The sequence below is a fragment of the Phytophthora infestans genome, genomic scaffold (assembly GCF_000142945.1).
Source record: "Phytophthora infestans T30-4 supercont1.4 genomic scaffold, whole genome shotgun sequence".
In the NCBI taxonomy this organism is placed as follows: Eukaryota; Oomycota; class Peronosporomycetes; order Peronosporales; family Peronosporaceae; genus Phytophthora; species Phytophthora infestans.
Genome location: NW_003303755.1, coordinates 4276658 through 4345675, shown reverse-complemented (window position 1 = coordinate 4345675; position 69018 = coordinate 4276658). Strand labels below are relative to the sequence as shown.

The window sequence follows — 69018 nt, the reverse complement described above, 5'->3', positions numbered from 1 at the left end:
TGTCTTAGCCTTCCACTTCGAGTCGCTTACGTGTGGCTGCACACGTTGGATGTGGAGTCGACTAGGAAGTGCAGGGCGATGGGCTTCCTCGACATTTTGTAGAGTTTGGAGCTAAAATCAAACGGTAGCGGAACCTTCTGTATATTTAAATTTTTCACTGTGTCGCAGCGCACCTCCGACGAGGCATTGCTTTCGAGGAAGATATTTTCCGCATCGGTTTGCCCTGTTTTGGACGCCGTTTTTCGCTGTTTGTACCAGGATCTTTAAAATTGAGATATGCCACATGTACTGACCGCGTCACTTTATTGGAATGGGCAGGTGCGAGACGTCTTTCCATGAATATGTCATCGCACATCTGCAAATATCTAGCAGCCTCCTGTTTCAACTACGAAACAAGCACCAAAAGCTCGGGGTGGGATTCTCCAATGTGACGTTTGATAACAATTGTAGCTTTCAATAAGGTTCTTCGCTCTATTCGGCAGGCAAACACAGCTGTCAATGTACGCGTCCACACTTCCATGTTCCGGGTCGAACGGTTTATATCAAACTTGCAGAAAATAGAGCCTGATTGTTTCTCATTCATTCTGTTGGTCGACTGACGTTATCAATGACGTGACCAATGAAATCCTTTTTCCGAATGTCTTCAATTGGTACAACGGTAAGTACATCAATTACACCAGGCATCATTGCCGCCTTGATCTGTTTTGCTGGAATTCGTACATCTATCAACTTTCGACGAATGACTTGTTTCCATTGAAATAAACAGCCAATCACTCGAGCACCTTGCAATTAATCGCATATTGCGCTTATCAGAGCAGGTTCAAAGTCGCCAGTCACGCTTCCAGGAGCCATTTTAATTTCAGTCCGCATCTTAATACGGTGTAAAACCGATTTGTATGTCATCTCATGTCATCCTTGTCCTCAAGAAGAACGTATAGTATCGGTTAGTACACGACGTACGTTGAGTCATGCCCCATGGCGGTCGGCGTCTGCTTAAACGAAACTGGTGTGATGCTATCGAAAGCGTCAATAAACAGTTACACGCCTCTACACTTGAGTAGTCGGATTAAGGCAGGGTGGCCCCATCCAATAATTCGTTGCACTTTCCCGTCGTTGTAAAAACAAATTAAATTAAACTATAGAAACAGTCCACCATCGGTCTCTGATATGTTCAAGTAAGGTGAACTGTCGATTTGACGGAACACGTCACCCCATTGGCCTGTCTCCTCATGAGGTCGATAAAATTACCGGTCTGGTCACGTGGCATGACGCTCGCGCAACCAGCATGCATTTTCGTGGTATACACCGAGATGCGTTCCCAAAGTCGGCTTCGTAGAGCCCGCTTTGCATCCCGTAGACCTCTGCCACTGACGGAGAAGCCATCGCTTTTCATATCCACCGGAGCTGAGGAGTGCCGCACTTGCTTGGCTACGTCGCGCCTTTGACTCGGCTCGTATCTGAGATACGTGGCGTCTTTGAGATAGTTGAACAGCCTGGATGCCATGTTCTTGTTGGGCTGGACGGGGGGTGTTGAAGCAGAAGTTGGCGTGGGACGAGCTGCGACTCGAGTGGCTCGGTGAGCCTTGGTGCTGGCTGTCTTAGCCTTCCACTTCGAGTCTCTTACGTGTGGCTGCACACGTTGGATGTGGAGTCGACTAGGAAGTGCAGGGCGATGGGCTTCCTCGACGTTTTGTAGAGTTTGGAGCTAAAAGCAAACGGTAGCGGAACATTCTGTATATTATAATTATTCACTTTGTCGCAGCGCACCTCCGACGAGGCATTGCTTTCGAGGAAGATATTTTCCGCATCGGTTTGCCCTGTTTTGGACGCCGTTTTTCGCTGTTTGTACCAGGATCTTTAAAATTGAGATATGCCACATGTACTGACCGCGTCACTCTATTGGAATGGGCAGGTGCGAGACGTCTTTCCATGAATATGTCATCGCACATCTGCAAATATCTAGCAGCCTCCTGTTTCAACTACGAAACAAGCACCAAAAGCTCGGGGTGGGATTCTCCAATGTGACGTTTGATAACAATTGTAGCTTTCAATAAGGTTGTTCGCTCTATTCGGCAGGTAAACACAGCTGTCAATGTACGCGTCCACACTTCCATGTTCCGGGTCGAACGGTTTATATCAAACTTGCAGAAAATAGAGCCTGATTGTTTCTCATTCATTCTGTTGGTCGACTGACGTTATCAATGACGTGACCAATGAAATCCTTTTTCCGAATGTCTTCAATTGGTACAACGGTAAGTACATCAATTACACCAGGCATCATTGCCGCCTTGATCTGTTTTGCTGGAATTCGTACATCTATCAACTTTCGACGAATGACTTGTTTCCATTAAAATAAACAGCCAATCACTCGAGCACCTTGCAATTAATCGCATATTGCGCTTATCAGAGCAGGTTCAAAGTCGCCAGTCACGCTTCCAGGAGCCATTTTAATTTCAGTCCGCATCTTAATACGGTGTAAAACCGATTTGTATGTCATCTCATGTCATCCTTGTCCTCAAGAAGAACGTATAGTATCGGTTAGTACACGACGTACGTTGAGTCATGCCCCATGGCGGTCAGCGTCTGCTTAAACGAAACTGGTGTGATGCTATCGAAAGCGTCAATAAACAGTTACACGCCTCTACACTTGAGTAGTCGGATTAAGGCAGGGTGGCCCCATCCAATAATTCGTTGCACTTTCCCGTCGTTGTAAAAACAAATTAAATTAAACTATAGAAACAGTCCACCATCGGTCTCTGATATGTTCAAGTAAGGTGATCTTTCGATTTGACGGAACACGTCACCCCATTGGCCTGTCTCCTCATGAAGTCGATAAAATTACCGGTCTGGTCACGTGGCATGACGCTCGCGCAACCAGCATGCGTTTTCGTGGTATACACCGAGATGCGTTCCCAAAGTCGGCTTCGTAGAGCCCGCTTTGCATCCCGTAGATCTCTGCCACTGACGGAGAAGCCATCGCTTTTCATATCCACCGGAGCTGAGGGGTGCCGCACTTGCTTGGCTACGTCGCGCCTTCGACTCGGCTCGTATCTGAGATACGTGGCGTCTTTGAGATAGTTGAACAGCCTGGAGGCCATGTTCTTGTTGGGCTAGACGGGGTGTGTTGAAGCAGAAGTTGGCGTGGGACGAGCTGCGACTCGAGTGGCTCGGTGAGCCTTGGTGTTGGCTGTCTTAGCCTTCCACTTCCAGTCGCTTACGTGTGGCTGCACACGTTGGATGTGGAGTCGACTAGGAAGTGCAGGGCGATGGGCTTCCTCGACGTTTTGTAGAGTTTGGAGCTAAAATCAAACGGTAGCGGAACATTCTGGATATTTTAATTGATCACTCTGTCGCCGCGCACCTCCGACGAGGCATTGCTTTCGAGGAAGATATTTTCCGCATCGGTTTGCCCTGTTCTGGACGCCGTTTTTCGCTGTTTGTCCCAGGATCTTAAAATTGAGATATGCCACATGTACTGACCGCGTCACTCTATTGGAATGGGCAGGTGCGAGACGTCTTTCCATGAATATGTCATCGCACATCTGCAAATATCTAGCAGCCTCCTGTTTCAACTACGAAACAAGCACCAAAAGCTCGGGGTGGGATTCTCCAATGTGACGTTTGATAACAATTGTAGCTTTCAATAAGGTTGTTCGCTCTATTCGGCAGGCAAACACCGCTGTCAATGTACGCGTCCACACTTCCATGTTCCGGGTCGAACGGTTTATATCAAACTTGCAGAAAATAGAGCCTGATTGTTTCTCATTCATTCTGTTGGTCGACTGACGTTATCAATGACGTGACCAATGAAATCCTTTTTCCGAATGTCTTCAATTGGTACAACGGTAAGTACATCAATTACACCAGGCATCATTGCCGCCTTGATCTGTTTTGCTGGAATTCGTACATCTATCAACTTTCGACGAATGACTTGTTTCCATTGAAATAAACAGCCAATCACTCGAGCACCTTGCAATTAATCGCATATTGCGCTTATCAGAGCAGGTTCAAAGTCGCCAGTCACGCTTCCAGGAGCCATTTTAATTTCAGTCCGCATCTTAATACGGTGTAAAACCGATTTGTATGTCATCTCATGTCATCCTTGTCCTCAAGAAGAACGTATAGTATCGGTTAGTACACGACGTACGTTGAGTCATGCCCCATGGCGGTCGGCGTCTGCTTAAACGAAACTGGTGTGATGCTATCGAAAGCGTCAATAAACAGTTACACGCCTCTACACTTGAGTAGTCGGATTAAGGCAGGGTGGCCCCATCCAATAATTCGTTGCACTTTCCCGTCGTTGTAAAAACAAATTAAATTAAACTATAGAAACAGTCGACCATCGGTCTCTGACATGTTCAAGTAAGGTGATCTTTCGATTTGACGGAACACGTCACCCCATTGGCCTGTCTCCTCATGTAGTCGATAAAATTAACGGTCGGGTCACGTGGCATGACGCTCACCGCGCAACCGGCATGCGTTTTCGTGGTATACACCGAGATGCGTTCCCAAAGTCGGCTTCGTAGAGCCCGCTTTGCATCCCGTAGACCTCTGCCACTGACGGAGAAGCCATCGCTTTTCATATCCACCGGAGCTGAGGGGTGCCGCACTTGCTTGGCTACGTCGCTCATTCGACTCGGCGCATATCTGAGATACGTGGCGTCTTTGAGATAGTTGAACAGCCTGGACGCCATGTTCTTGTTGGGCTGGACGGGGGTGTTGAAGCAGAAGTTGGCGTGGGACGAGCTGCGACTCGAGTGGCTCGGTGAGCCTTGGTGTTGGCTGTCTTAGCCTTCCACTTCCAGTCGCTTACGTGTGGCTGCACACGTTGGATGTGGAGTCGACTAGGAAGTGCAGGGCGATGGGCTTCCTCGACGTTTTGTAGAGTTTGGAGCTAAAATCAAACGGTAGCGGAACATTCTGTATATTTTAATTGATCACTTTGTCGCCGCGCACCTCCGACGAGGCATTGCTTTCGAGGAAGATATTTTCCGCATCGATTTGCCCTGTTCTGGACGCCGTTTTTCGCTGTTTGTACCAGGGTCTTAAAAATTGGGATATGCCACATGTACTGACCGCGTCACTTTATTGGAATGGACAGGTGCGAGACGTCTTTCCATGAATATGTCATCGCACATCTGCAAATATCTAGCAGCCTCCTGTTTCAACTACGAAACAAGCACCAAAAGCTCGGGGTGGGATTCTCCAATGTGACGTTTGATAACAATTGTAGCTTTCAATAAGGTTCTTCGCTCTATTCGGCAGGCAAACACAGCTGTCAATGTACGCGTCCACACTTCCATGTTCCGGGTCGAACGGTTTATATCAAACTTGCAGAAAATAGAGCCTGATTGTTTCTCATTCATTCTGTTGGTCGACTGACGTTATCAATGACGTGACCAATGAAATCCTTTTTCCGAATGTCTTCAATTGGTACAACGGTAAGTACATCAATTACACCAGGCATCATTGCCGCCTTGATCTGTTTTGCTGGAATTCGTACATCTATCAACTTTCGACGAATGACTTGTTTCCATTGAAATAAACAGCCAATCACTCGAGCACCTTGCAATTAATCGCATATTGCGCTTATCAGAGCAGGTTCAAAGTCGCCAGTCACGCTTCCAGGAGCCATTTTAATTTCAGTCCGCATCTTAATACGGTGCAAAACCGATTTGTATGTCATCTCATGTCATTCTTGTCCTCAAGAAGAACGTATAGTATCGGTTAGTACACGACGTACGTTGAGTCATGCCCCATGGCGGTCGGCGTCTGCTTAAACGAAACTGGTGTGATGCTATCGAAAGCGTCAATAAACAGTTACACGCCTCTACACTTGAGTAGTCGGATTAAGGCAGGGTGGCCCCATCCAATAATTCGTTGCACTTTCCCGTCGTTGTAAAAACAAATTAAATTAAACTATAGAAACAGTCCACCATCGGTCTCTGATATGTTCAAGTAAGGTGATCTTTCGATTTGACGGAACACGTCACCCCATTGGCCTGTCTCCTCATGTAGTCGATAAAACCTACGGTCTGGTCACGTGGCATGACGCTCGCGCAACCAGCATGCATTTTCGTGGTATACACCGAGATGCATTCCCAAAGTCGGCTTCGTAGAGCCCGCTTTGCATCCCGTAGACCTCTGCCACTGACGGAGAAGCCATCGCTTTTCATATCCACCGGAGCTGAGGAGTGCCGCACTTGCTTGGCTACGTCGCGCCTTTGACTCGGCTCGTATCTGAGATACGTGGCGTCTTTGAGATAGTTGAACAGCCTGGATGCCACTGTTCTGGTTGGCTGGAAACGCGGGGTGTTGAAAACAGAAAGTTGGCGTGGGACGAGCTGCGACTCGAGTGGCTCGGTGAGCCTTGGTGTTGGCTGTCTTAGCCTTCCACTTCGAGTTCGCTTACGCGTGGCTGCACACGCTTGGATGTGGAGTCGACTTAGGAAGTGCAGGGCGATGTGCTTTCCTCGACGCTTTTGTTAGAGTTTGTGAGCCTAAAATTCAACGCGTAGCGAACATTCTGTATATTTTAATTGATCACTCTGTTGCCCGCCGCCCACCTCCGGAGCAGCCATTGTTCTTTTCCAGAAGAATATTTTCGCCATCCGATTTGTGCCCTGTTTTTGGGAGCCGCTTTTTCTGCTGTTTTGTACCCACGATTCTCTTAAAATGGAGATATGTCCACCTGTTACTGACGCGTCACTTTATGTAATGGAACGGTGCGAGACGTCTTTCCATGATATGTCATCGCACATCTGCAATATCTAGCAGGCTCCTGTTTCAACTACGAAACAGCACCAAAAGCCTCGGGGTGGAATCTCCAATGTGGACGTTTGGATAACAATTGTAGCTTTCAATAAGGTTGTTCGCTCTATTCGGCAGGTAAACACAGCTGTCAATGTACGCGTCCACACTTCCATGTTCCGGGTCGAACGGTTTATATCAAACTTGCAGAAAATAGAGCCTGATTGTTTCTCATTCATTCTGTTGGTCGACTGACGTTATCAATGACGTGACCAATGAAATCCTTTTTCCGAATGTCTTCAATTGGTACAACGGTAAGTACATCAATTACACCAGGCATCATTGCCGCCTTGATCTGTTTTGCTGGAATTCGTACATCTATCAACTTTCGACGAATGACTTGTTTCCATTGAAATAAACAGCCAATCACTCGAGCACCTTGCAATTAATCGCATATTGCGCTTATCAGAGCAGGTTCAAAGTCGCCAGTCACGCTTCCAGGAGCCATTTTAATTTCAGTCCGCATCTTAATACGGTGTAAAACCGATTTGTATGTCATCTCATGTCATCCTTGTCCTCAAGAAGAACGTATAGTATCGGTTAGTACACGACGTACGTTGAGTCATGCCCCATGGCGGTCAGCGTCTGCTTAAACGAAACTGGTGTGATGCTATCGAAAGCGTCAATAAACAGTTACACGCCTCTACACTTGAGTAGTCGGATTAAGGCAGGGTGGCCCCATCCAATAATTCGCTGCACTTTCCCGTCGTTGTAAAAACAAATTAAATTAAACTATAGAAACAGTCCACCATCGGTCTCTGACATGTTCAAGTAAGGTGATCTTTCGATTTGACGGAACACGTCACCACATTGGCCTGTCTCCTCATGAAGTCGATAAAACCTACGGTCTGGTCACGTGGCATGACGCTCGCGCAACCAGCATGCATTTTCGTGGTATACACCGAGATGCGTTCCCAAAGTCGGCTTCGTAGAGCCCGCTTTGCATCCCGTAGACCTCTGCCACTGACGGAGAAGCCATCGCTTTTCATATCCACTGGAGCTGAGGGGTGCCGCATTTGCTTGGCTACGTCGCTCATTCGACTCGGCTCGTATCTGAGATACGTGGCGTCTTTGAGATAGTTGAACAGCCTGGACGCCATGTTCTTGTTGGGCTGGACGGGGTGTGTTGAAGCAGAAGTTGGCGTGGGACGAGCTGCGACTCGAGTGGCTCGGTGAGCCCTGGTGTTGGCTGTCTTAGCCTTCCACTTCGAGTCGCTTACGTGTGGCTGCACACGTTGGATGTGGAGTCGACTAGGACGTGCAGGGCGATGGGCTTCCTCGACGTTTTGTAGAGTTTGGAGCTAAAAGCAAACGGTAGCGGAACATTCTGTATATTATAATTATTCACTGTGTCGCAGCGCACCTCCGACGAGGCATTGCTTTCGAGGAAGATATTTTCCGCATCGGTTTTCCCTGTTTTGGACGCCGTGTTTCGCTGTTTGTACCAGGATCTTTAAAATTGAGATATGCCACATGTACTGACCGCGTCACTTGATTGGAATGGGCAGGTGCGAGACGTCTTTCCATGAATATGTCATCGCACATCTGCAAATATCTAGCAGCCTCCTGTTTCAACTACGAAACGAGCACCAAAAGCTCGGGGTGGGATTCTCCAATGTGACGTTTGATAACAATTGTAGCTTTCAATAAGGTTGTTCGCTCTATTCGGCAGGTAAACACCGCTGTCAATGTACGCGTCCACACTTCCATGTTCCGGGTCGAACGGTTTATATCAAACTTGCAGAAAATAGAGCCTGATTGTTTCTCATTCATTCTGTTGGTCGACTGACGTTATCAATGACGTGACCAATGAAATCCTTTTTCCGAATGTCTTCAATTGGTACAACGGTAAGTACATCAATTACACCAGGCATCATTGCCGCCTTGATCAGTTTTGCTGGAATTCGTACATCTATCAACTTTCGACGAATGACTTGTTTCCATTGAAATAAACAGCCAATCACTCGAGCACCTTGCAATTAATCGCATATTGCGCTAATCAGAGCAGGTTCAAAGTCGCCAGTCACGCTTCCAGGAGCCATTTTAATTTCAGTCCGCATCTTAATACGGTGTAAAACCGATTTGTATGTCATCTCATGTCATCCTTGTCCTCAAGAAGAACGTATAGTATCGGTTAGTACACGACGTACGTTGAGTCATGCCCCATGGCGGTCGGCGTCTGCTTAAACGAACTGGTGTGATGCTATCGAAAGCGTCAATAAACAGTTACACGCCTCTACACTTGCGTAGTCGGATTAAGGCAGGGTGGCCCCATCCAATAATTCGTTGCACTTTCCCGTCGTTGTAAAAACAAATTAAATTAAACTATAGAAACAGTCGACCATCGGTCTCTGATATGTTCAAGTAAGGTGATCTTTCGATTTGACGGAACACGTCACCCCATTGGCCTGTCTCCTCATGTAGTCGATAAAATAAACGGTCTGGTCACGTGGCATGACGCTCACCGCGCAACCGGCATGCGTTTTCGTGGTATACACCCGAGATGCGTTCCCAAAGTCGGCTTCGTAGAGCCCGCTTTTGCATCCCGTAGACCTCTGCCACTGACGGAGAAGCCATCGCTTTTCATATCCACGGGAGCTGGAGGGGTGGCGGCACTTTGCTTGGCTACGTCGCGCCTTTGACTCGGCTCGTATCTGAGATACGTGGCGTCTTTGAGATAGTTGAACAGCCTGGATGCCATGTTCTTGTTGGGGCTGGACGGGGGGGTGTTGAAGCAGAAGTTGGCGTGGGACGAGCTGCGACTCGAGTGGCTCGGCGAGCCTTGGTGTTGGCTGTCTTAGCCTTCCACTTCGAGTCGCTTACGTGTGGCTGCACACGTTGGATGTGGAGTCGACTAGGAAGTGCAGGGCGATGGGCTTCCTCGACGTTTTGTAGAGTTTGGAGCTAAAATCAAACGGTAGCGGAACATTCTGTATATTTTAATTGATCACTCTGTCGCCGCGCGCCTCCGACGAGGCATTGCTTTCGAGGAAGATATTTTCCGCATCGGTTTGCCCTGTTCTGGACGCCGTTTTTCGCTGTTTGTACCAGGGTCTTAAAAATTGGGATATGCCACATGTACTGACCGCGTCACTTTATTGGAATGGACAGGTGCGAGACGTCTTTCCATGAATATGTCATCGCACATCTGCAAATATCTAGCAGCCTCCTGTTTCAACTACGAAACAAGCACCAAAAGCTCGGGGTGGGATTCTCCAATGTGACGTTTGATAACAATTGTAGCTTTCAATAAGGTTGTTCGCTCTATTCGGCAGGCAAACACAGCTGTCCATGTACGCGTCCACACTTCCATGTTCCGGGTCGAACGGTTTATATCAAACTTGCAGAAAATAGAGCCTGATTGTTTCTCATTCATTCTGTTGGTCGACTGACGTTATCAATGACGTGACCAATGAAATCCTTTTTCCGAATGTCTTCAATTGGTACAACGGTAAGTACATCAATTACACCAGGCATCATTGCCGCCTTGATCTGTTTTGCTGGAATTCGTACATCTATCAACTTTCGACGAATGACTTGTTTCCATTGAAATAAACAGCCAATCACTCGAGCACCTTGCAATTAATCGCATATTGCGCTTATCAGAGCAGGTTCAAAGTCGCCAGTCACGCTTCCAGGAGCCATTTTAATTTCAGTCCGCATCTTAATACGGTGTAAAACCGATTTGTATGTCATCTCATGTCATTCTTGTCCTCAAGAAGAACGTATAGTATCGGTTAGTACACGACGTACGTTGAGTCATGCCCCATGGCGGTCAGCGTCTGCTTAAACGAAACTGGTGTGATGCTATCGAAAGCGTCAATAAACAGTTACACGCCTCTACACTTGAGTAGTCGGATTAAGGCAGGGTGGCCCCATCCAATAATTCGTTGCACTTTCCCGTCGTTGTAAAAACAAATTAAATTAAACTATAGAAACAGTCGACCATCGGTCTCTGACATGTTCAAGTAAGGTGATCTTTCGATTTGACGGAACACGTCACCCCATTGGCCTGTCTCCTCATGTAGTCGATAAAATTAACGGTCTGGTCACGTGGCATGACGCTCGCGCAACCAGCATGCGTTTTCGTGGTATACACCGAGATGCGTTCCCAAAGTCGGCTTCGTAGAGCCCGCTTTGCATCCCGTAGACCTCTGCCACTGACGGAGAAGCCATCGCTTTTCATATCCACCGGAGCTGAGGGGTGCCGCACTTGCTTGGCTACGTCGCGCCTTCGACTCGGCTCGTATCTGAGATACGTGGCGTCATTGAAATAGTTGAACAGCCTGGATGCCATGTTCTTGTTGGGCTGGACGGGGGGTGTTGAAGCAGAAGTTGGCGTGGGACGAGCTGCGACTCGAGTGGCTCGGTGAGCCTTGGTGTTGGCTGTCTTAGCCTTCCACTTCGAGTCGCTTACGCGTGGCTGCACACGTTGGATGTGGAGTCGACTAGGAAGTGCAGGGCGATGGGCTTCCTCGACGTTTTGTAGAGTTTGGAGCTAAAAGCAAACGGTAGCGGAACATTCTGTATATTCTAATTGATCACTTTGTCGCCGCGCACCTCCGACGAGGCATTGCTTTCGAGGAAGATATTTTCCGCATCGGTTTTCCCTGTTTTGGACGCCGTGTTTCGCTGTTTGTACCAGGATCTTTAAAATTGAGATATGCCACATGTACTGACCGCGTCACTTGATTGGAATGGGCAGGTGCGAGACGTCTTTCCATGAATATGTCATCGCACATCTGCAAATATCTAGCAGCCTCCTGTTTCAACTACGAAACAAGCACCAAAAGCTCGGGGTGGGATTCTCCAATGTGACGTTTGATAACAATTGTAGCTTTCAATAAGGTTGTTCGCTCTATTCGGCAGGTAAACACCGCTGTCAATGTACGCGTCCACACTTCCATGTTCCGGGTCGAACGGTTTATATCAAACTTGCAAAAAATAGTGCCAGATTGTTTCTCATTCATTCTGTTTGTCGACTGACGTTATCAATGACGTGACCAATGAAATCCTTTTTCCGAATGTCTTCAATTGGTACAACGGTAAGTACATCAATTACACCAGGCATCATTGCCGCCTTGATCTGTTTTGCTGGAATTCGTACATCTATCAACTTTCGACGAATGACTTGTTTCCATTAAAATAAACAGCCAATCACTCGAGCACCTTGCAATTAATCGCATATTGCGCTAATCAGAGCAGGTTCTGTCATCCCTCCCGCCCAGCAAAATTGACAACGGGCCAAAGCATAAAACGTTAAGGTTTCTTACTAGGTTCAGCCCACCTAGCCAATTTCCGGATCGATGGCATCCACCACAAGTGCCTCTTCACATCACAATTTTTAGTGCCATCAGTAGAAGTATTGACTGAAGTGGCGACAAATGCTGATCGAGTACGAGTCCGAGTTCAAAGGTGTCTAAGGGCTCCAAATCTTCCTGGGGCCGGTCTCGGTTTGAACTCGAAGCTGGTCAGTGGCGCCGAAAGAGTCTCTAACCATGTTGTCATGCGATACCACCCAATACGTTTCAATTGCATAGACATTATCGGACGTTGCATTCTCTGAAAAGTAAAATGTTTTACGAAACCAGCTATCACGCTTTAGGCATTAAAAGAGCGCGTCGTTATTTTCATTATCATTCGATCTACCTAAATTATATCCAATTCCTGTGGATGTACCACCGCGAAGGTTTCGCGGAGAGTGCATTTGTGTTGTACAATGATATACTTTTAATACTGATTAATCAGAATGATAACTATGTTTATTTAAATAAAAAATGACATAATTGTTGGTCATCAACAACAGCCCCTCTTCCGTGTTATAGAAACTGATAGCGATTTTCGTGCAGCCATTTTATTGCTTCCAGAGAATCGACTTCAGCTGCCGCATCCATAGCAAACATTTCGCATGGATAGTCGTGTTCATGCATCCACTTCAAAATTGGAACTTAGTTGAAGATAGCCGCAGTATCCATACATGACGCTTTGGAAAAACTTCCCGGATATGTATCGTGTAGCCACTCCACCATATCCGATCTTCCATTAGAAAATTGCTCCGTCCATAGCTTCTTCTATTGTTGCTTAAGGACAATTAGTGTGTAGCCATTTAGCTATGTTGCGATGTCCGTAGCCGCATGCATCATAGATAAAACACGTCAAATCTCCACAACCCACATTCAAGTGCATCAACTTTGCCATTTCAAAATAGCCAGCTCGGACTGTTTCGCTAAATGCATGTCTGCTTTGGCAGCCTTCATAGTGATCGCAATTCTCCCATAGCCATTTGACAACGTGGACATGGCCAGCTTTGATAGCATCTTCTAAAACCCATTTGTCACAGATGTTGTCTCGATGTTGGTGTAGCCATTTCACCATTTTCAAATGTCCATTCCTCGCTGCCAATACGAGCCCATTTTGAGTGATAGGACATCGGAGGGGGAATCTCTTTACCGTAGCCAGTAGGCCGTTTGACGCGGCCGTGTCGAGACTCTTGGGCATCAGGAACTCAGTAATTTGCCACTTAACAGGATCAGGAAAACGCAGCACACGCGCGACCCCAAAGCTCAGATAAAAGCGACGTTGGTGCTTCTTGTTGGGGCCATCTTCATGTTCAAATTTATTTGTTTGCCGAGTATGTCTTCGAGTGTCGATTCTTATCTCGGAAATGAAACAGACGGGAAGTTGCTATATCAAACGATGCGCGGGCATTCCGATTTTCATATTTAAGACGCAATGATGATACTCAGATTGGCCCTAGTTACTACTGCACGTGCGAGAATATGCAGCGGTACATCATGTCGTTTTCCTAGACCATAAAGCCCGACCGCCAATCCAATAAAGATACCCGCTAATGTCGATTTGAATTTAGCGATATCATAAATGTTTATCAAATTGATTCTATCATAACTAAGCGATTGTATAATTGAATCATACTAACTGTATAGCCATGATTGTATATAGAAGATAGGCATCCGCGAATAACAGTAAACGCGCATAGCATATCAACGCTACTATGCTCTAGCGCCCACGCATGAATTATTGTAGCAGCTATAGATGCGCTTAATAATAGTGAATTAGCCATCGTTGCTATCTATATCAATATACTATATAAGTACACAATGCGTTCGTACCCACGCGTGGTAGTTGCCAATATTGTTGTATTGATCACTGTGATGATCTGTGGAATCGGATTCTAATACTACCAGTCCCTAACGTCATATGCTGGACTGCTTGGGCTATTGGCAGATCGACACAGCATCTGGGCAATACTATATGCTGATAGATGGAGCTCAAATGCAGATTATAGATATTAGCAGAGCTAAGATCATTCATGATGATCCAGACGTACAATTTAAAATACTGCTCTATGCTTGTAACTAAAAGCCATCGTTACTCAGTAAAACGATCTAAGGATACACTACCAGTCATTGATCCAGTGTTTGATGGTCGCGCCTTCCATCTACAGCTGTATCCTGTGATTGGCACTATGCATATCTGCGATAAGAAAGGAAATGAACTTCTCCCACTGGTGCGACAGTATCTAGATTCCGTGCGAAAATCTGTGCGATTCGTACTTAATCAAGTATTAACAACGTATCTCAGTACATATCGCCGTTGATCGCGGCGGGGCGCTAAGCCGCGCCCGCTTCGCTTCGCTACGCTAGAGCGCTCCCTAGTCACCGACCTCCACTTCGCTTCGGTGGCTCCGGGGTAGATAGAACCTCCTTTTTTGTACATGTACTCCGCGCTACGCGCCGCGCCCCCGACCTACGCTTCGCTTCGGTTAGTCTCCGCTCTCTAAGCGCTCACTGGGCAAAATGTACTGATTTAGCCAGAAACAGACGGGTCGAATTTTCGCACCAGTGGAAAGAAGTGCTACTACGGCTGATCAAGAATAATCAATACACCTGGATCACTTATCCCTATAAGCATGCAGACGACCATGAATACAATTCGCAAATTGTTAATTGCTGCCGTCATATGTCTGATTGCTCTGATCCTCCTATCGCACTATTTCGTAAAAGGGCAAATGTATCATGTAGATCCTGATATCACCGTGTCAATACTAACTATGCTGCTCCTCGAAACATCGATTTGCGGATCCACCGCGGCTTGTTTGCATTATAAGTGCAAGCGACCATGATCCGGTTTCCGTCCTACTTCTGCTTTTTTTTGGCTATTTAAAGTCCAGCTTTCTGCTTCCTTTCTCCTTTTTTATCCTGCTTTCTGCTTTTATGCGACCGCTGCACACCGGCTGCTTCTGCTTTCTGCTTTATCTACTGACTGGCCGCTTTCTCCATCCTGCTTTCTCCTTTTATGCGACCCTACACCGGCTGCTTCTGCTTCCTCCTTCTGCTTTCTGCTTTAACTACTGACTGGTGGCTTTCTACTTTCTCCATCCTGCTTTCTCCTTTTTTCTGCCGACTGGCTGCTTTCTACTTTCTCCATCCTGCTTTCTCCTTTATCTACTTACTGGCTGCTTTCTACTTTCTCCATTCTGCTCTCACCTTTTATGTGACCTTACACCACCGACTGCTTCTGCTTCTGCGTCCTACTTCTGCTTTCTGCTTCTTGCTTGCTGCTGCTTTTATGCAACGCCGGCGAACCGGCTACTTTTGCTTTCTCTATCCTACTTTCTGCTTCTGCTTTCTCTATTATAGTTTCTGCTTTTGATATTTAAATTTTAGCCTGTAATGCCGGTAATCTCGTCAGTGGTTGTTTCTAGTTTATCGATCATGTTTGAAGCATTCGACGATACAAACCTGTATCTATCAGACTTGGCTCCATATCGCTTTAGCTCTTTGCGAAAGTTATCATGTAGACTCTTTGGGGCTAGGACGATACACTCTCTGTATTGTCTTAGGTGCTCTGTGATTGCGATCGCTGAGAGAGTCTTGTCAGATCCTGTCGAATGAAGCAGAAACATCCCGCGATTTGGCGAATGTAGGAATGCATCAAGAGCAAATCGTTGATGCGGCTGAAGTTGGACGGGAATATTGGTTCTATATTAAAAAAAAGAAAATTACAGATACTCGTGAATTATCTGCACAACGCAGATCGGAACTTCGTTCTTTAGCATGAGCGCGCGGCTCGCATGATCATCATTGATCATTGTGACAACACGCTCTGACATCATTATGTCATCTCTATACTTGCAAATCAGCTCAATAGTGATCGGCTGGTAGATGCTAATGAAGAACCATGTGGCACTGTCGAAGCGTGATTCATATTCGTGAATGAAGCTTTGCGTCAGCGTCTGCGTGTGGCAGATAATGAATACATCTAGATGATCGATCCATTCGCGCATGAGAACATCTGATAGTTTATAGTGAATGCTGATCTCGTACCAGTCCACTTGATCCTCATGCTCACGAATGAGCGCTGGCGAAAGTTGATTGTAGCGCGTGATAGCACGCCAATTGACGTACTCCGCGTACTTGTGAATGATTGTTTCTGAAAGTTCGAACTTGCTGATTGTTGGCCAATGCAGCGTGTTATTGGAAGCGCGAATGGCTAGCTCCAGCAAATCAATACCTACTGAAAGGCATATGTGGCACAGTTGCTCGGTTTCAGCAGCAGAAAGCATTGCTGGTTTTATATATTAAATGTGGCAATCTGTGATTTTAAGCTTAGAATTCAAACTTCCACATTCGATTTATAAATCATTTTATGTTTTGATTCATTATTTCGATGACAGCTATTGCAGCAGCAGTTTCTCTTAATTAATTTCTGGAAAACGATTTGAAATCTACCACCGCTTAGAGAATAACCAACTTCTTAGGTTTTTCTTATCTGCCAATGCTTTTTGGGTCTAAAGTGAAGTTTAATTACCGAGTAATATAGTAAACAAACCTTTACGGATCCGACAACAATTCACTATGCCAAAGTATGTTTCCTCTGCCAAAGTTAGAGCGGTGTATGATATCAATCCTGAAACATTGCGAGGGTGGGCTGTTAAAGGCGTTATTAACGCCAGAGCTATCACAAACCCTAGCGGGCGTAAAACGTGGATGTATGATCTTGAATCGATCGGTCGTCGTATGGAACCAGACGTGGATGAGTCTTCATCATTCAGCTGCTCCACTCAACAGGGAGCTACGGTCCTTTATTGTAGAGTTTCATCAAACAAACAAGTATCCGATCTTGAACGACAGCAAGGTCTGCTATCGACTGCTTTCCCAGATAGTGAGGTCATTACAGACATTGACTCCGGTCTCAACTACAGCAAACCAGGACTCACCAAGCTGGTGGAAATGGTATGTCAGGAGCAGATCGGAAGAGTTGTGGTTACTTTCAAAGACAGGCTTATGCGATTTGGGTACGAGCTCTTCGAGAAGATGTGTAAAGAGCATACCGTCAAAATCGTGGTTTATGCTGACGAACAACGCGGTGAGCAGGAAACAGAAAACATGGAAACGGAAGAACTCCAGGAAGACCTCTTGTCTATCGTCAACGTCTTCGTTGCTTGAAGAAACGGAAAGGAGGCAAAAGTGCTTAGAAGACTCCGGAAAGAACAAAGAGAGTCCGAACAGCGTGATCAAGATCAAAGTGTATCCAACGAAGGAGGAGAAGACTCTGCTAACTAAAATGTTTGGTACGCATCGCGCGATCTATAACAAGTTAGTAGAGAGCTCTCGGGGCGACTGCTACAAGCTTAACAAGAAAGAGCTCGCAGAGAAGTATCGCGGGTTCTCGCAGAAACACTCAATCGCGGACTATTTGCCTACCTTTCATTCGGAGGTGCCGGAGGAGACAATGGATTCTACCTATCGCGATTTCGTGAAAGCCACAGAGTCTTCAAAAGCTCTTTACAAGGTTTAGAAGGACAAGAGAGAGAAAACATCTTTCCCAGGTCTTAAGTACAAGTCGCGCAAAGACAATACTAGCTCGATTGAGATTCGTGCTCGCTCTCTTAAAAGTGCATCTGTTGGCAAACTCAAACTATTTAGTACGTATTTCGGGTTCAAGAAGGGTGATGGAATTGCTATCAAAGAGACGTTACCTCAAATGAACTATTCTGTTCGTTTACAGCGAACTCGCGAGAACAAGTATTATCTGTGTGTCCCCATCGTGCAAACATTTCCTCAATCCCAGACAGGCAGCGCCTGTGCAATCGATCCAGGCGTGCGTGATTTCATCACTGTATACGACCCCAAAGGTCTTACGCTAGGCATTACAAACAAAAAAGAAAAAAGTATTCCCGCGCTGTCTGGCAATCGATCGTTTGCAATCCAGACTTTCTAGTGAAGGACGCAAGCGCGTCCGTTATCGTCTACGTAGAAAGAGCTACAGCTCGTACCAGAGGGTCAAACGCATGATTAAAGACATGAATCAGAAAGTGGCTAAGTGGCTTTCGGTGAACTATGACGAGGTGTTACTACCTTCGTTCGCAGCCTCTGAGAGCAAAAACGTATCAATAGTAAGACATCTCGCGCAATGCTTACGTGGTTTCATTATGCATTTCGTATGATGCTAACAGATTAGATGGAGAGGACGGGAGGACGTCTTATCGAATGTACAGAGCCATTCACGTCAAAGACATGCTCACGTTGTGGGAGAATCAACTACAACATCAAAAAGCAAAAGACGTTTAGCTGTCCTTCATGTAATTATTCTCTTGATCGAGATGTGAACGCTGCTCGTAACATCTATCTAATGAATGAGCACTTACTCGCCTGGACTCTTCCGGTCCAGTAGATGGAATGCCTACTCCATGGTGTCTGCGTATACGGTTTCGACTGTATACGTTTGACCCGAACAATAAACAGCAAATACGCCCTAAGTTATCATGATACTTTGGTATCTCATGGTAACCTATACTATTTGCTGAGGCGATTGCCGATCTAACGAAGCTTGCATTCTATCTATCTTACCATCCTTCATTGAAAGTAATCTCTCCGAATATTGCAGTTGGTAAAGTCTATAAAGACCAAACACCTTTTCAAGCAACAGATAATAGTTTGCAAAGATCACAGGATCCACAGGTTGATTAACACGACGCTGAGCGCGCATAAGACACAACTTGAATGCATCGGGAGTGAGGTGATACTCCTTCTTGTACTTAATCCCACGCGAAGTTTCTGACTGCTTCAGGACGTCCTGCAGCCGATAATGTTCTCCTTCAATAAGTCCTAATGAATCAAGTTTCTCCTTAATCGTGCTTGATCTAGTCGATGCTATGATTACATATTCGCGAAGCTTTTCACCAGGAACACAGAATTCATTTTCGTGTTGCATCATTTTAATAAACTTCTCCATGAAGGTAATATCCTTGTCAGGATAGAACTTGTCGTGAATGTCAGTGAAGAACTCCATCAGAGAAAGCTTTTGAAGTTTGTTAGCGATGCGGGTAGCATAAGGCTGAGCGTCGAGGTAGGCGTTGATCATGGTTCAAGTAGCTTAAGTGAGTGAGGGGGTGATGGGTATATCTAGAATTAACTTTATCAATTTTAAATTTTTCCAGTAGTGCTACTTCTGCGATTCTGAAACATTATCACTAAAACAGGATTGGATCTGCGGCGGGTAGTCTCCAAATCTTTTTAAAAAAATATTTTGATATGCTACCCGCACAGTTACGTTCACGTTTTTACTAATCATTTTATGTTTTGCTTCACTTTTTGTGATCAGCTTTGCGCCGGTGGTTCATCATTTTTTTTTTAAAAACTATTTCTGAGCTAACTCCCGCAAAGTTGCGTTCACGTTTTACTGACCATTTTATGTATTGAAATAAAAAAAGTTGACACGCTCATTTAGAGTCCGTAACAGGCGGTCCCAGCGCAATGCGCCCAGTCTTAGCGCGACGTTTCTTGACAACACGTTTCGATTTCTCGCTAAATGTATTGAGGCCTTCATGCGGGAAATTGTTTTCTTCGACGAGCGGAGTTAGCTCCTCGTGAATGAGAAACAAGTCAAGCGATATGGTGAGCACAGTACCATAATTGCATTTGAACGTATCACGATACTCGTCTGCTTTCATAGGATGTTTGATTGCAATCAAATAAACATTTAGCACGCACAGTGCTCGCGTGCTAGATTTCGCATTTGGATTTAGCAGCTTGCTCTCAGTGATATGTTCCATGAAGTTAATCAAGAATGTAGAATGTTCTTCAGACAACTCCATAAGCTTAGCGTACGCCATAATGTAACTGTTCTCTGCTTTGATCTCGCAAATATCCTCAGAGAGAAATCCATGATCCAACATCTCACGGGCCTTCTTATCACCTTGCGAATATGTTTGAAGATCTACATCAAACCATTTGTAAATGTTGCATGGTTTGAATAGTAGATTGTGCCTCAGGCATTCGTAGTATGTCATTGACGCCAATATGGCACGAAGGATTGTTCCACGGTAGATTGTGCCCTCCAAGCGAACATGTTTGTATTGATCGCAATCATTCAGAAGAATGTTTTTTGGTATAGCACCTTCTTTGCCGATTGCATGATTGTACGTGAGCAGGATGTTGTGATATGAATCTACGGCGATGCATCATAACTGGATTGTGAACGCGAAATCGTTTGGTAGCGATGCGCGTTCGATCCTACGCACCGTAGTCCGCTGACCATACTATTATAGTTGAGATAAGAAGTTATCGTGCTCATATCCGCCACCTCCACGTTCTCTTTGATGAGCCCGCACTGAGCGCACACACACTGATTATTGGTTTTAACCGACATCAGCATGTTACAGGTAGGACAACGATCATAGCTGATAGCTAACTCGTCTTCAATCGAATCATGTTCGCCCGTGGAGATAGATTCAAAGCAGGCCTCTAAGTCGTCGATCAACTCAAATAGGGACATATTTGACAATGTGATTTCTTAGCTAGTGGCTTGTGGTAAACAGTCAAAGTTATATTATTAATAACGTATATCAATTTTGAGCCAGCACTGGTTCTGCTTCATTAAATATAGTAGCAATGAATTCTTGCGATAACGAATACGTGCCGCTCATAATTGATGATATTGATCCAAGAGAAATTGGATGGACCAGAAATGAGATACGCTGGCATACGCGTAAATTAATTATCATAGCTCTAATCTTTTTCACGATATGGCTATGCATATTTGGATATGGCGTGTATGTCGCCACCACTCAAGTAAAGTCAAGTATGAGCAAGATTCTCCAACTCGAAAGCTGTCTAGTAATTATATGCCTTCGCTACTTCCGCTTTATTCATAAGCAAGTTCCCATATTCATATCTATCACAGAAAGGGGTAACTTCATAGGGCAACGTAGACAGCGTCAAGATATTTTAAACAAACACAACAAGGACTCTTAACCGGAAGATAGGAATTGTCTGAACTAGGAAGATTGCGCATTGAAGTTCAGGAACTACGTAGTCAGTGTTACTGTCCTTCTGAGTCTTAAAGCGCCCGCACGATGTTTTATCGCATGGAGCCTTAGCAATTAACATCGCAATAAACAATCCAGCTGCTGATGCACAAATGCCACATGCTAAGGTGATGGTCCATATCTGCATACTGATTGGAGCAACTACACGATGTCTATCTAGCACTGCGTAAAAGAAAATGCAGAGAATAGCAGTCATGATGATTATAAAGATAGGAAAAAGGTATACCCATTGACGACCAAAGAAGGATACGCGCAGCTTCATACTTGATAGCTTGGATGCCATTTTACGGATGCCATGACGTGGCCCAGACATGCTAGGAAATCTCAAGGAAGGTACACCGCCAGTGCTTTCGAATGTTTCGCTCACTATTAATTACTGGATAGGCGCGCCTTTGCTATATTGATTGACATAATAAAAACATGTTTAATTGTGCGCATTGAGGTACGCTTGAATATGTTTGATTTCAGTAAGCGCCAGTAGGCGTTCAGGGTTGTACCAAGCTCGAAGCAGATCTTGACACAGCTGATGGTTCATCTCGTAAACAGCATCCAGATCTGTGTCATGAATGTCTGGTCGGTTAACCAGCGCAATGAAATCTTCATCATCGCAAAACTCAAATACCTCGGTAGTCTCATAAAGGTGTAACATCTCTGATTTGCTTAGTAGCGGATTGCCAATCAGTGCAAAAAACACTCCACAATCAATTATGAAATCAATGTGACGTAGGCCAAGTTTGACACCGCGCTCTGTGTTAAGAATTACGATCTAATCTTCGCGGCACAGGAAATGCGCATATTCTGACATATGCTCGTAAAACTCATTATCTACGTTTTGAAGTGTTTCAGTAGAATTTTTTCAAGATACCAGTTGCCGCCTTCATCCAGCGCAAAGTATGGAACACACATATTTGCATATAGCAGGTCTTCTACAATCGTAGATAGCTGTTGTTTTGTTAATGTATCAATTGTGTATGATTTGGCATAAGGGCTCGTTAGTAAATTTGAAAGCTGTTTGTTTGATAGGCCGGCAATAATGCGTTGATCCATTATTGCAAGTGCTTTGTGTGCAGCGGCTTCGAGAGTCTGGCATGCTATCTCCACGAGACTATCAATCATATCATTTGTCAATTGTGTTTCGTCTATCCATTGTTGAATGATATCAATAGCATATGGGTTTGTAAGCAATGCTCCATCAATGCACCTACTCCTGATATCATCAATCGTAACGAACGCTGCAGCAATTTCGTTTTCGCAAATCATAGGAATCACCCAATCGCGTCTACCTTAAATCGAAGAATCAAGAATATAATCGACAAATATATTGGCAACGCTGTTATGCGGCATGATGTTCCACAGAACAAATTCATCAATGGTTGCTATAGTACTGACAATACCATTGGCATTGGTGTCATCAAGGTATAGTAGATATTCTAATGCGGATCCATTCACTCCAATTAGCGCACGATGATTCGTCCAAATAGAAGGATCGTTTTCAGATGTTTCAATGATTGCATGGACAATATCGCGCGATGATGCATTGCCATAATTGAAACGATGGAGGAAGCGCCAACTATAGCAGCTTTTTGTGTCTCAACCACGGCTTCTAACGTTAGCGGCCACTCGCGCAATAACCACATATCGGCTATCGCATTTGAAAGCATTGTGTCGTATATGATACGACTATCGATTTCATGAAACAATTCAGATGGCTCATTCGTTAAGTATTTAAGCAATCGAATTATTTCACGAACGACGATTGGAGATAGGATCATCAACGTTTCCCATCTTTGTTGTCTGATGCGGTTTATTTTGGATCGCAACAAATGATCAACGTCTAATCCGCGATTGATGGTAAATGTTGCAGCAATCGCGGCAGACATAATTTGGCGCTATTACTCGAGCGCTCCAAAGCTAGAATGATAGATGATATATCATTGTATGATTCTGGAGTAACGTTCTCGGCAACCTCTTCGCTCGTAGCCTCAAAAAGGTTCAAAGCCCATTGCGCAACCTTGGTAACTGGGTTCAGCTGGAGGGCAATCATTGAGGTCTGAGCTGTGTAAGGCTTGCAGTATATTATTAATAATGCGATTTGCTATTTTAATGTTTTATACTTCTTTGCAAGAATATACATCATGATTGCCGCAGTAGATTCTAGCTCGTTCACACTACAAAATTTAAATCCAGCTAGCCCTACAGTAGGCTCTGAAGCTGCTTATGTTTTGCTAATTAAAGCAAAATGGTGTGGACACTGTGTTCACTATCTGCCAACGTTTGAGCTACAGCAGCTTGCATTGCCCAGTGTAAAATTTCAAGTACTCGAAACAACCGAAAATGAGCAACATCTTGACTTCTGGTCCACCCTGGCAGCTCCCGCATTTAAGGTTCACGGCTTTCCAACTATTATATTACATGATTCCACAGGAATGCTATTGACGATCGCAATAATCTAGTTCAGGAGGTAAAGAACTGTTAATTGCAAATGCATATGTTTATATGTGTTTAGTTTTGGATGGAATTGATATCTAGATTATATAGGTATAACAAGTAACAATCTATAGAATGTCAGATCTTACGTAAAACGGTGATAGTATATGTACCGAGGAATATACAAGTGGTATTTGCGACCAATGTAACAAATATAAAATGGATCTTGAGAACCAAAAGATCTATAAATGCTCTGGCTGTGGATATACTGCTGATCGTGATGAGAATGCATCATACAATATCCTACGATATACTATCAAGAATGCTTTGACAATCAAAATCATTACGTAACCTCAAAAAACGTTTGGTGTAGTAAAGCTACAGATAGTGCACCAAGTAAGTACGCTAGCTTCTATGTTATACAATTCGTGGTATGCTAGTATAGTATCAAGAGTCGTATGTTAATTACATATAATTGCACACATTTACATACGACCTACTGAAGCGGCATTTGCGGCTGCTAATCGTTTGAAGCTCAGCTATGATATGATTGGACCAATTGTTCTAAATATGATACCAACGCGGAGTTTTGGACTTTGGCATTCTGAAAATATATTTGTGGTAATAGAAATCAATTTTATGTTTTGTATTCATGAATGAGCAACAAATACAATTTCTCATTTGTCATTTCCTTCAATGCAGCAGCTACAGTTATTTTTTATCTGGATCATCTGGATATTTGAGTAGCAGCTGAATGACAGCAGCTCTAGTTTCCAAAGTATAAAATTGCATACTACTTGGATCATAATCTGTAGCAATTTCTTAAAATGCAGGGTCATGAAGAATAATCAGTCGTTGCGGGTCAGTGAGCACATTTGAGATGATAATAGAATGCAACGCATAATCTGTCATATTATTCAAGTTCCATGTATGTGCAACATGTGCAGGATCATTTAGTACTTCTAGTTTATATCTAATTGACATGCGCGCGTTTTATATTTAAAATCATGCATTTGCTTCATTAAGCTATTGTAGCTTGGAACTGTAATGTGAGCACACTGATCTTGGGCAATATTGTAAATCATGATTGCTGCTACTGTGAAGATAATAGAGATCACGATAGATGCAAACGCATTGCGCTCCCATGAGATTTTCATTGTTATTATACTAATCAAAAGATTTAGCACTTCACTAAATCATATCTACTGAATACAATATCGCAGAACTTGGAGTCAGCGATTGCAACATCGGAGGAGCAGCAAACTGCGATTTCCAAATCATTGCGTCTTCTGGAGTGAACATCGCGCACATAGCCATGGTCTACTTGGTTTGCACTTCCTGCGCCATAGTAATTACGCTATTAAAGAATGCATTGTCCAAAGCAAGTGTGTCACTCGCAAGCAACGGCAATTGTGACGGCATAGGCAAACCAGAATTGTCCGTCCAAGCACTCGATGGAAGCTGAAATCTTTGGCAAATAAAAAAATGCTCGGCAGGGCGATGGATGATTTTCTTTGGCATGATCCAGCTTGCTGCATACATGAGCACAATGGCAACCATTGACTTGATAAACCAGCCGCGCGATGATGGTATCGGGCCCTGCACTGAATGTAGTTGCAAATGCTTCATTCCTCTGTATGTCTCTTGCGTGGTCTCAAGCATTTGTTCTAGTCGATTCATCAGCTCGTCGCGCTCGTGTGAAAATTCGTTGATAGTAGTTGTCTGTTTTCGAAACTACAGACTTGAGCGCCGATGATTGTTTATTCTCAACAATCAGAATCATCATGTACAGGATGCCCGCGTCTCGTTTAAACTCCCCAGTGTTTTGTCCATCCATGAATGCCCGCATCAGAGTGAGCGGAGAAACGAAAATCATATCTGAACTGCGGTTCTGAATCCAAGTACACTTGACTGCGATAGGCTCGGAGTATATCTCGCATTGACGCATTTGCTCGCGAACTATGGCATCCACCTTCTCGCATTCTTGAAAAGCTCCAAAGCGGTCTTTGCGACGTTCTGTGAAGAGCAGATTCTTTGGCGATAAAAACTGCTTCAGTTCTCGTGAGTTACAGAGCCCCGCCTCAGTGTCGCAGCGGACACCAACGATTTCAAATCGAGGAAACTCTGTACTTGCGTTGATAGACATTGCCGTCGCAGGAATCGTATTCACGAAGCTCTTCAATCGCTCGAAAAGGGCCGGGCACGCATTCCGGATGTCTTCAAATAATAGCTGCGCAAACGACATTATCATCTGCACACGGATAGTTGCCGTAGGGTCATCGCCGAGATAGGTTGCGATATCCATGCGGAACGTGTCGAGCGTGTAAGACATGAGCTAGTCGATCGAGCAAGATGAAGAATGAATCTGACGTTAAAGTGGGAAGTGTCGTTCAGCAAAGATCGCTAACGTGGAAGGTTGTCTACGCTAGCATCTTGAAAGGCCAGATAGAACTTCGCTGGCTTCTGCTTCTTATCGAGTAACTTCGCCCGGCGCGTTACACCGTCGTTTCGTCGTTGCTGTCTTCGGTTCTGCAGCCGTTTCCGTCGCCTTGCCCGTTCGAACGCCTTCATTTCACGGATGGCCCTCTTGCGCGCGGCCCGCATCTCCACTAGCGTTCCTTCCTCTGGCAGCTCCTTCGGGCACATCTCCGCGTAGCGCTGCACACACGCCAACCAGTCGGCATTGGCGATCTCCTCCTCGGTGTCGCGGGTCTTGACTGTCTTCTCCGTTGTCCGTTCTTCTTCTTGACCGCGCGTCCCTCTGTCTCCTTCACCGTAGCCACGGCGACGCGTAGTGCCCGTACATGTTCTCCCCGCCGTACAACTCGCTCAGCTTTTGGCAGGACGTCGAGTGCTTGCCGTACTGCAAGGCGTAGCACCTTCGCTCGCTCTTCTCGGCGCTCTCTCAGCTCGCTCGTCAGGATATTCTGGACTGCCGCCAGGTCCGCTTCTCTCCGCCGCTTCCGTCGTCGCGCGGCCATAGTCCGTCCACCACTCATCGTCAACGTCACTTGGGACGCATTTGCCGTTGCCCGCTTCTTCTTCACTGGTTCTTCTGTCGTATCTTCCGCGCACGCGCCTGCAGCGTCACTTGACACTGACGTGCACATAGCCTTCGCACGCCTCCTTACACCCGTCACCAGTACATTCACCGTCGATGCTTCGCATTCCTTCTCAGTCACGGCGATAGGCTCGTCGCTCTGCTCCTCTGCTTCCACTCCTCTACTCTTCCCCTTGGTTATTGTGCCTCCGATGTCTACGTCGGCGCTCTTCCCCTGGGTCCGAGTACTTGCTTCCTCAGTCGCCACCCGTGCTATCGCTAAACGATCACGCAGCCGCACGGGCTCCCCTTCTCCTACTCAGGGGTTGGTGGCATCTTCCGACAGCGAAACCCCCGCCTTCGCTGCCGCCACTAGTTTCCCAGAGCCGTCGGTGGCGTTGCTGTAGCTGCGCTGCCGCCCCCCTAGTTGCTGCTCGCCGCCAATGGCGTCGGTTGGGTCGCTTACAATGCATGTTCATCCACCAACCGCCGGGCACACTCTCACCACCAGTGGCCAACTTCGCCGCCGTAGCTGTACTTGGACTCGGTATTGCGCTGCAAGATCGAGCGCGTGTCAGTCGGACCATAATTAGCTAGGTTCGAGCCTCCTCCTCGGCCTCCGCCAAACTCACGTCCACCGCCAAAACCGCGGTTACTGCTAAACCCTCGTCAGCTGCTGCTGCCACTACCGTTGAAACCGCCGCCGCCATAGTTGCCATTGCCATAGTTGCCGTTGTTGCCCTGGTTCCGCCATCCGTTGCTGCCCGTTCCTCCGTTCTGCTGCGACTGCCGCAGTGGCTGATTGCTCGCCGCCGCATTTTTTTCCGGTATGACTTCCAACGCCAGCGCTGTCTTTGCTTTGTTCGCCGCTGTCTTGGTATTCTCCTTCCCTAACCCGGCAGAGACCAACTGTAATGCCTGAAGGGCAGCCAATGAGAGAGGGTCATTCTTAGCAGTTTTCGCCAATCTACTAACGATCTTGCCATCCGTGTCAAAAGTGGGTGGCTGTTCTCCTCCGAGCCCTAAGCCCAGCTATTTCCAGTCCAATGGTTCGGCCGCCTCATTCGTGGATTTCTTCTTCGGCGGAGACGCGTCTTCGTCCTCTCCGTACTCGCGGTGTTCCCGGTAGCGCCTCTTTGCCACGCGCCAGTCGGTCACCTTGAAGCCCTCTCCGTACTCGCCACAATTGTACTCCGCGAACTGCACGGCCTCGTCCAGCGTCTCAGGTTCGTATGCCCTCACTTGCGTCGCCGTCGTCTCGTTATTGATTCCGTTTATGAAGTCCTCCACGTAGGACTCGGCTGGGATGCGTTTGCCGAAGCCGATATTCGTCAAGCTGGTAGCGTAGTCGCTGAGTCGCTCACCCGGCTGCTGGACTCGCGCCGCTAGTCGTTGCCGAATTCTGAACATATTGTCACGGCTGCCGTACTTCTTCCGTATCTGTCGTACCAGTTAACTCAGGTTGTGGTCCTGTGGTCGCATGGTGTCCGAAAGAGTTATTAACCACTTGATTGCTACATGCTTCATGTGTGCGGTCGCGCCGTAGTACAGCTCTTCTGCCGTCCACGAGTCGCCCCTCAGTCCACCTTGTCGCTCTACCTCCTGAGGAATCGTTGCCAGACAAGCCTCGACCGACTCACTGGACTTACCGCTGAAATCCTCAGTGTGCAGCCTCTTCATCTTGTGACGCCGTGGAGCGTCCGTCGTCGGTGCTTGTGTCAGAATGGGTTGTTGCGTCGGTTGCGCGGGTGCCGGCGCAGCTGGTCGACCCATAAAGCGTCGCATCATGGATCTCTGCTGGCCTGAGGTGAGTGCATCCCACCAGTCCATCGACGCCAGGTCGTCGTCATCTTGACCCCGGTTTGCTGCTGCCGCCCCTGCTGTGTGCGTCTCGTCATCGCCCGGTTGCCCGCCGTCGCTTCCTCCGTTACTTCCGCCGTCGTTTTTTTCTCCGTTGCCCTGGCCACCTCCTTGGCCGTTGCCATCGTCGAACACATCGTCGTCATCTTCACTGCTGCCGTCTGCGCCACCATCTCCAACAGGTGCTATCGCGACGTTGCTGCTGAAAGCCACCTCGTCAGTCCCGCCGCTGCCGTCACCAGTGCTGAGTCGTATGCGCGTCCGGGGTTGACGACTCTTGTTGGGTACCACAGGTGGCGTCGTTGAGCTTCGCGTCGTCATGCTGAGGGTCCGGAGACTCGTTCTCTTCGTAGGCGCTCGTGCCGCTCGCGCTGGCATTGTCACCGCGGTGTCTCCTTAACTTCTCGTCTGGTATTAAAGTTACCGAGTGGCTTCGGTGCTCGTTCGTTTACTACCGTTTCGTTCGTCGTCCAATCACTCTCACTCCGTCCTCACTCTCACTCCGTCCTCACTCTCTCTCTGCCTTAACCCTTTCTCTCTGCGTGGCTAGGGCTCGTGCCACAGGGCCAAGCTTCAATAGAAGGCCCCTGTATGACCACCAAGTAAGTTTCGTGTAATCGGCTACCAGGTCGTAGCTCATCGAGACACTGAGTCACTCTTATGTGGCGTCAATCACTTAGTGAGATACTCAACGGTTTCCGTATGTCGCGTTGCTGCCACCGCTGGTCTTGCCCTCGGCCAAGTGACAGTGTCCGGTGGCCACAGAAGTCGCCGCTCTACACACGCACCTACACTAACTTAACACGCGCACTGCAGCAACTTCTGAGTTCCTTGGTCTGGCAACTAGTGGTGTTCCTCGGAGATCTATGCCAAGCCGCTCGATCGTTATCCCAGGGGCTTTAACACCAGGGGCTAACTCCACTACCTATTCTTTTGGGGAAACTTCACGACGTTCCGGGCTGCTGATACCGACGACCCTACGGGGCTGCTTATACCCGTCTCTCTGTCACACTCCGATTTTCACCCTACTTATCCCGTCTCGTGCCTCACTAACGACTGACTTGTTATTACTTATCTCCTACAGGCACCAATACCGGCACCTTCTTCTTCTGCGTCTGCGCGAGCACTTGCCTGCTGCGCCGCAAATCTGGAACTGCCAATCGCTCGCCTTGATCTTCATGCATGCGACATTTCTCCACCCCTTCATCCAGCAACCACGACTTCTACCGAAAAGACCGCAGTGCAGGAACTTTCTCTGGGTACACCACCCAAAAGATCGTCCGCCGGTTGCTCGTACAGGTTTACTGGAGTCTCGGGAGATCACTCCCAGCTGCCTCACTTCGTCGCCCTCCTCCTGTTCGTTGATACTCTCTGCTTTCTTGCTCGCTGTCCGTTGTCTCGCTCGTTCTCCTTCGTCATCGTGTTCGTGGGTGACGTGAAGAGGCATCCAAGAGGATTTCAATCCTCTTACTGAGACTTCGTTTGTGAGTTTCCACACCTGACAAATTATAATGTGATTTTTGTCCTAGATTAATGGACAAAATACTGAAATGATTTGTTATTAGTGACATAATTGAGTGTTCATTCTCGCTTTATGTCCATGGAAGGGGGGCCATGTGAATGATGGTGCCGGTATTGTTATAATACCAAGCCAAGGCGCTATCTTTTCGTTCTTTTTTGTCCTTTGATGTCAAGGTGCTGGGTATATTAATAAGGTAGATTATAATAGCTGCATGTAGGATGTATTAATAGTGTATCCATCTCGCTTTCAAAAGAAGATGAAAAAACTCATAACCAGTGATACCGGATTCGGATGAAAATACATTTGCCGTGGAGAACCAAGAATTTGGCGTTTCGGGTTGAGGGTCATCCTTTCACCCCACGTACTAAACGCTATACAGACTCTGAAACGGTTTTAGAGATAAGTCAAGGACGTTACCACACACCACCGATGCCCAAATTTGAAGCGGTGGGCATGGCAGCAAATGTTTGTTCCATGAAGCATGTTTGGATTTTGCTCTTGATTCGATTTACATACTGTTTCTGCTATTAGTTTTCGGAGTTTAAGCCGCTTTAGTTGTTGAAGGATATTCACGGCATATCGCAACTCACCTTGTTCCGCATTCATCGACTGTAAATTCTTTGTCTTAAGTCCTTAGCATCGCAAAATTGACAATCAATCTGCAGCAATCGTACTTCAGAATTGCCCAACGGTGCAGACAACAGTCACACAACGGATCTACCGCCATCTCCAGCGCTGACAAGCTTCCACGCTCCGCGGTCTCAGAGCTCACCTCACTCTTTGCGCGGTGCAATGCTCTCCACGCAGTACGATTATAAACAGAAAAGGGGAGTTCGCTCCACGACCAACTGCACCAAAGCGCTCATCGCTGCGGCTGTGGTGGTAGCATGTTATCGTGTTGGTAAACGAGGACAATTCCTCCAATGACAGCACCACAATTAGGGTAACCAGCTTCTTGGCTCCGTCTCACGTTGGTCTGAGTAATGTGACATTGGTGAGTGCGACGTCAGACAACGATGCCAAGGATTCCTGCTTGAAGCTTGAGTCGATCCCTACGGGTGTAGAATGGACGGCTTCGACTGACAGCGTTAGTACCATCTCGTTCCTGTGTGTGAAGTCACCACCAATGAAGACGTTAGAGCAGCTCGATCTGGAAGCGATATCGGTGATGCGACGTGTTGTGGTTGTATCGGAAGCCGAGAGCTGTCCGTCTAATATGCAGATGATCGTGAATCCTAGCTCCAACTTATTTGTATGCGGGGAGTTCCTCTTGGCGAGTGCAGCCTTTGGTACCGAGCAGTATGTGGTGGACATTATGACAACGACCGAGTCTTTTTACAACCATGACACACCCGGATGGATCACTTGGCCGGCTGACCTCAAGACGGAATCAAGCGCTTCCAGCGTGTGAGCGCTCGTTACCCGGTTCGCTCTATCGTAGCGCTTCAAGTTTTGACCGGTGTGTCTACTGATACCGTTTACTCCGCTTGTGATGAACTGGAACCGCAAGGACAATGGGAAACTCCAGGATTCGTGCTCAAGTCTTCTGAAGGTGCAGCGGCCAACAGCAACTCCAGCGATGTTATCATCTGCGTTCAACGTCCTCTCACCAATGCAACTGGTTCATTCTCTGTCTTGACAGACCTTAGTGTGGTTCTTCCAACCGAGTCCTGTGTAGTGGCAGACAGTGCTAACAGCACGGAAATCACAAGTGACCAAATTAAACTGTGCGCTGCATGGGACATCGTTGACTTTGGCAATAGCAGCTCCAATACTTCAGTGTCAAGCGAGGCAACTTCATTCTTTGTAGCTGAGCTGGCACTGTACGTAACCTCGGAAGCTGAAAGTGCACATTTTAACATCTCGTCAACAGTTCCTGGCGAATGGGGACGTCGTTGGAAACGAGTTCACCGGAACTGTGCAAACTTTTGTCAAGACGAGAAATTACGAGCCTTTCGTTATGAACACGTCGAGCAGCGATAATGAGGTGTCATCGTCAGTGGAAGCGATTGCTTTGAACTCTAGCCAGACGCTATCTTTCAAGGTGCTCCAAATTGCAGACATGCATCTCACGGGAAACCCTGACTACACGCTCCTCGTAACATTCGTACCAGTTTATTAGCTGCAGCTTCGATTATCGCTCAAGAATTGAGAGAAGAAAGCAACTCAACGAGCTCGGTAACTGCTGGCAAAGACAACGATCCCTTGTACAATAAATGTCGCGAGGCGCTTACGGTTGCGTTCCTCGACGAACTTCTGGACATTGAGCAACCAGACTTCGTAGTGTTCACAGGTGACAACGTCCAGACGAATTTGGACACTTCGATGCACGCCTTCGCAATGAATGTCTTCTCTGCGCGTGTCGAGCGTAGGGGGAGTTCCGTGGGCTGCAGTGTTTGGTAACCACGACGCAGAAGGAGGACTGTCACGGAAAGAAATGCTGGATTTGTTGGTAGAAGGAAAGCAGTATTCGCATGTGAAGTATGGACCTCGAGACATTGGCGGTGTTGGTAACTACGAAGTCAACGTCGTAGCGCCTACTACGGGTCCCTGGGGTGAACAGGGTTCCACAGTGTTCCGTATGTACTTCATGGACTCGCATGTTACCATTGACACTACAGCGTACCCTTTGATCAACGATGCTTCCGACTACGACTGGATTAAGGAGTCCCAGATATCGTTCTACCGACAAGTCTCACGCTCCAGAAGGAGCTGCCGGTGGTGTGCCGGCAGTCATGTTCTACCACATCCCAGTTCCAGAATACGCGATGGCCTCGCCATTAAACCGAAACGGCGATGAGAAAGAAGTTGTCGCTAGTGCTGAGGTGAACAGTGGTCTGTTTTCCGCTCTCGTTGAGATGGGGGACGTCAAGGCAACATTCGTAGGCCATGATCATGTCAACGAGTACTGCTACTTTCGTCAAGGAGTTCAGCTATGCTATGGTGGCGGTATTGGTCTAGGCAGAGCTTACGGTCTTCCCGGTTTCGAGCGACGTGCACGAGTGCTCGAATGGACCTACAACGTCAACCGGACACGCACGCTGCAGAGCTGGAAACGGCACTTCGATGATCCCACACAAATCCAGTCGCTTGAGCTGCTCTACTCCGAATAGGAAACCACTTCTACGAATATTCTAACAGTTCAAAAAGAATAGCATCGCATAATAGTAACCGCTTCATTCTCCACTTATCCAGGTCCTCCATGTGCTGGCCATTATTCAATCTTTCGTGTGCTGCGTCTTTTAAAAACCTGCCAACGATGCAGCTATGGAATCACCGTATCATGCTTACTGGAGTGTCAGTGTTATTGTTGCTAGTTTCGAGAACTGCCGCTCTGAACCTCGAAGGCTTCAAAGGTGATGAATTGAGACCTTACACTAACACGGTGCTCCCACCAGACCGCGTAGAAGAGGCCGCCCCCATTGTACAGGGAGTATGCTACTCCCCTTTCCACAATCCGGAGTATCCGTTCTACGGGGGTAGTGCAGCGGGCCTCGATTCGGCCATGGACACCGACTTCAGCATCATGAAAAACTACGTCAAGGTTGTACGCACCTATTACTCCTCCTTCTACGGGTATGCCGTCGCGCCTTATGCTGCGAAACACGGCGTCCAGCTTTATCTCGGTGTCTTCATGACCGACGAGAGCTGGTACAATGACCAAGTGAACGCTGCCATCGCGGCTGTAAAGAACTACCCGAATACAGTCAAGGCGATCCTAGTTGGCAACGAGAATATCTATCCTGCTGGACCGTACTCCCCTGACCAAGTGTTAAACCGCATCACTGCTCTGCGTGCACGAATTCGAAGCGAGACTGGACGGACAGTAAACATTGGCACAGTACAGCGACACAACGAGTGGACAGCGACTAGTACGCGCTCTGCAATGCTGGCACTAGCTGCTGGTTGCGATATCTTGGGTGTGAATATCTACCCGTTCTTCGACGCCTCCTACACGGCCAGTAACCCATTGGCGATGCTCAATGGAGCCTGGAACAACATGCTGAGCATCTACCCGTCCGACAAAGTCCGTCTCACAGAGATTGGCTTCCCCACAGCAGGAGCGCCGCCTTCTTTCGCACCTAACAATGTGCCGAGCCTCGCTAATTCCATCTCCTTCTACAAGGCCTTCTTGAACTGGAGTCCTGTGAGTGGCGGTCAGGAGGTTTTCTGGTTCATGTTCTTTGATCGTCGACCTGATGACAACACCATGGGGATCGAGCTGGAGAAATACTTCGGCTTTTACACGTGGAATAGGCAGATCAAGGCGTCCAGTTATCCCAATTTGGTGACTGCTCTTCCAACTGCAGCGCCGACGTCAGCTCCAGCAACAGCAACCCCCACCACAAGTTCACCTTCGGCAGGCACCCCAGCTCAGGTATGCCGTGTGCACAAGGTGTACTCCAACTAAGACGCCTGACCAGCTTCGCCAACGCTATGATAACTTCCTAACACAAAAAATTGACGCTTAACATGCCTAAGCAGCATAATTCACATACCCATGTCTCGTGACATTGTCAACACTGAAGCATCCATTTCTCCTTGTTACTCACCGACTTGGTGACGAGTCTAGAGGCACATATTGAGCATACTATCGTTCTGTTCCGGTCGAATGTAAGGTAAGAGGCTCTCGCCAAACGCTTCGAACAGCAGAGTCACAATATCACCCATTGCAGACGACGATAACGACGACGAAGCACTGCGGTCCATTGACTTGGACATTGAAAAATAACTCCCGGATGCGTGCTACAATACCACAAACAAACCACGACGTTAGAATTCACAATAACTAACCATCAACATATTTACTTACGACGAGGATACCGAGGCAGTTCTGCGCCTCAAGTCTTTGAACAAGATTGGGGTTCGACGATGATAGTGCAGGCTCCAGTCGTCGGTAGTATTTCTCCAGGTGGGGGAAGAGCAAACTCTCCATGACGAGTGGACCCAAGAAGAGCATCCCTAGTCGGTAAAACATAGCAGCAGATAAGGATACAGTTCTTTTCCAAAAGTATTGCTCGCAATAAAACCCAAAAGCTCACCGTGAAGGGCACCATACTGCGTTGAGAATGGACACGTAGGGTCTGTGATTGCCTTATGGTATGTCTTGGACACGCGTGCCTGAATGTTGGCGTACTTTTCGCCGTACCGCTCGCAGATCTGAGCCACCAACTTGGCGGCGTACTTGCGCAGCGCCCAATGATCATCTGCAGGGTTCTCACATAGCTGCGTGCCGAGCACACACGTCAAAATGGCAGGAATCAATTGGTGTAGCTGGAATAAATCAAAGCGCAACGGATTAGCTCAATACTCTATGATCCCTCTCAATAAGGATAGCGTACATAGAGCTCCACGTGCAGACTCTGGTTTACAAGCAGACAGCGACACGCTCGCATGAGCGAGAAGAGCAGCGACAGGTCGTGGTTGCTGTGCTTCACTTCCTCGTAAATGAAGCGTGAAAAGTAGGGCAGCAGCTGATGAATGCCTGGGTCCTGTGCGAGACTCGTAAGCGCCGCACGTTGTAGCTCGAAGTCGTCGCTTTTAACCGCCTCTGTGACCTTGGTATAGTAAAGTTGCATCTCTTCAGTCAGCACGTGCTTGACTCTGGGTTTCCTGTCCACATTACTGACGAAGGCTTCGTCCTTAATGGACGTGTGGCATGTCGAATCGTCCTCCACCGACGCGTTCTCGGGTATTAGCGGCTGCACGCCATCAACTGCCAGCCAATGGACGTTAAGAACAGGTTGCAGCGGGATCTGGCCCAGCGGGGCGTTCAGCAGCTCGTTCAGCTCCAGCTCTTCCTCCTCTGCGAAGTATAGCGTCTCATTATCCTCACAAGGCTTGTACTTGACGTTACCAGGAGCTGAAAAGCCGTACAGGCTCTTTAGGAAATAGAGCGATTCAGGTTAGTGGGTAGATCATGCCTTTGCTGACGTTCTTTACTGTACTAACCTCCAGGTTCCGCGCCTGCAGGGCCTGATTGACGTGTGTGGGGTCCAGTTGCGGCCGCCGCGAGTGTCGCTGGAACTTGAGCGCGTCCTGAACCACCTGGCGCACACGCAGCTCCACCTCTGGCAGAAGTTCACACACACATTCGTCGCTAATATCGTCCAGGCCGAGGCTCTGTGCCACGACCTGAAGCGTCTCAGGCCGTAACAAGCTCATGCTCTTCGCTGTTAGAAATGAAGAGTGACAAAAAAGACGTCATATTTTAGAAAAGGGCGCTACATTGTGTCGCCACTCTGTGAATATCATTTTGAGAAAGTTATATTTGTTTTAAAAAATTAAAAAAAAAAGATTTTACTGCAATTTCAATCTTTCAACATGCTCGACAAGCTCAATTATAAAATGTCTAGGGTCTTGCTGCTTGGTGTGCTATCCATTCGCCCAAAGATTCGCTTGAGTCGTTCGCAAGTTTGGTTGTCCAGACCGATATAGCGTTCAGGGAAGCCGGAGCTTGGCGGGCGTCGAGTCAAGCTGGGACTTTTAAAGATACTTAAGTCAGTCTTGCGATTCACCTCCGCGGGTCGAACTGCGCTGCGGTCGTTTTTTATTCCTCCAACTTCATTGTTGCATTCATCCAGCACGTCTGTGCTCTTGAATCCGGGATGATATGGACTGTACTTGTCGAAGCACTCTGGCGTTTCAACACTCCGCCGTCGCAATGCACCGGCGCTCTTTATCCTCTTGGATTGCGCAGTAGGTGTTTGGCTTCGGCGTGGAGCTCCACTTGACATTGACAAAGAAGCTGGGAGTTGCTTTTTCCACTCTGTCGTAGGCGTAAAAAACCCAAAATATGGTTTCTTATCGTCTGCTGTCGCCGCAGCTGAAATGCCATTAGCTGCGGAGGTTCTAGTCTCCCACAGAGACTTTCGTCGCTCTGGCGATAGCTGGCTCGATAATCCTTGAGTGTTGTTGTCTATTCGGTTGTCCGTTGTCGACTGGATGCTGGAGTTATACGCAGGAGAACTTTGCGTGGGTGGTGAGGGCAACGAAGTCACGAGCTCGTCAAAAGGAAAATGAGATTCGACGTCCTGTTGCCGCCGTTGTTCAAATTTCATCGACTCAGCGCCATCGGTTGTCGTCAAAGGTGACTCATCATTGTGGTGTTCCGGCTGCTCGTCTAGAAGAGATGAGTCTGCTCCATTCTTGTAGTGGCCAACCGCGTCAATAAACGAAGGCAAATGGTCGTGATCATTCAGATATCGCGTCACCAATTCATCCACAACGTGTTTGTATCTCTCGACACTTGAAAAATATAACTGGAGCTGAAGTCTGACAGCACCACCACAGATCTTAGATACCACTCTCCCTGGTGGGGCAGACCCTGTTGATGCTGGAGGGACATTGAGACCAAGTGAGAACCACTCCACAATGCGCTTCTGATGCAGCAAAGTGTACAGTGGAATGCGAGCTTCTCCTACGAGCTGTTCTCGACTAAGTCTGCGGTCGTTCAGCACACGAACGAGGAGATAACCGTTCAAGGACAGGATCGGAGCGATCTCGAACTCTTCGTCCCACACAGGGTATATGCTCTTCTTCTTCGTCTGGCTACGAAGAACTCTCCCGACCACAGTATTGGAGTTTAAAGAAGGCGATAAAGCGTGGGCAGGATAGACCACTTCCAGGCACACGTACGGATCGAGGTTTTTCGTTCTCAAATGCGCAGTGGGGAGATCCCTGCCGGCCTGGAGCACGATTTTCAGTGAGCCTCGACTATTTCCGTGTCGATCCACTTCGATCTTGCTAACGGGGTCATGTTTGCTCTTCGCTTCTGCAGTTTCCAGACGTTCACACATCTTGAGTATGCGCTGGGCACTCGTCACATCTGCCACGCTTGCATCGCTACTGGCGCTCTCGATGAAAGTCGAGACTCGATCTTTCGCCATCACGTACTTCCGGGCATAATATAAATCCACAGACGCAAACTCATCAAAGTCATCGCATGAAACCTCATCAACAGGAGTATTAACGACGACTTCGTTCGGCAGAATTTCTTCATCATGAACACAATTTGGTTGTGAAAGTTCCACTGGATAGTTAGCCTGACCATCTACGCCTTCGATCGGTTGAGTACCTCCCGTATTACCCCCAACTTGAAGACGAGTGTCCAGGGCAGCGGCAATCGCTTGATGCAAGTCATTGGGACTTCCATTTGTAGAAACCTCATCTATACAGCTCCCGGCTGAACTCGCGAGTTTCTGTGACAACGTCTCGTAAATATCGGCTTTGATCTCTTCAAGCATCTCCGGATTGAGCAGCTCTTTAAAGTGCAAGTTCGTTGGTAGTTGGCCATGCTCCGTTGCAAATTCATACGATGGTGACGTTAAATGATCGTCAGTTGGTGAGGATGTAGACGGCGTTTTGACGCTATCCTTGACAATATTCCCCGTTAAACCGACGGTGTTTGGTATATCTTCGCTTCCTTGTCGAGGGCGCATAGCATGCAGAAATTCGAGACTAGCTGTACGCTCGCGCTGAAAGAGCGGACTAAGCGCTGAAGACACGTTCAATGAGCTGATATGTCTGAGCTCGGCCTCGACTTCTTTCAGTTCTTCTAGTAAAGTCGAAATCCGCCGCTCTTTGAGTTCAATTCGATCGGTTACCTCGCGATGTCGAGTACGTAGCTCGTCCGCCATTTGTCGACTCTTTGCTAGCGACTGCGCTTGCTTAAAGCTGCCTCCATGTTCGTCCTCACCCAGATCCAGCTCTGCAGTGGTTTGACCCCGTAGTTGAGCCATTAGCTGACTCATTTGCATGTGGATCTCCTCCTTCTCCACGATCACCAGCTGCAATTTGTGAGTGAGCGCGAAAATCTCCTTATCGAACGGCATGTCAGCGAGTCTTGATGGCTCCGCTGGACTAAACTTTTTGTCTCTCCCTTCTACAGGATGCAGGTCAGACTGCAGTACTCGCTTGGTCATACGCACCATTGTGGTCTCGATCTCCTTCTCCTTATCCTCAGCAAACCGAAGTTTGTTTCGCAAGATCTCTAGTCGAGCACGTCCAGTAGCTTCGTCTCGAAGCTTTTTGCTTTTACTTCGAGGTGAACCTGATGGAGAGAAGGAGAAGCGAATAGCACTGGGATCGCCCTCCAGACACGCCTGGATGTTGACACTTAGACAGTCGATTTGGTCTGCGTAGTGAGCACTCTCTTGCTTAAGTACATGCAATAGATGTTCCTCGTTCCGGATCTCGCTTAGCAAAGATTGCTTGCACGATTGCAGAGCTTGAATCTGCCGGGCCAGAACATCTTTATCCACGAAGGAGGCTAGTGGGGAGGCCTCCACTGCCGGCCGACGAGGTTTGTACGGAGGAGAAGAGTTCTTTCTTGGTGGGGAAGGCGGTGGTGTCATTAGTCTCATTTCCTTCTGCTTGCGATACCATTCTCTCATTTTGGATGGAGACTTTGACGGAGACGGTGGAAGGGAATGACTACCAGAAGAGTATGCGTTGGGGGCAGTTTGGATGATCAAGTGCCTTCCTCTGTTGTTAAGAGGGGTGGCAGACGAGGAACGCACGTGTAGAGCTGGAGAATGGGTATCCTCGTATGCTGGGCAAGCCGTGTCGTCTTCAAAAGTCGGGAAACATGCTGAGAGAGAGCCATTCCCAGACGATTCCTCGTCTCTTAAGCTTGAAGATGTCGATGTCAGACCAGCTCTTCGTGGCGAGTTGTCGTTACTTGGATTTATCTCCAACAATGCATTCCGAACTTGATCAAGACTTTGGGCACTTTTATGTAGTTGCCGAATTGTTGATGGAGTGGCGGGCCGAGTTATCGGTGTCCGAGGCGGCGACGTGATATCTTCATATTCTTCCTGTCGCTCTTCACTTTCATCCTCATCTGCGTCGTTTTCAGCATCAAAACTATCTTCGTGCTGTTCCCTAGCGATACCTGCTGATGGGATCACTCGAAGCGGAGAGCAGGAGGCATCCACGAACATTATGCTGTTGCTGTGCTTCAATGCGTCATGAGCATTCGGAGACATGGGCATACACGCTGCGTCTCGTGATTCGACATTGCATTCTCCAGTGCCTTCTGTCTCTGGGCTTAAATCGAGCTGAGTGTCGCGATCGGAAAAAGACCCACGTCGTTTTTCGACGCTGCGTTCGGGTGACGAAATACGAGGAGCAGACTGTGGTCGCTGAGTCGAGTAGCTTATTTTATGGCGTGCTGCAATCGCCATAGCTATGTGCTCGGCGTCACTAATATCCCTCTTAGGAGGCGATACTGAACGCCTCCGATCGAGATTAAGCATAGCCACTTCTTGTTGTAGCTGCAACAATTGCTCCGTAGCGCTGGACCATGCTCGAGATTTGTTCTGTAGCAGCTTTGACTTGACTTGTAGCTCGCCTTTCAATCGAAGATTCTCCGCTTCTAACGCACTTTGAGCCTCGAGTAAGCGATTCTGTTCGTCTTCATGAGCTCGCCCTGCTTCAAGAAGACACGCGTCTTGCGAAAACATAGCGCTACCGAATCGCTTTGCTGCTCTGTCACGAGCGATTCGTGATATTTCAACATCATCTAGACGCTCCAACGATCGGATCTTGCAAATGGCGTAGTCTCGATAGGTAGGTAGACGGCAAAATGGGTTGGCTGCGAGGCTGCACGAGAGCAAGTTGGCAAGTGGGGCTAGTACATCCACTTCCCGCAGTGTACCCAAATTGTTTCCTGAAAGATTCAGCACTTCCAGCGTCGTCAAACCTGAAAACCCGAGAGGTAAATGCGCGATGAAATTTCCCGACAGATCCAAGTGGGTTAGTCCTTTGAGAGTAAATAGTGGAGCTGACAACGTCTTGAGATGATTGCGTGGAATCGCCAGCCTCTGCAAATTAGTGAGCACATGCAATCCGTCCAAGCGTTCAATAGCATTACCAGACAAGTCCAGCTGAACGAGATTCGTCAATACGGATAGCGCTTTCAGACTTTTTAGTGGACGGCGGGGCTTTCTGGTGTTAGTGCTGAGATTCAACGCTTGAACTTCAATTGGTGCTTGTCTGAGAGAAATGCATGCTAAGTTTATGAGCTCCTGGTCGCTGGATAATGAAAAGGAGCTTGAGTTGCTGGGGAAATCACCAAATGAGCTTCGTGAACCTAGAGATCGAGATGTAGCCATCGGTGACGACCCAACTGAAGCTGGAATTGATATGGATGGGGTTGTACTGCCGTTGCTACTGATTTGGTCGTCGTCCTCGTACGCTCCACTGCAACTCGCACGTAAAACATCATCACTTGTCGGTGGAATGGTGATACTGAGTGGGAAATCCATAGCTGTCTCTGAATACGGAAGAGATTCGATCTCGGTTGCTTCTTCCTCACGCAGCAATTTCACATCGGAATGATCGTCCATTTCAACTCGTGGCAACCGAATCATGGAGTCAATATGCCTCCAAATATCCAAAAATAGAGTGCAGCAAGTCTGTGGTATAAATAAATTATGTTCTCGAGTGTCAACATACATATAGAGCTTCTTTAAACTAATTAGCTAAAGTAGAAGGCCATCACTCGAATTTTTTTAGCTTTCTGATGCTCCAAAATTATGGATTCCAACGAAAGTATTCATTTTTGGAGTTCTTAGGTAGACTTAGAGATTGGAAATAAGCAGGATTATGATGGGAAACGTGTATATTCATCCATATCATCAGCTGCGAGAAGATATCGCGTGGGTGGGGGCGCATGCTACTTGAAGACAACGTTTTGGTGGAGGATTTGGAGCGTCAGTCAGAAGGAGCTCAAGCTTTGCGATCTATATAAGAGAATGACGACAACATTTCTCTTCCCCAACGTAGACGACGATTAAAGAGCTGAGACTGGGTGCAGCAGCGCTGGAGATGGAGCAGAAACGCAAGCAGGGGTAACAACGAGTATTACCCAAAAAAAAACATGACGGCAAAAATAAGCAAAAAAATCGGTCTAATATGTTCTTTTTTTATGTATAAAAAAACAACCTATCTATAGTCACCGCAGCCACATCTGGCTTGGTGGCGAATTGGCCACGATGAAACACTGAGAATGGGACTGTGAATGGCCAAGGAGACGGGCATCACCCCGCTAGTAACGCTGATAATCGGTAATTTTCCGACAGATAGTTAGGTAGGATTGTGGTCGGGTTAGGGGTTGTCAATTTTACGCCAATTGAATATCTTCATTTTTATCTTTTGGCCAATGGCATCTCATGCGGGTAGGTCTTTTATTCCGACAGCTTCCGACAAATATTTGTCGGAAGCCCAGCCAAAATATTTATGGCTGGATACGAATACTCAATATAAAAAGTATTTTTGAAATATTCTTGTCATTCCGACAACAAGGTCCTCCAGTAGGATTCCTATTTCGAAGAAGCAAGTATTAAAGTACGTGTTTAGGAAAATGATAAAAAAAACATGCCTCAACAAAAACTATTGAAACAGAAGTAAGCTTAGATACACATGAACATGTACTGCATTTTTTTATTAAAATAGCGTCTTTGCTAACCTCTCATTGTGATTCTAGACGCCTGGGTGTGACGCAGTCTTGTTGCGTGGTCAGGACCACCAGTCACCAAGCAGCAGAAGAAGGCCACGCTAACCAACGTGATGTGTACGACCAACGCACCAGTACGGGCAACAAGCCTGCGCCGGGTATTTCTAGTACATTTACTTGACAGTCCACCTCCACTGCCTTCACCTCGGCATCTTCCACAGTCTCGAACGCCGCCTTCATGGCCTTGGTCGTCGCTACGATAGCCACGCCCACCAGCGTCATGTTCATCTACACCGCCACGGCCTCAGAAATGGCACTGCGCGTCTCCTGTTCCACCTCTTCCGCCAGCTTGTCTCGCGCTGCGCCGCATCCCGCGTTCGTAAACCATCACCATAGAACGACGCCACCGAGTACACGCTCGCAGTAGCCTTGGTGATGCAGGAGTCGCCTTGTGTGTCCCTGCTAAGCCAGCTTCCTTCTCTTGTGACACCGTCTGCACCATCACTTGATGCAGCAGCACCCCTTCTCGATGTACTACGAGTACCTTCGGTCAATGCTGCCACCTCTTCGCAGCTTCCTGCAGCAGGGATGACTGACCCGGCGGCTGCCAGACTGCGAAGCGTCCCGAGCTCCGCTGCAGCCAACCCTTCAGCGACCAACCAAGCTCGCGTGACGACGGGGTTCAAGCGTATGTGACCGGTTCCTGAAGCGGGTGTCGGAGCCGGCAGGAGCCTCAGCTAACTTGACCTCGCACTCCTTCAGGCGGGGCGGGGCGCAGCATGCAAACGGGGACGAGCGGCTGGCTGCACAGTGGATCTTTGATCGTGGGTCATGGGACATGACGCGCACCAACAAAGGATTCGCCTACGTATTCAACACGCCACGCGAGGACCGTAAAGTAGCACGGGTCTTGAGCGGGTGGGCTGCGGACGAGGCACCGATGATTCTTGATGTTGCCATTCTCGACCATGGGGCTCAGGAGCGCATGACCCGGTTGCAGGAGTTGCTGTTCGCTTCCTGTGTAGGGCTGAAGAACAACAAGCTAAACGTGAGTCGCAAGGTAATTGGGGTCCTTACCGCCTACCTAATTAGGCATTTCCCGGAAGTGAAGACTCTCGAACCCAGGAGCTTGTTCGTTGTTCGAGTGGAAGAATGCTTGGAAGCAGCTGACATCTCCCACACCGACTTGCTGGCGTGGTCGGTCGCGCTGAGCCATGTCGCCTCCAAACCTGCTCAACAAAGGAAGGACACTGAAAAGAACGGCTGCAATCGAACGGAGTGTCATCACGCTACTGTCATTAATGAGCTTATCGAAAGCGATAGGCTGTTGTCTGCACGCCTGCTGGTGCTAGAGGCTGCCATCCTTAAGCGACCTGCGCACGAAGAGCCAGCCCAAACTACAGAACAGGAGCAAGTTTCGTCAGCTCAAACACCTGCAGCGAAACGCAGAAAGAAAGCGACTACCAACCTGTCATCGATCTGGTTCGAGTGGTACACACGGCAGCCTCGCGTCTGGAGCTCTAACGACCGACAAAAGAAGTCAGATTACCGCTTGATCGTCGCGTACATGAAGCTTTTCCTGGAGGGCGGGTTCCAGCTTCATAAGAGATCGGAAACTACAAGGATCGCGCTCTCGAGGTCGGCCAACGTGCAGAATCGGCGGTCCTCGGCTTCCTGAGTGGACAAGGGATCCGAGCAAAGGGCAGCGGTAGCGTACTGCGTGAGATGCGCAAACTTCATCGCTTAGGAGCCCTAGACGGCCGTATCACGACGTACCGTACACACCTCACCTCAAACAAAATTGCTGATCCTGCGCCTACATCAACCCAAGACATACTTCAATTCGTAGGACATGTGTAAGACAAGTGAGTAGATGTTAATGAATTGCAACTCTTCGCAAACATCATAAGCCAACAGCAGGGAATTGGACCCCCCACTCGTTACCATCCGAGCGCTGTACCAGCAGTGCCGGCGATATTCGTGTGCGCAATGGCATACTGTGCTCTGGACTGGTCCTTTGCTACGGGAGATCTGCTGGGGTGGCTCTGGAAAAAGAAGACTGAGACCACAAGGCCCCTGTCGGTAATTTGTGGCGCTGCATGATTGGCTAAGTAAAAAACCTAGGCAAGGTTTAATAAGTGACGTTGTTTTATTGGCTGAGCAAAAAACCTGAATGAGGTTAATCCAAATGACTGGCCTACGACAATGATGTCAATATTTTTGGCTTAAGTGTCATTATTTTAAAATAACCTCTAATAGTGGCCCCTCACCCTGGCTTCGGGTCTCATTCATGAATTTGCTGGCTGTTGAGCACAGTGCTGTGAAGCCTATAATGCCCCTAAACAAAAAAAATGAGTTTTCTCGGCCTACAGGCCTCTTTAGAGCATTTCCTTGCGCCCTCGAACTCCCTTTCTAAAGCTGACTGGGATGGTCGTACTTATAAAAGCGACCGTACTTAGTGTAAGCGTACATAATCTGAGTACACCGTCATGATCTGATTGGCGGATCCGAACTGTCGGAAACATGTCGGAAAGGGGTAGGGTGTCGGAACGGTTGCGATATGGCGCTGCATATGTTTCACCATCGCAGACATGGTCGTAGTGCAGTGATTACACTTCACTCGCCGAGTCATGATGAGACGAGAAAATATGATAAACACCCTGATTTCCTGATGTCAGCACCACAAAACCGAGCAAATCCCAGCACCACATCCACCACTCGTCCTTCCACGCCCGTCTGTCTCCCTCGCCACAGAGCAGCCCCTGCCCTAGAACGGCGCTGGCGACGCCGCCACCGGAGCGCCGCCGAGGGCACGCCACAGAGAGCTGGGATAGCGCCACCGAGAGCAGGGCGAGCACAAGCGCCACGAGCGCCGCTGAGGGCAGGGAAAGCAGGGCAAGCACGAGGACCGCCAAGGGCAGGGCGCGCGTTTCTGCCAGGACACGAAAAGCCGGACGAAGCGCCACCAGTAGAAAGGGTGCCGCCAAGACCAGGCGGAGCTCGCTCCCGAAGCAGAAGCAGCGCTGGGAGCAAGGTGTGCGTGACCGCCGCTGAAGGGCGAGCACGACCACTGTCATCACCGAGGCCATGAGAACCGCTGCCCCCTCACCGCAAGAAAAGCTGAGGCCGTCTGGATGCTGCTCATGAGGCGCCTACGGCTGACGATGCTCAATTTTGCGCCTCAAGGTAATGGCATTGCATTGTTTCCTGTACGTTGAAACTAACTAACGAAGCTGACCTCTATTCTACTACCAGAGAAGCACTACTCTCTGCTGGTCGTCCTGCAGGCTGTCCATTAACAGCGAGGCGCCGGGCCTTGTTTGGCCCTCGGTAGTAGAGGGTCTCCCGTCGACCTGACGCGCTCATCCCTCTGTTCGAAAGTATGAGCAGAAGGTGAACGCACGTGGCAAACTTCTCGAAGTAAAGGCACTCGCAGGTTCTTTCCGGCACGTTGACCGCCCAGCCAGACGCAGGCATCCCCTCCAGCTCTTTCCGAGCATTGCAGCTAGACATTTTAGCAGTGGTGAGAATGGCTTCGCTCCTGCGACCGGTAGCTGGATCAAGTACACGTTCACAGCGCGTGGATACGACACGCACGACATCCCCAGCGCCCGCTTCAAAGTCATCCTGTAGCAGATAAGCCATGCTGTTGCGAGGAGGGAGCGGAACGTAGAGCTTTCGCTCGCGCCTCAACTCGCGCATTCGTCGCTGCAGTGATGGCGATGGTGCGACCGACGTGCTGAACGGCTTCAGGTTCATGCCTTCAGCTCGACAGCAGGCGCTCAGCTGCATAAGGAGGCTGCCCATTTTCAGACGTGCATGCAGCGTGTACACGCGCTTGAGGGTGCGGTTAAACTGTTCGACGGGGTTGTTCGTCGTAGCAAACCCCCGTGGCGTATGGAACATTTGCCACCTCGTGAATCTTCTAGTAAGCCATTGCCGCACAAAGTAGGATCGAAATGCCTCCAGGTCGTGGTTGCTATCCCATTCGGCAAGCACCCTCTCTTTAGTAGCCAAAAACGTTTCATTGTTAGCACTGTAGTGCATGTCCCCGACATCCTTCAGTACTTTGGCAGCGACGGAAGGGCGTAGTGATCGAGAGCGCTGAAAAACCTTGGCAACAACGTGGTAGTAGCCCATGAGAGGGACCAAATGCGGGCTTGCAGCACTCAAGTCCGTTCGGCTTCCACTTGACTGAGCCGACCCAAGTACAGATATCGTTGCCTCGTACTGGGCATCGTCGGCATCAGACATGGCGTAGCGGACACACAGCGGTCTACCCACCACATTTTGATACACTTTTTGCAGTGAGGCATAGACTTGTAAAAGATCGGAAATTCTGCGCTGGGAGATAACGAAGAGCGCGACTAGGTGAAATGACCGGCTAGTATCGGAAATACCGACAACGAAAACTGGATATCCTGCTTGATTCAGCTTGAACGTTGCATCTCCATGCAAGACAAACCTGTTGGGGTCGCGGTCCATTCGTCGGAGCAGGCGCTCCGACGTCAAGCCAACGATAAATGACTCGTCGTCGGTGCCGGAGCCGACCTGAGGAATGCCATCAGCATTGGTTTCCCACGTAAACGTGAACGGTTCACCGTCTTGTTGCCCCGGCGTAAACACCATTCGTTCTACTTGAGCTTGCACATCGTCAAAGTTGTCACTGCCACCTAGCCGCGTGCGCGCGAAATGCTGCGCAAAATGCTGAACGGTTGGCAACGATGGTGCGCTGGTTTCATCCAAGCGAAACTGGCGCACTAACTCATTACGGATACGCTGGGGTTTAAGCCCCTGCGCCGTCATTCCCTCTACCGCCTCCTTCATGGTGCTGGTGAGGGGGGCCGAGCGTGGCGAGCGCAGCTCAGTCAGGTGCCCGTAGCACTCCATGAGAGCCACCTCGCCGAGTAGCAGACACGTCTGCGTCTTCCCCCGCCACGGGCACTTCCCAAGTGGCGCCGCTTCAGCACAACACGTAGACTTGCACGCCAAGATGCGTCGGCGCATGTTGTGGGGGAGCTGCTGTGAAGAACAGTGACATGTCTTCAACTCACTCTTTTCAGTTTTATAGCTTTTGAAGTCCATAAGAAGGAGATCCGCATCCTTCTTAGACACGTTGTCGGCGAGTACGGTCCAGGGTAGCTGGGTAGGCATGGTGGCGTACGTGAAGGCGGCTTCGAGGTGGCTAGTTGTTGCAAAGCACTTTGAGAGGAACGTGCTGTACTAGAAAGGAAAGTGCTTGTCAATAAAAATCGGTGGTTGTCGTCGATTGGTAGTGCTGTTGCACAATTTAGGGTGCTGAAACACAATTTAGGGTGCTGAAACACAATCCAAGGAGCTCACACGTTTTTGTGGTGTTTATTCCGCTATTGTGGTGTTTTTCTATGTTTGTCTGATGAGACCACACACCTTCTTTGCGTACCCGACCCATTGATTGAAGAATTGGAAATGCCCAACGCGAAAGGCAAGAACCAAAGGCACAACCAAGCTTGGTTAGCCAGTCATCTAGTCCACTTGCGACGAGTTCCGAAGGACCATGGTGAAATGGCAACGTTGACAAAAAAAACCCACAAAAAAACCGCAAAAAAACATTTTGAACCGAAATTCGTTCGATAGCGGTGACCTCACGCCAGCCTTTAGTAAAATATCTAGAAGTAGTTCAACTACTCGATATGCGACCACGCCAACTGGCCGCAGAGGAAAGACGACGCTTCGCCGCGTCCCTCGGTGGAGTCGACAAAGGCACGAAGACAGAACCTTTTACCGTAATGGAGTCGCTGTATGCTCGAGACACGCCCACGGCACAGGAGCTTAAGCTTAAACTGGCGGAGCGCAACCAGGTCATAGAGGACGGACAAGTGACGCTAAAGCCGCTGGATCATTCTAACAACGAGCAGCGTCCGCCTGAAACTCTCGACAGTATCATGGAGACGCCGACGGAGTCGAATACCAATGCAGAAGCCACGAATGCTCCAAACACAGCTGCAACAACCACAGATGACGCGTTCGGGTTCAACTTCTCCTCTTTACCACGAGAAGAGCTCGAGGATCAATGGCGGGCTTCCCAAGGGGCGGAAGATGGGAGAGCCCCGCCAGGAGAAGATAAGAAGACGGAGGAGGCGCGTATCGCGGAGCTCAGTAGGGACACGAGCTCTCTTTCGACTTCAGATTCAGATAAAACCGAGACAAAATCTTCGGAGACGTCTCAAGCGATCCAAGGGGAGACACCAGCAACGTCAACAACTTCGGAAGCTACTCAGCCACGGCGAGCTGGAGTAGCGTCTATGCCTCGCAAGGCGAAACCAGCGATCACGATAAATACCGGCTCAGGTTCATCAGGTGTTGGATCTAAACGGCCACCCCCGACGCCAGTTTCTCCTCCAATTTTCTCCTGGACCGACATTCTGAGAGTGCAAAACTTGATTGAGAGATGTCTCCAGCAGTATCTGAGCAAGGTAAGGAAGGATGCTTTTTTTCTCTTTAAATGGCTCTGGATAGGATGCTTATGTGCTGCTGTTGACACAGAGCGACATTTTGATCACCCTCAAAGAACAGGCCAACGTGGATCCAGCCTTCACTAATGTTGTATGGCAGAAACTCGAGGAACAGAACCCGACGTTCTTTCGTGCGTACAGTCTACAACTACAACTCAAGGAGCAGATCATTGCGTTTAATTACCTGGTACGACCGAGAATTCCTGAAAACATAATATTTTACCTGAAAACTAAAAGGTGCAGTGCGTACAGGTCGGTCAGCAGAAGGAGATGGCAGCAAAAGGAGGCAAACGGCTTCTGCATTACAGCAACATAAATCGACCGTCGGCAAGTCGAGCATCTGCATCGTGCGCTCTCGTCGCGACAGCTCCAGATACGACGTTACCTCCGATCAGTATGGACTCTCGAACATTTCTACGGACGCCGATACGTTCTGCTAAGCGGACGCCTGGAGGAATGTATGCGTACAACATGAACATGCACCAGTTAGGCAGCTCATCGGTAGGTTTAAGTGGCACCTCGTCAGGCATGGCTACGTTACCTCCACCGTCACCTTTGCCACTGCCGTCGCCCATCAAAACGGATCTAGACACACATGCATTTTTCACTTGATATGGCGAGTTGTATGCATAGGAAAGAGAAGAAATGACCATGTATTATGCAATTGCGTTGCTTTAGTCTTCGTTCTCCTCCTCTTCTGTCACTTTTGCCATCGCCACTTGCTTCTCAAGTTCTAGAATCTCGGGAGATAGTTGATTGCCCTTCAGTGTCAGGCGACGCAAACTCGGATTCTTCTCGACAGGGTTGAACGGTAACTCGGTGATATTGTTGTTAGCAAGTAGCAGATGCTTTAGCTTGGGCAAGTCACCGATTCTCTTGGCAACTTTCGCCAGCCTATTGTCCTCAATGTTGATGACTTCGAGCTTCATGCAGCGACCGAGAGACGCGTGCAGTTTGGTAAGATAGTTGTTCTGCAGGTAGACCTTGCGGAGCGCCTGCAGCTCACCCAAATGCTTGGGTAGTTTGACCAACTGGTTGCGCTCAGCGTGTAAAATTTCCAGCTTGTGCAAGTTCTTGAAGGAATCCGGCAACGTGGTGAGTTTGTTGCCAAGAATGTCGAGCTCTTTCAGGTTTGTCAACATCCCGAATTCTTCTGGTAGCGCCTCGAGTGCGTTGTCATCGAGATACAATTCTTCAAGTTTAACAAGTTGGCACAAACTCACAGGAAACGTCTGACGAAAGCAAGAGCAGCAACAACGTCAGATAGAGACCTTCTACCACCTTTATCAAAGATTAGAAAAAGTTACCGTGAGCAAGTTACGATGTAGACAAAGACCTGCTAAAGTGCTAGATAACTGGTCGATCTCGTTGGGAATACCGTCACTCGTCAACTTGTTGTCTTCCAGATACAAACTCTCAAGTTTCGACAGCTCTCCAATCGCTGGAGGTAGTTTTGTCAGCTCGTTATCACGCAAGTAAAGCTCAGTAAGTTGTCCCCACGCAGCCGTGGAGGCGGCATCGCTCCCGAAGATTTTAGGTAATTGGTCGAGTCCGTTCTTCTCCAACGCCAACGTCTTCAAGTTGGGTGGTAGAGCAAGTACCAAGTCTCCTGGTAGTTCAGTTAAACCTTTCTCGGACAAGTCAAGCTCTTCAAGATCCTGGAATTCCTCTGCCGTTTCTACAGGATCATCCAGCTCGATCTCGAGCTTCTCCACCACAGCCAGGAACATCTCGAGACGCGAATCTCCGTCGTCGCTCATGACTTTAAGCGAGTGACTCGACTCGACGCTAATCCCAGACTCTACAAGATATCAGGCATACCCCAACGCGTTCAATGCTCTTATCCGTTTCGAGACAAAACATTTGAAGACAAAAGAGCAAGCCTCCGAGCACACTCAACACCAAAATTGGAACTTGTGTGCACAATCTCACATACGCACAAAAGCTACTTTTACCATCGTGGAGAAACGTTTAATCCTGTTTTGGGATCCACCACAACAACAAAATTATGTAAAAGTTCGATTCAAAACTTTTGTATTCCAGTAAATAGGCGACTGCCATTTGTTTCAGTTTCCTGATCTGGATTTGCTTAATAGTCGTGACGTGGTTGTGGTCGCACGGACCCGCCTTGAGTCATGTGCATCGCTGTGCTTTCCTTTGTGTACTGATAGGTGTTCTCTGCAGTATTACGAAGATCGGCAATCTGTTGCCACAAGTTGCGGTTAACTTGAGATGCTCGCTTCACAGCTTCCATGTCTTTGGTATCCAGAGTTTCGACCACATCGTCCACGTCGTCACGGATATCGATGAGGTCACCAAAACTGTCGAACGTGTCACGAAATTCCTCCTCCTCCTTCTCAGCTTCAGGTTCTAGCGCGGTCGATCGTAGTGACGATATGCCCGATACTTGGATGCTTTCAAAGCTGCTGTCACTCGAGCTTGTGGTCCTTCTAATGCTCTCTTTACTCGGAGTGTATGGCAGTGGGTCCTCCAGATCGCTCAAGTTCACCGGCAGACCACGACTCCCTCTTCCAGAGTTGTCAAGCTCCACGGGAGCACTGCCATATACGGGTTTATGCTTGTTGCCGGAGACCATCTCGCGTTGCATATAGCGCTCATGGTAGCGGTCCTCTGCGGAGTGCGACTCAGCGGAAAGCCCTCTTCTGAAGGGTGGCTGACGTCCTGGGATTGGTACAGGCTCGTGGCGACTTCCAGATCGAGTTCTGATCTTCGGTAACTCGCGCGTTTGGCTCGAATTTGACGACGGCGGTGCATGTCCACGTCTAGAAACCGGATCAGCTTCCGGTTGAGCTTCATCGCGATGGCTGCGATGACTTCTCCGTCCTTCCTGAGGACGATGACCTCTTTTCGAGTCGCTCTCCGATTGAAGTGGAGGACGTGCGTGATGCTCGCGTTGGCCTGGAATATCGTCGATGCAAATGGTACCAACGGAGTCACTCGAGTGGTTGCTGCCACGTTTGAGGGGAACGGGTCCAAAGCGTCCAGCCACGACTTCTTCTCTCGCAATTGCCAGAGCACTTGTCTGCCTGTTCGTCGCGATGCAGCTCGTGCATAGCTCGATGACACTCGTCGAGACAAACTTGGCCACGTGGCGCTTGTTGCCTGATGCATCCACGCTCTTTAGAGTGCGTTCGACGGCACATTTGGAGCACATCGCACCCGAGCACAACTTGCACTGTACACTCTGTCGAAGAAAACCAAAAGACTTGTTGCAAATTTTGCAACGCGCGGCCTTGCCGTTGTTGTCTTGTTTGTCTGCGTTTTGGTTGCACTGCAATAACCACGCGAGCTTCTTGTCCCGTGAGCACTGCACGGACCTACCGCAGTACAGCAATGAATTCGCGCAGGTCTGTAGCGCACCAGACTCAGAAACTTTGCCTTTGGGCGTCACATTAGACTTGAGAAACACGTCGACTGTCCTACTGTCGAGCTCGACAAACAAGTGGACGATTTCGCACTTTGCCCGAATAACGCCATGAGAATCATAAAGCTCCGTACAGCCGCGTAAGTTGACCGAATGCATGATCTGGTAGCCGATTCTAATGCCGTCGCCACGTGTGATAACACCAGTCGCTTCGAGGTAAACTAGGTCCCTTAGTGATGTCAGTTTGTGCTTAGCCGTTGTTCCCGTCATGGAATGGACCAGCCACTTGATGCCGAGGAACCGGAACGGGCTGCGCTCGGATGGGCCTTCAATAGCACACAGCACATCTCCATCCAGCGCGTCCTCAGACATACAGGCATTCTTGAGTGCCATACTGGCGCAGTCCTGGGCGGCCACGCCGTACATGACATCGTCAAGTGAGCCGACAATATTCCCGACTCCTAACAAGGTCGGGAGCTGCTCCAAGCTTCCGACCGCACTGATCGATCTGCTCTTACTTCGTTTCTTGTGCTCTCGGGCCTCCGTGGCTGTGGGGCCCCATCCAGTGAGAAGCTCCAATTCCGTGGCTTGGTGGGCTGGGAGCTCACGAATCGTCGAAATGGAGCCTGAGCCGGATCCGCCAGAGCTAGAACTGGACCGAGAAACGCGTCGGTGTCCCGATGACGAGACGGGGGCCATGGCGGCAGCCCTCGCGAACGTTTTTTCGTCTTCAATACTAAGCGAGCGGCTGACGGCGTACGAGCGCGACTCGCGATACACTGCGATGTTCTCATGGTTCTTGACTGGCTTCCAGCGACGTCGGTCTATCTGGCGGTGGCGGATGAGGGCGAATTCTTCATATTCTTTTAGTGCGTCGCCCAGCAGCTCGGTGGCTTGTAAGTGGAAGCGCCGACGGTCGCTCTCGTTCAGCTCTAGACGGCCGAACGGCCGTTTCGACACAGGGAAGGACACCATGACCTCCTGGGACTGAGCGATGGCGGAGACAGTCTGGTAATAGACCCCACCAAGATGTGCCATGGAGATCGGAGTCCGACGCTTGCAAGGACTGCAGAGGAGCGACAGTGGAAAGTGTCATTGATGAACCGAGGGGATCATGAACGCTTGAAATTGGCCTTTTGGTGTACATATGATATTACACTGTTAAAAAGTCGAATCGGTTTGAAGAGCGCGGGATGGGCTCTCCTGACTCGATATTCGAAAGTTTTGTTGGCAAGTTGCCAACAACTTGTTGCTCAGCGTACAGTATTACAGTAATGGAAAAAGGAAGGAGACGAAGCTTGCCACCGGTAGAAATGGTTTTTACCTAAAAAAGTCAAAGAAATCATACTTGTTCTACGGACGCCAATCAAACACTTTGCGAGCGTCACTCATGAGGCTCACTCGTCCTGAAAACGAGGAAATAACAGCGATACCGAAGGTGTTGCTACATTATTAATACATGTACCTCTTCAATTAAGGTACATGTAGTCGATTAGTGAAGAGTCACTTTCAAACCGCGTGCCTTCAGTGAAGGACCTTCAGTGATTTTCGACGCACGCACTGTTCTGATTTTTTGCAGTGAATCTGGTTCTATTATAGCTGAAGGAGAAGAGGCGCTACTTTAGACAGATTTACTGTTGAGTCTTCAAGACTCAGTCTTGCCCGGTGGAGCACGCATGCTGGTCGAAAGTCTCGAGACCAACCTGGTCTGTGCCGCACAGTGTGCGCAAGGTGTCTCCCCAACTGTACTTTTACGGTACTTTGTCGGTACAAATTTTGGCACAATCGTCGAGTTTATGCAGCAAATTTCGAAACAGCAACAAGTGCAAGTCCATTGTCTTGCCAATACACATCGAGTTTTCATACACGCGCTTCCTATCTCTTCCCTTGGTGTATCTTGGGCTAGGCAGGATTTGAAAATTCGAGCGCAGAAATTTGGCGGCAGAATTTCCATTGCTGTCGTCGGTATGTGTAAAGTACTGTACGTGTGTGTTGCGCTGGTTGAGAATGGGCAAATGTCGTCGCGAAAGCGGTTGAAGACGCTTAAGTCGCGGGGCATGTGTAGGTAAGACGAAGAGAATGGGGTCGTAGATCTGAGGAAAGCTTGCCCTACCGGTAGCGGAATTTTTTGTCGAACACTAACCTTCTATCGATAGACTCCACGGAGACCTTACATTGATCTTGCCTTGACGGGGTCTTCGTCGGAGAGGGCGGTGTTGGATGGATGTGTCGTGCACTCGAGTCGGCGTGACCGCAGCTGGCGAACGCATGACAACATCTCTTCAGCCAAACCAGCACACGACAGGCTTCACCTTCGACGTAGGTATCTATCTGCTCAAGTCACTGCCAATGGCTGTACCGGTAATAGCCGCTATTAGCCATTGGACTGCAGTAAAGCTTGCAGTCATGACGTCAGGACCGGAGATGCGTGAGCGACGCAGCCTGGCACACCGTGCCAAGCACCATCGCCGTCGCCACTGGCCAGACGGCGCTCATCGTCTTAACTTTCATTTCCACGAGCGTTTCGAAGCGAAGCTTCACGTTGGACTCGAGATTTTACCTGCGCTATATGCGACCGCGGAACAAACTTCAACGTGATCGAGCGAGCATTCCCATCGAAGCTTGCATCCCAGAGAGCTCGATTGAAGAAACAATGGGGTTCGCAGCGAGAGCAGCACATTCGGCTGTTCGGAAAGCATTGTAGGCGAGCTTCAAAGACTGCGTGTTCCGCATTTGCCGTAAACGCGGCCAACTGGAAATGCACGTTCGCACTATACAGTAAAAGGCAACGCGGAGTTTGCTGCCAGCATAAGCGACCTAGAGCTCTTTGCCATCTGACTCAGTAGCGCCGTAGTAATACTGTAGACACAGTTCTGTTATTAAAAGCACTTGGTACGTACATGTACTGGATCCAGGTACCTGTACTGTGCAGCACTTCGTAAGTATTAATAGCGCGCATTACTGCGGTGTGGTCCGCTCTTTGTTGACGACACAACCTGTGTTCCAGCAACATTTGGTCTATGGATATACACTGGTACCGGTACCGTGCGACTCTTGATTCAGAGTCAGCGGCGGTTTTGCAGCGATGAAATTCGATGCAAATGGTTCGCAACTTCAATATCACCCTGCTAGCAAAGCCTCAATATATTATATATGTGTACCAGTCATCGTGTCAATGTCATCCATGTGTCGTGTGCTCGTGCCAGCGTCCGCGCTCAGCTTCTGCCAGACGATCATCACTTGGAGTTTCTGTACCGTAATACTGTATATACATGAAGTGCCCAGTGGCTAAACCAGTGGGCTGCGGCTGCCCGCTGGGTAAACCGTTTCCGTGCCACACCTCGACATTAATTTGTCATATTTGAGGCAGAGCGAGGTGGCATGGGTTCGACGAATTGATGAGTGGTCATCCGGTCTGCGGTTTGGATGAGCAGCAGGTCTGTCGTCGAGTGGCCAGTGTGGTGAGTTATTCTCCGACTTACCGCCAACATGACATTGCTAGTGACGTCTGTGGCGACACCGGCGGAGTTCCAGCAGGCCAAGGATATCCGTTTGCGAGTTTTCCACGAGGAGCAAGGCTTCGACCCGGTGCTTGAGTTTGACGAACACGACAATGAGCCCTCCACAATTCATTTTCTCGGCAAGGACATTGAGCAGGACAAGTACGTCGCTGTCGGTCGTGTGTTGATGGACGAGACTACACGCTCGGCCAAGATCGGTCGCGTGGCAGTGCTCCAGGAATGCCGCGGCAAGAGCTACGGCGTCGCGTTGATGGAAGGCATGGAGCGCCACATCCGAGACCGCGTAGACTCGTTAAAGCTTTCGGCACAGCTCGACAAGAAGGGATTCTATGAAAAGTGTGGATACCAACGCACCCCTGACGAGATCCACCTCGACGAAGGCGTCCCGCACTGCTGGATGGCGAAGGCCGCCAAGGCGTAGCGAGAAGATCTTAAATGCTCATAAAATCATGGCTTCGACATGTGAATGGCATCGCCAAATTGATTCATGTACACCAGCTGTTGAGCTGGTCATCCTCGATTGCTTGACGTCTTATTAATAACTTCGCTCATCTCATCGAGGTCAGTTGATGCAACAATCCTTCGGTCCAACCACAGCAATGCTGTGACAGCATTAATCCGACTAGACATTTCCCAATTTAGCTCCAACGCCAGGCACGATGTCACTGATCGTGACCGCCGTAATGACTGCTGACGAGATGCAGCAGGCGATGTCTGTGCGTCGTCGCGTATTCATTGATGAGCAAGGATTCCGCGAAGCTGTGGAGACTGAGGATCCCAGTGACGACAAGCCCACCACGATCCACTTTGTGGGCAAAGACTCCGAGACGGGCGAGTACGTGGCAGTGGCTCGTTGTCTACTCGACGAAGCGAACCGCAAGGCAAAGTTCGGTCGAGTTGCGGTGCTGTCGGAGTGTCGGGGTAAGAACTTCGGCGTGCAGCTCATGGACGCCATCGAGGAACACGTACGTGACCGGGTGGACCTGTTCGTGCTGTCCTCACAGTACGGACGCAAGGGGTTCTACGAGAAGTGCGGTTACCACTGCCCAAGCGACGAGATTTACCTGGAGGAAGGAGCAAAACACTGCTACATGGTCAAGTCTGCCAACTTGTCGAGCTAACACCAGTCTATTGAGCTACGCATAAAAACCAAGTACACGACTGGCATTCCTGATTGCACCATTATTTTAGGTTTTATTTAGTACTCTTGCACTAACTTGCGGCCATATTCCGCGGCACCTAGGGCCACAGCTTCTTCAGGACGGAAGTTCTTTGTGCTAAATGCAGATAGCTTGAAGAAAGTTTCAAGCTGCTCTCGCATAAATTCGGACTTTGCACCCCCACCGATGAGCACGAATGCGCTAAGATCTTCCTTAGATACACTGGCCTCGTTCAATACTTGGTTGCAAAGTGCAATCGCTTCTCTAGCGGGGCCTTCCTGAACGCGCGCGAGGTCAAACGATGTGATCCTATGAACCAAGTGCTTGGCTCCCTTCTGGTCAGCAGTGATGAACGGGAGATTGATGTCGGTGCTTACGCGACTGGACAATTCGACTTTCGCAGACTCCACCGCCTCTAGAATGCGATAACTGGCCATGTAGTCTACTGACAGATCAATTCCGTGATCCTGCTCAAACTTTTCTACCACCGAACGGAACAGAAGCTCGTTCACTTGGTGGCCTGAAATCGCATGAGTCGACAGCGTGTGAAGTAGCTTGAATCCGCCACTACGACGTTCCTTCTTGAGCAACGACATCGTCGATACGTAGCCTCCAATATCGAGCACTGCAATTGGACCTTTCGTCAACAATGCTTCAGCGTCTTGCAGCTCCTGAATCGCACACTCCTCCGCCGCATGAAGAGCAGCCACAGGCTCGTCAATTGCTGCAAATACAGTAAATCCCGCGCTGTCCGCCACTTTTTCATACGCTGCGCGCTCGTGCTCATTTGTCCCCGCGGGGACTGCAAGGACAGCCGGGAAGTTTTCAATTGGATCTTCTCCTAACGAAGACGCTGCGGTGCTATGCAAATGGTCCAACATGATCTCAGTAGCCCACTAAATAGTGTGCAAAAGTCAGTGTCTAACCTTCAACCACGAGAAATTTGTCAACCCACCTCAGGGCTGTAGGTCTTCCCATCTAGCTCTATCTCCAGCGTCTCTCCACGTTGATGCACCGTATACGGCAGCTTGTTGATAAGCTCGTCTCTCTCTTTAGTGGCAGGTCCAAGAAGGAGCCTTGTTGCAGTCGCTGTGTGGCCTGGTTTTCGTCCCTGTAGTGCCTTGGCAATTGCTCCGATCGAGACGCTGCCATTGTCCACCGCCACCGCCGCTGGAGTCGCTCGCAATCCATCTGCGCTCTCGATCACCCGCGCACCATGCGCCGAATCCAGCAACGAGGCCGTCGCCACACGTAAATTTGATGATCCCACATCTACTCCTAAAACCTGCTGCATTTTACTTAAGGGTGACGATCCTTCCTCTGTCCCTTCACCCTCATCCCCCTCGCCCGGTAATCCCGCGCGTCGTCTTCGCACTCGCTCCTGGGCTCGTAGGATGTAGCGCGTACCCAAGAATAGACCCGCGCATGTAAGCCCCACGGGGACAAGCCATGGTTGCGGCTGTGTCGCGTGGTAGTGGCGCAAGGCTGTCTGGTGCCTCAGCGACGTCTTGAGTCCCGGAAGTACGACTCGCATGTCTGTTGGTTTCCAAGTGAGCTCATTATGGGAGCTACGAAGCAATTTGATAGCAGAAAATCCGCAAGTTGAAGACACATGGCTACATTTTGGGTCAGAGTCCAAGTCGAGGCAACAAGTCTGCCGCTTGCACGAGTTTCGACGTGTTGGTCACAGTAGGGAAGATCTCAGCAGGTGCAGCATATTTGCTTTCAGATTTTGCGCGGAGTCTGGGTAATTCGTTCGCGTCGCGGCGACTTTCGAGTGGGATGCCTTCGATTGTGCGTTGGTGACGTTGTTTGTGGCCATACAATGACTTGGACGGTGAATGACGGAGACTATCGCTATTTCCTCGCTTAGCACTGGGCTGAAGACTGAGCTGTTTCCATTTTTCCTTCAAATGCATCCGTCGATCGATCTTCGAAAGCTTCTCCGAGTAGTAGAGGTATTTGTCGGCATCGGCTGTGAGCTGCTTGGTGTTGAACATCGACTTGGTCTGCTCTATCCGTCGTCTCATTTTCTCGTTTTCCTTTGCGATTCGCTTTTGTTCGCGCTGCCATTGAGAGTAGTTTGATGGACTTTGGATGCCCAGATGCTCCTGGGTGTGATGTGAGACGTCAAACTGCTTCGGGAGCTTTTTGTGGATGCGTTCGAGTCGATCTAGTAACAGTTGGTTGTGCTGAGCGATTTCGATCTCTCTGTCTGCTCAAATGGAGTTAGGGGGTCTCTAATGTCGAGATTAGGAACTTGATAAGTGATTCACCAACGCGCACCTTGCTCTTGCTGAAGCTTTTTCGCATTATTGACGGTGCGTATGCCTGCTTCCGTGTCTATGACCGAGTGCGCATGTTTGATTCGCCGTTGATTTCGGACTCTATTCTCCTCAAAGTAAGCCACGGTTAGAATGTTGTCGTCGCCAAACTCATATTCTGCCGAATATGCCAGCGACCGTCGTGGCTTCGTCATAAAGCTGACAACGCTCAAATTGTGCGAGTATTGTCAAGGATAGCAAACCTATTTCGAGGCATACTGGGATAAAACTCTTATGAATCTGTATCGTCACAAGTTCTAGGGTGCATCAGGCTGGCTCTATCAGGAACTCTTTGCACGCTTGCCCTTCTTCGCTGTAGTTGCGGATTTCTTTGGGTTTTCTTCGTCATTACTACGCTCAATATCTTCGTCATCTCCGACCTGTTTAGCTTTGTTCTTGCCTCGACCTCTCTTCTTCGACTTCGACGTCGTTGTGGGATCTGTTCCAGAGATGCCAAGAAGCAACAAATGACGAGTGGATGGAGAAGCAGCAACGAGATCGATGCGCTCTTCCTCCGGGATAAACGCGTACATCGCCCCATCCGTGATGGAAGATTTTGTACGTTTCCACACTGTCAGCGTGTCAATGCTGGAGTGCCATGAAGGCAGTGGCACCTGCAGCACCTTGTGGTACACAGTCGCCAAGTGAGTTTGGAACTCTTCAGACGATGTTCGCCCCCTGTACCATCAACACTGCGTTAAAAAAGGCTTCAGCTTCACGAACAATGAAAACTGCACTCACCAAGCGCCAGGAAGGCAAACAGTTTGGCCGAATAACTCTCCGACATGGATCACAGTATCCCCTGCGTAATTACAGAGGCTTGCCATCGCCATTGACTCGTGGCTGTCTTCGAAATCGTCCGGATAGCACAGGAATAACGCGCGGTCCGCGTGCTTACGTAAGTCCTGCTCATTGTCGCAGTAGGGAATGATCAGTATAATCGAGCATTGGATCTGTACAGTGTCACCGTGTGTCATGCACCTTAGGTGTTCCCTTGAGCACATCCGTCCAGTAGACCTGCTCCACTTCCACCTCTTCTTCGTCCTCGCTCTCCTCTTCAATTTCTTCCTCTTCCTCATCAGGCTCTTCATCTGCTTCTTCGCCACCGCTGCCCTGTGTCTCCTCGGCATCGCCATGACTCTCTTCGCCACTCGTAGCAGCAGTTTTACCATTCTCCTTCTCTTGATCGTCACCCTCTTGTTCCTTCTCCTCTTCTTCTCCAGCAACGTGCAGATCATAGGCGACAACATCCACGCCACGTAGCTGCAACAGGCGAGCCCAGTATCCGCTACCTGCTCCCATCTCTACAATCTACCAGCACAACTGTCAATTAAGCCATGGCACCCAAGACGTGACTGCAGCTCACCGGTCCATAATGTTTGATAATCTGCAGCGCACGCTCATCAGGAATTGCCCACGAGTATTTCTACATATTAACATTGATTTACAACTGAAGGTTAGCGCCGAAAATCTCAAAGAAATGCAGTCCAGTGAAGCTCGCACCATCGCCACGCTCACGTCCAGCGCCGCATACATCTCGGAGCGCGCTTCATCGCTCAGCTCCGGGTCAAAAACCGCTGTGAGATCTCCTGGGTGTTCACGCACGAACTTGCGGTAGAAATCCAGGTACGGGTTGCTGGTAGGTGTCAGCTCCAGCTCTTCCGAGTCCGCCATGCTCTTTGACTGGCAGGTGACGATGGAATGGCTGCACAATACAGCTTTTGATTGGACAAAATTGATATAAATTCTTAACTACCAATCCGATGCGTTAAACATGGCTACACTTTCATGCAAGTTGCACTGCAACGAGCTCAACATCACGGATAATCTTGGAGCACTGGAGCCTATGCCGATAGCAGTGGCTGGTTCTCACCCTCGTATCGCATGGGAGGCGATACGCTCATGAAGCTGCACGAGGACAGCGATCGGTAACGCATATTGACACGCGTGCCACAGAAGAACACGACAAGTAGCAGCACAGCGAGACAGATGCCGAATGCCGTGAACGTACTGCAGATTTTCAGACCAATCGGCAGGGACCCACCAGCAACGGACACGACAGCCACCAATACAGCATACGGCAAGATGCTTCGTATGTGGTTTTCCAGCGGCACATGCGCGGAAAGAGACGCCAAGATGGACGTATCGGCGATCGGTGAGCACGTGTTGCCGAACACGGAGCCGCCCAGGATGCTACCGAAGCATTGACGCAGGTTCTCAGCGTCACCGCCACTAATAGACCACGATAGCGGCGCGAGAATGGGGAACATGATGGCCATTGTGCCAAACGCACTGCCAACTGCGAACGACACGAGGTAGCAAAGGAGACACGCGATGGCCGGCAAGAACTGCTTCGGGATCGAATCTCCAACCACCGAAGCGATGTACGGAGCCGTGCTAACTTCACCAATTACCGAGCCAAGAGCCCACGCGAGTGTGAGAATCAATGTCGGGTCCAGGATATCCTTAACGCCTTCCATCCAAGCCTTGGTAGCTTCGTTCAGTGTGACGATACGCTGCAACAACAACAGCGTGACTGCAATAACCCATCCAGCAGCAGATGCACGGATCAGCGACGACACTGAGTCGCAGTGGCTTAACGCATCCAGAATCCCGAAGGAGCCATTGGGGTCTTGGCTGTACAAACTGTCGAAGCCGTCGAAAATCATCCCCACGAAGGTCAGCACGACGATACTGAGGAACGGCACCACAGCATTCTGCCACCGCAGAGGTTTAGTTGTGTCAGGTTCCAACGGAGCGAGTTCAGGTTTGGGGCTGTCCATCGGTCCCGGATACACTGGAGTCATGGAACCGTCGTTGATCGGCGATGCAGCGGCGTCCTTCTCGAACTGCACCATTGGGCCGAAGTCCTTCTCGCAAATGATCGTGATGAAAATAAAAGCGATGAAGAGGATCGGGAAGAAACGGTAGTGCAGACACGAAAGACACGTGACGAACGGGTCCCAGTCGAGATTCAGATCGCGGAGCTGTGCGGCGACGTAGCCGATTTCTACACCAATCCATGCGCTTACAGGAGCTGCAAACACAATCATTAAATGTTAGCAAAAAACTTAGTTAGGTACTACAGCAGCAACGGTAGGTCTGATCAAGGTTCTTACACATGGATGGCAAGCAGACGCCGACAGTGTGAATAATAGCCGCAAACTTCTCGCGACTGACACCCGTCTGACTCAGCACCTGACGTAGCGAGCTTCCAACAATCAGGATACACGAGTAGTCATCGAAGAAGATGACAAGACACAATAGCCAGGTCGACAGTTGCATACGCAGAGACGACGTCATAAACTTCTTGGCAACCAGCGCTAAACCGTGGCCGCCTCCACCCTTCTGAACCACGCCAATAGTCCCACCAAGAACAATCGTGAATAGCAATACACCAGCGTGATCGTCCACTGTAAACGCATTCACCCAGTACTGGTCGAATGTGCGCAGGAAAGCCGTGAACGGGTCTCCATTTGAGACGATGATGGCGCCACACCAGATACCGGCCAGAAGCGATACTGTTACTTGGCCCAGCACAGCCGACATTACCAGAGTCACCAGTGGTGGTAGCAGTGATACCCACCCCGGTGACACAACTACTACGGTAGTGTGAGTAGCACGGAACAGCAGCACATCGTCGAATTGCACCTCATCGAGTTGTACCGTCGACGTAAGCAGCACCGAGGTGTTGGCGATTGATTCATTCACTTCAGGCGATTGCGTTAGCGACTCAATCTTCTGTTCCTCCCACACGGTTGTAGTGAGGTTGTGCTCTCCATAAGAGTCCAACTGCAACTGCTTGATAGGGATCGACAGCTGAGACCTGAAATTGCCATCGACATCGAGCGTCTTGACGGTGCCATTGGTCACAACAGACCCGTCCGAATCCTCTACGCGATACCACAAATGCTTCGGGTATACAGACCCTATAGAAATGTTAGTTGATTTGGAATTGCAAGGCCGCAACGGAGACTGTACAAAATCACGAACCATTCTTGAGCTCCGGCAGCTCGATCGACGCCTCAAAGTCTACCTGCTGCAGGATCACAGTCGGCGTCTGCAGCGCGATAGAGCTGGTGTGGACACGGTGTGCATTGCTCAGGCCAGCAGCCACAGCCGCCGCTCCAAGGAGAGGCAAGAAGCCCATGGAGATCGATGCCAATCACACAGCGAGACTGGACTGCGGCAGACGCCGTCCACAGCTGACTGTGTACCAAATCAAAATTTGTTGTGTCCAATTCATTTCTGAATCGAGTAATAGTACAGTGGCTCTTCCGCTAAATACAAGAACTTCAACGATGATCTTTAAACTTTTTAACGTTATTACATTTGGAAGCGGAATACTACTACAGTAGTAGTTACGTACTACTAGTATTAGGCTGCGAGCGCCCGCGTGACTCTGGGATTCGCTCGGCGTAGCATTGGCATTAGGTTGGTCCACCGGAACATCTGCGAGAGGATGCAAGTGGAGAACCACACAGTCACAAGCAGGCAAATTGACGCCTCCGAGCTAAAGAAGCTAAAGAGCTGGGCCTTCTCGTACAATGGGGCAGTCAGCTGCCCAAATACTGAGATAATAAAACTGAGAGATAAAGCGTAAGCAAGCCAAAGTTAGTCAGTCAAGGGTCCATTTCAACGAAACACTGAGAAGAACGACGTACAGATTGTGGGTGGAGTGGTAAACGACGCTGGACCAAATGACGTAGCTGGAGTTACCCTGGATCCAGCACATAATGATGCGGGAGCCCACGAGTAACAGCGTAAATATTGCCAGTACGTAGAGTAGGTGGAAGTCCCGCGTTTCAGCGACAGAGTAACCAGAGCCCTTGGGCACCACGTCCAGCGCGTCGGCGATGATCATGGGCCAGTGCCACAGCGCCCATATGCACCCAGTAATAGCCGACGCGAGGATGGTCGAATGGCTGAAAACGATCTCCAGCGCTGCAGTATATAAAAAATGTCCATTCTTTGTAAAAACAAATCTTCTAGAGTCGCAATCAAAGAAAAACGTTACCTGGAAAAAGTGATCCGCTCCAGCCAATTTCCTGAATCATTGCGAAGAAAAACCAGCTTGTACCTACTCCATGAGCAATCAACACAGGCAATATCAAATCAATAAAGGTATAGCGTGTACGATGACCGTCGATGAAGGCGAATGACGTCACCTAAAGGTCGGAGACCCATCGAAAGCCCGACGTCGTATCGCTGCGGCGGGACCGGATCCCAAAAGATCCCAAGGAAGCTGATATAAAACACGTAGAAAACAAGTCCAGAGTCGAGCGCTTCTACATCATTGAAGCTGAATACCATCTCCAGTTTCCGCACGAAGGTGCGGTTGAACTGCATGCACAATAAATGTCAAAAGATCATCGAATAAAACTCTTCTAACCGAGTTGACGCACCGGGTTGACCATCCTTGTCGCGGCAGTAAATGAAAATGCAGCCAATTCACACAGGACTGGGATCGCGTAGCTAAGCAGTGCAAGTCGTAATGTCGATCTTGATGAGTGGGAACTCCTGAATAGGTGATACAGCGGCGGGATGTTCCAATGTGGTGGCGTGTTGCAGGCCTGGAGCCTCAGTTTCGCAACTGTTATAGCCATAACAAAATTATAGCGACATTGTCAGTATCACATCCATTTGCTTCCGTTCATGTCCACTTCCAACGTACTGTTCCGTAGAGCGAGTGATGCTACCGCTGGACTGATGAACCAAAGGCAGCGGAAGACGAACACGGTGGGTGTGTTAGGCGAGATTCCCCACTGTTTGCAGAACACCAAGCCCGTGAGCGAGAGGACCACCATTGAGTAAAGCGACACGAGGTAGGCGATGACTGCGTCGCGATAGGCCCACATGACGTCGGCCGAGAACATGCCGTGGAAGAAATAGTTGGACGAGCCGCGGTCGTTGCGGTGGTGATACTGGTGCGCCGGTTGCACAAGCGGATAATACTCATCCCATATATTCTTGCCATCACGCCCATACGATTTGGAGGTTGAAGTCGTCACAGGACCAGCAGGCACCGGGCCCACAAGCGCACTTGCGGCAGGGCGGGTCTCGGGCGGAGGCCCCGGCTCCAGGTCCACAATCGTGCCGTAGTTGGTGGTAGACGTAGAGCTAGGCACACTACTCATGACGTTGCTGCTGGTGGCGCTGCTGCCGCGACTTCGCTTGCCCATAGCCGAGCAAGCCTTAGCTGCCTGTTCCAGTTGAAGTGTGTAAGGCGGCTGAAGGTTGGGGCCGCCGAAGTCGACGAGAGATGACCGATTGATGGGGTCACCGCGCTCACCCGACCAATTCTATCTTGGACACTGAATGAACAGGCGACGTCTATGAAGAGACCGCCCGCTGGTAGCTTACACTATTTGCTTCACCAAAAAAGTGTGGCAGCATTTTTGGCTTGGACATTTAGGAACGACCTTCGCGCGACATAAAAAAATAGACACCTTGCAAAGTGTGCAAATTTTGTACACTTTGAAAAAAAGGCTGCCATGCTTTTGAAAAGGGTTAGGTGTCAAAACAAAAGGGATGCATGTTTTCTCAAAATAAATTACGAACATTCTTACAGGATCTGTAATTTATTCGGTACATGCTTACCATGTTTTGAAACATGGCGGAACATATTGACAGCAAGGCGTGAAAAATCAAGAGTGACCGCACTTTCAGTCTGTCGGCTACACTTCGCACTCTTGTCTGTCATGTGTTGAAACTACTTTTCGTAATGTACGTCTACACACTTCAAGACGCTGAAAACATGCAAAAGATGTAAAACATGGAACAAAACATGTATTGATCACTTGTTATTCTCGTATCCCTTCTTGCAACAGTCGCTGAGCTCAATAACTGATTGAAGCACATCCCAGCGACGGCGCAGCAACCCAGTCTCGGAGTAGTCGCTGCCAGCTTCCTTGTACACCCGACGCCAAAAGTACAGACAGACAAACCGCAATTGTTGCTGTCAGTCTGGACAGGGCTGTGGACAGCAACAATCTCGTACTGTTGCTTCATAACTATCTGATTTAATTCCTGTGCCAGCTCTTCCAGTAAGTTGTGGTAAACGCGCTTGTCAGAACTGTCGAAGCAGTATATAGCCTGCCGCGGTCGGTTGACAACAAGACAATCTAATGATTTCCATTGACGTTCAACGGCATGAACACCCAGTCCTTGTTGGTGCCCGTCAGCTGCATGGCTAGCATAAGTGGTGCGGTTTTCTTTCTGAATAGAGAATGACATAAGCACAGATCATACATGGTTAGCACATGTTAAAAACATGGGTGAATCATGGCACCTGTTAGCATCCATCAAGTCACGCTACACGTACGCGCCAATGGTTTTCAGGAGTTACAGCTGACCCATGGATGAGTTACACCGACGAAAGAAATCTGCATTTTCACGACAAAGATAAGCTTTTATACGTTCTCCAACCTTGCTCATGAAGGCATCGCACTGTGCCTTGCGTTGGCCGCATCATCGTGGATTGTGGTCTTTTAGCGTGCTTTTGCGTGCTATAAGCACGCTAAGAGACCACAATCCCCCCCCTTCTTTAGCGCTGAAGCATGCCTAAAGACTCGTAAACAGATAAGCTTGTTAGTGTTCGCAACATCTCGCGTCCAGACATGCTGGCCAGTGCTACCTGCTGGGCACGAAGAGGAGCGACGGGGGCTTGGGGTACTACGCGTGGCTCTAAACTCGTTCTGGAGGGTGGTCTGCGCGATTGGGAAATCTAGAACTGACACGTGGAAAAAACTCGTCAGTACTGGGCGTTATACGGTGAATCGGAGGGGAGGGAACGGCGTTACGCCGTCATGGAGGTGCTTACCGGATGCACAACAGGGCAGGTGGTACAGCACGGCTTCGTTTCTGTGGTGAAGTGCTTTTTCAGAAATAAGAGATTGGGCCTGACGCGGGGTCACTATCCCGAATCAGTGACAATTTCAAGTGATTAGAGAGGATTTGGTTGGCTGGCACGGATGCAAGTTGCCTGTGGTGGATTAGCCATGGCGAGCAGCACCCCGTATGGAATGACGATGGATCTGATATGAGCGACGTACGAGAAGGCAAGATCCACCAAGACTTATCTCGGATCCACCCTTACCTGGATTCACTAAGATGGATATGGGATATACTATACAAGAGTGGATCGAGTGTGGATCCTATGAAGGAAGGATGGTCGGTGCCCTCTGAAGGTGGATCTAGTAGCCACGGCTAATGAAGAGTCAAGATCCACCGCGAGGTACCCCGGATCCCATACTTCCGAGTTCGGATCCATGGAGGGAGGGTCCCGCCTTGAGGGACCTGGATCCAGGGTATAGGGATGATGGATGCAGTGGATCTCGAACTTTCGTGGGACAATGGAGATCAGAGACGGTTGCGAGATGATGTTGGATGATTGGAGAGCTCAGATCCACGACGAGTGTACACTTACAGTGAGGTGGATCCAAACGACCTGGATCCGGATGAGTGTACCCATAATAGGGTGACCATGATGATTACGTCATAGATCCGGTGGATCTGAAGATAACACAGCTGGGATGATGGGTCAAGGGAAGAAGGGACATGCAGCCGAGCCTGGTAAGGGATTTAACGAGTAGAAGACATAGAAGGTAGAAATCCAGGCAGGTATAGGCTTAAATATCAATACAGACCTCAATTTGCACAGTAACACGCAAGTGCCTTCCTGCCCTCAAGAACCGGAACTACATTGGCCGTACGAGCTAGGAGAAGGTTGGGAATTGCGAATCTAGTGTTGGTAGTGATAACTGGATAATACATTGGCCAGATCCTACACCTAGTGAGCTTTTCCTTTACTTGTGCAGATCCGACAGGTTAACCCGAATTTACTACTTGGTCGGTTACACCCTAGGGGCTCTCAACTTTCAAGATCCCGTCACAGGAGGCGGCAAGTACGACGCAAAGGAACTACAAAGGCAAGGGAACACACCCGCAAGGCAACCCTACGGCCAGATCCACGATCTAGGCCCCGGATCCATAAGCTCGAATATTCGCTTAGGATACGGAACCATCCACGGACGCAGAGTGAAGATTTTCCACTGCTGCTCCACCCCATCCCCACGTCTCGCCAAGACGCTCAAGCTTCACCACTTGAACTCTTCGGAAGTTACCGAGAGAGCAAGATCCCGCCCTACCGACGGGTACACAAGGTGAGGAAAGTTCAGCAGAACACGGATCATCGGGAAACCCCCTCCGTTAGTCGGTGTCTGGGTGCAGTTGGTAAGCTGGATCCGGCAATCTCGCAGATTTTGCTGATCCCGCTACACCACAATGGTGCGCGTGCCCGGATCTTTTGGTGACTCGGGATTTCACCGTGAGTCCCAAGAAGATGCTCAAGTGAAGATTGAGCCAGGGGAAGAGGCGTCGTCGGAGGTCGGATCGACGAAGACGCTGCTGAATGAAACAAGATCCGCGGATCGATGGAGTTTTGGGAGGAACTCTGTCGACGGAAGAGAGGTGGATCCGGATCCGGATCTAGAAGAGAAACCTCTCTATCCTCCCCAGGTCCCCTCGGGGACCCCTGCGGATCTTGACGCAAGTCAAGATCCGCTAACAAAACAAGGGAAAGTGAAGGCGAAACGGTATGCATTTGCAGATTCACCGGTTAAGCCAACATCGTACCTAAACCCAAGCCCGCTAGTCGAAGA

General features: G+C 49.0%; 16 protein-coding genes across 16 annotated transcripts in view; 5 read left to right on the top strand and 11 right to left on the bottom strand.

The window, feature by feature from the left end:
- The window catches only part of PITG_03983 (uncharacterized protein), a gene marked incomplete at both ends in the record, with an annotated part of 16289 nt that extends 13191 nt beyond the window's left edge, over positions 1 to 3098 (bottom strand). The window contains 6 exons of the mRNA XM_002906964.1: positions 31 to 261; positions 961 to 1003; positions 1249 to 1705; positions 1768 to 1855; positions 2555 to 2597; positions 2843 to 3098. Coding sequence (XP_002907010.1) covers positions 31 to 261; positions 961 to 1003; positions 1249 to 1705; positions 1768 to 1855; positions 2555 to 2597; positions 2843 to 3098 — 1118 coding nt within the window. The remainder of the gene's footprint in view (positions 1 to 30; positions 262 to 960; positions 1004 to 1248; positions 1706 to 1767; positions 1856 to 2554; positions 2598 to 2842) is intronic.
- A 28130-nt stretch (positions 3099 to 31228) lies between these two features.
- Positions 31229 to 33125, top strand: PITG_03980 (uncharacterized protein; the record flags this gene model as incomplete). Its single annotated transcript, XM_002906963.1, has 6 exons — positions 31229 to 31341; positions 31425 to 31906; positions 31987 to 31999; positions 32127 to 32371; positions 32430 to 32634; positions 32687 to 33125. 6 exons carry the CDS (start codon positions 31229 to 31231, stop codon positions 33123 to 33125), a joined length of 1497 nt encoding a protein of 498 aa, XP_002907009.1.
- Positions 33126 to 33271: 146 nt separating this feature from the next.
- On the top strand, positions 33272 to 34423 carry PITG_03979 (uncharacterized protein; the record flags this gene model as incomplete). The annotated part of the gene is made up of 1 exon (XM_002906962.1): positions 33272 to 34423. One exon carries the CDS (start codon positions 33272 to 33274, stop codon positions 34421 to 34423), a length of 1152 nt encoding a protein of 383 aa, XP_002907008.1.
- A 158-nt stretch (positions 34424 to 34581) lies between these two features.
- Positions 34582 to 36177, bottom strand: PITG_03978 (transcription initiation factor TFIID subunit 6, putative; the record flags this gene model as incomplete). The annotated part of the gene is made up of 5 exons (XM_002906961.1): positions 34582 to 34758; positions 34826 to 34974; positions 35055 to 35286; positions 35355 to 35894; positions 35965 to 36177. The coding sequence occupies 5 exons, from the start codon at positions 36175 to 36177 to the stop codon at positions 34582 to 34584; spliced, it is 1311 nt and encodes a 436-aa protein (XP_002907007.1).
- Positions 36178 to 36353: 176 nt separating this feature from the next.
- On the bottom strand, positions 36354 to 41129 carry PITG_03977 (uncharacterized protein; the record flags this gene model as incomplete). The annotated part of the gene is made up of 4 exons (XM_002906960.1): positions 36354 to 36931; positions 36983 to 37990; positions 38090 to 38309; positions 38415 to 41129. 4 exons carry the CDS (start codon positions 41127 to 41129, stop codon positions 36354 to 36356), a joined length of 4521 nt encoding a protein of 1506 aa, XP_002907006.1.
- A 6992-nt stretch (positions 41130 to 48121) lies between these two features.
- On the top strand, positions 48122 to 49282 carry PITG_03975 (uncharacterized protein; the record flags this gene model as incomplete). Its single annotated transcript, XM_002906959.1, has 2 exons — positions 48122 to 48927; positions 49067 to 49282. 2 exons carry the CDS (start codon positions 48241 to 48243, stop codon positions 49280 to 49282), a joined length of 903 nt encoding a protein of 300 aa, XP_002907005.1.
- Positions 49283 to 49640: 358 nt separating this feature from the next.
- Positions 49641 to 50726, bottom strand: PITG_03974 (uncharacterized protein; the record flags this gene model as incomplete). Its single annotated transcript, XM_002906958.1, has 2 exons — positions 49641 to 50198; positions 50274 to 50726. The coding sequence occupies 2 exons, from the start codon at positions 50724 to 50726 to the stop codon at positions 49641 to 49643; spliced, it is 1011 nt and encodes a 336-aa protein (XP_002907004.1).
- A 246-nt stretch (positions 50727 to 50972) lies between these two features.
- Positions 50973 to 55588, bottom strand: PITG_03973 (uncharacterized protein; the record flags this gene model as incomplete). The annotated part of the gene is made up of 5 exons (XM_002906957.1): positions 50973 to 53417; positions 53709 to 53795; positions 54465 to 54608; positions 55252 to 55270; positions 55513 to 55588. 5 exons carry the CDS (start codon positions 55586 to 55588, stop codon positions 51056 to 51058), a joined length of 2688 nt encoding a protein of 895 aa, XP_002907003.1.
- Positions 55589 to 55840: 252 nt separating this feature from the next.
- PITG_03972 (acetyltransferase (GNAT) family, putative) lies at positions 55841 to 56293 on the top strand (the record flags this gene model as incomplete). Its single annotated transcript, XM_002906956.1, has 1 exon — positions 55841 to 56293. The coding sequence occupies one exon, from the start codon at positions 55841 to 55843 to the stop codon at positions 56291 to 56293; it is 453 nt and encodes a 150-aa protein (XP_002907002.1).
- A 220-nt stretch (positions 56294 to 56513) lies between these two features.
- PITG_03971 (acetyltransferase (GNAT) family, putative) lies at positions 56514 to 57054 on the top strand (the record flags this gene model as incomplete). Its single annotated transcript, XM_002906955.1, has 1 exon — positions 56514 to 57054. The coding sequence occupies one exon, from the start codon at positions 56532 to 56534 to the stop codon at positions 56991 to 56993; it is 462 nt and encodes a 153-aa protein (XP_002907001.1).
- A 16-nt stretch (positions 57055 to 57070) lies between these two features.
- On the bottom strand, positions 57071 to 57913 carry PITG_03970 (uncharacterized protein; the record flags this gene model as incomplete). Its single annotated transcript, XM_002906954.1, has 1 exon — positions 57071 to 57913. The coding sequence occupies one exon, from the start codon at positions 57911 to 57913 to the stop codon at positions 57071 to 57073; it is 843 nt and encodes a 280-aa protein (XP_002907000.1).
- Positions 57914 to 57978: 65 nt separating this feature from the next.
- Positions 57979 to 58566, bottom strand: PITG_03969 (uncharacterized protein; the record flags this gene model as incomplete). The annotated part of the gene is made up of 1 exon (XM_002906953.1): positions 57979 to 58566. One exon carries the CDS (start codon positions 58564 to 58566, stop codon positions 57979 to 57981), a length of 588 nt encoding a protein of 195 aa, XP_002906999.1.
- A 94-nt stretch (positions 58567 to 58660) lies between these two features.
- PITG_03968 (uncharacterized protein) lies at positions 58661 to 59511 on the bottom strand (the record flags this gene model as incomplete). The annotated part of the gene is made up of 3 exons (XM_002906952.1): positions 58661 to 58818; positions 58921 to 59247; positions 59319 to 59511. The coding sequence occupies 3 exons, from the start codon at positions 59509 to 59511 to the stop codon at positions 58661 to 58663; spliced, it is 678 nt and encodes a 225-aa protein (XP_002906998.1).
- Positions 59512 to 60093: 582 nt separating this feature from the next.
- PITG_03967 (uncharacterized protein) lies at positions 60094 to 61030 on the bottom strand (the record flags this gene model as incomplete). The annotated part of the gene is made up of 5 exons (XM_002906951.1): positions 60094 to 60261; positions 60338 to 60381; positions 60463 to 60667; positions 60723 to 60782; positions 60860 to 61030. 5 exons carry the CDS (start codon positions 61028 to 61030, stop codon positions 60094 to 60096), a joined length of 648 nt encoding a protein of 215 aa, XP_002906997.1.
- Positions 61031 to 61200: 170 nt separating this feature from the next.
- Positions 61201 to 63506, bottom strand: PITG_03966 (NhaC Na:H antiporter (NhaC) family protein; the record flags this gene model as incomplete). Its single annotated transcript, XM_002906950.1, has 4 exons — positions 61201 to 62393; positions 62476 to 63007; positions 63113 to 63285; positions 63350 to 63506. The coding sequence occupies 4 exons, from the start codon at positions 63504 to 63506 to the stop codon at positions 61201 to 61203; spliced, it is 2055 nt and encodes a 684-aa protein (XP_002906996.1).
- A 227-nt stretch (positions 63507 to 63733) lies between these two features.
- PITG_03965 (uncharacterized protein) lies at positions 63734 to 65652 on the bottom strand (the record flags this gene model as incomplete). Its single annotated transcript, XM_002906949.1, has 6 exons — positions 63734 to 63941; positions 64021 to 64300; positions 64374 to 64436; positions 64525 to 64699; positions 64762 to 64949; positions 65031 to 65652. The coding sequence occupies 6 exons, from the start codon at positions 65536 to 65538 to the stop codon at positions 63734 to 63736; spliced, it is 1422 nt and encodes a 473-aa protein (XP_002906995.1).
- Positions 65653 to 69018: the final 3366 nt, after the last annotated feature.